The sequence below is a fragment of the Acartia tonsa genome, chromosome 9, assembly GCF_053477335.1.
Source record: "Acartia tonsa isolate MP-2025a chromosome 9, ASM5347733v1, whole genome shotgun sequence".
Lineage (NCBI taxonomy): Eukaryota > Metazoa > Arthropoda > Copepoda > Calanoida > Acartiidae > Acartia > Acartia tonsa.
The window spans coordinates 36,842,794-36,914,882 of NC_137268.1; the positions used below are offsets into that span (position 1 = coordinate 36,842,794).

The 72,089-nt window shown below is 33.9% G+C and overlaps 3 protein-coding genes across 4 annotated transcripts; all 3 read right to left on the minus strand.

The window, feature by feature from the left end:
- Nucleotides 1-3,233: 3,233 nt before the first annotated feature.
- LOC145328852 (microsomal glutathione S-transferase 1-like) lies at nt 3,234-9,880 on the minus strand. 2 transcript variants are annotated; one of them, XM_080172759.1, is made up of 7 exons: nt 9,773-9,880; nt 8,736-8,799; nt 8,017-8,077; nt 7,432-7,513; nt 7,265-7,299; nt 6,373-6,423; nt 3,234-3,336 (listed from the first exon to the last, which is right to left on the minus strand). In XM_080172759.1, the coding sequence occupies exons 1-7, from the start codon at nt 9,862-9,864 to the stop codon at nt 3,275-3,277; spliced, it is 447 nt and encodes a 148-aa protein (XP_080028885.1). In that variant the 5' UTR covers nt 9,865-9,880; the 3' UTR covers nt 3,234-3,274. The 2 variants fall into 2 exon arrangements, with proteins under 2 accessions (XP_080028885.1, XP_080028886.1); XM_080172760.1 differs by lacking the exon at nt 8,736-8,799 and adding an exon at nt 8,653-8,716 and having other exon boundaries at nt 9,773-9,876.
- A 5,630-nt stretch (nt 9,881-15,510) lies between these two features.
- Nucleotides 15,511-45,279, minus strand: LOC145327521 (uncharacterized). Its single transcript, XM_080171067.1, has 23 exons — nt 45,108-45,279; nt 43,767-43,936; nt 43,198-43,247; nt 39,760-39,839; nt 38,996-39,098; nt 38,234-38,288; nt 37,236-37,296; nt 36,661-36,794; nt 34,880-35,189; nt 34,505-34,588; nt 29,254-29,310; nt 28,799-28,894; nt 27,677-27,722; nt 27,065-27,170; nt 26,556-26,599; nt 25,739-25,801; nt 24,632-24,731; nt 21,940-22,039; nt 20,667-20,769; nt 19,846-19,943; nt 18,356-18,518; nt 17,116-17,186; nt 15,511-15,954 (listed from the first exon to the last, which is right to left on the minus strand). The coding sequence occupies exons 1-23, from the start codon at nt 45,277-45,279 to the stop codon at nt 15,878-15,880; spliced, it is 2,343 nt and encodes a 780-aa protein (XP_080027193.1). The 3' UTR covers nt 15,511-15,877.
- Nucleotides 45,280-63,379: 18,100 nt separating this feature from the next.
- On the minus strand, nt 63,380-65,017 carry LOC145328854 (uncharacterized). The gene is made up of 4 exons (XM_080172761.1): nt 64,869-65,017; nt 64,386-64,455; nt 63,885-63,992; nt 63,380-63,632 (listed from the first exon to the last, which is right to left on the minus strand). The coding sequence occupies exons 1-4, from the start codon at nt 64,978-64,980 to the stop codon at nt 63,524-63,526; spliced, it is 399 nt and encodes a 132-aa protein (XP_080028887.1). The 5' UTR covers nt 64,981-65,017; the 3' UTR covers nt 63,380-63,523.
- Between the last annotated feature and the right edge of the window lie 7,072 nt (nt 65,018-72,089).

Genomic DNA, 72,089 nt, shown 5'->3' on the forward strand with positions numbered 1-72,089 from the left:
CCCTGCCTCCAACCACTAGCCCTCCGGGGCTCCAAAAAACCCTAAAATGAACCTAACCTTAATTTTCTCAGAAACCATTTGATCAATAGAGATAATTGCTTAAACTTAATCTATAATGCTAATAAACTAACTTCTAGTTTATAAGTCACCCCACTGCCGCCAACCCCTAGCCCTCCGGGGCTCCAAAAAAAACCCTACAAATGAACCTAACCTTAAATTTCTCAGAAACCATTTGATCAATAGAGATGATTTTTCAAACTTAAGCTTTTATGGTTATAACCTAACTTTTGGTTTAGAAGTCACCCCCCCCCCCCTGCCGCAAACCCCTAGCCCTCCGGGGATCAACCTTTATTTTCTCAGAAACCATTTGACCAATAGAGATGATTTCTTAAACTAAAACTTTTATGCTTATAAACTAACTTACAGTTAAGAAGTCACCAGCCTGCCTCCAACCCCTAGCCCTATGGGGCTCAAAAAACCCTAAAATGAACCTAATCTTAATTTTCTCAGAAACCATTTGATCAATAGAGATAATTGCTTAAACTTAAGCTATAATGCTAATAAATTAACTTCTAGTTTAGTTGTCACCTCCCTGCCGCCAATTCCTAGCCCTCCAGGGCTCAAAAAAACCTAAAAATGAACCTAACCTTAATTTTCTCAGAAACCATTTGATCAATAGATATGATTTCTTAAACTTAAGCTTTTATGCTTATAAATTAAATTTCAGTTTAGAAGATATTTTGGACTTCATCTGTTATGGGAAAAGAGTTGGGACTCTATACTTTTTTAATTAAAAATTTTGCTAAAGCAAAGCTTTTCTTTTACAAGGTTTGGTCTGTGAGGGTTAGCTTTTTTTCGTTATTTTAGACATATTATAATTGTCCTATTGATTTTCAACTTTGCATGATAATTTCTATATCATTTAGGTACAATTTTAAAAACGTAGCTACTCTATATAATTATTAACAGAAAGTCCAAATGCCCATTTAAAACATGCTGATTTTTAAAATTAAGGTTAGTTTCATTTCTAAAGGTTTTTTGAGCCTCTGAGGGCTAGGGGTTTGCGGCAGGGAGGTGACTTCTAAACTAAAAGTAAGGTTATAAGCATAATAGATTAAGTATAAGAAATCATCTCTATTGATCAAATAGTTTCTGAGAAAATTAAGGTTAGGTTCATTTGTAGGGTTATTTGAGCCCCGGAGGGCTAGGGGTTTGCGGCAGGGGAGTGACTTCTAAACTATAAGTTAGTTTATAAGCATAAAAGCTTAAGTTTAAGAAATCATCTCTCTTGATTAAATAGTTTCTGAAAAAAATAAGGTTAGGTCAATTTTTAGGGTTTTTTGAGCCCTGGAGGGCTAGGGGTTGGCGGCAGGGGGGGGGGGGGTGACTTTTATACTAAAAGTTAGTTTATAAGCATAAAAGCTTAAGTTTAAGAAATCATCTTTATTGATTAAATGGTTTCTGAGCAAATTAACGTTAGGTTTATTTTTGGGGTTTTTTGAGCCCGGGAGGCCTAGTGGTTGGCGGCAGGGGGGTAACTACAAAACTAGAAGTTAGATTAAAAGCATAAAAGCTTAAGTTTAAGAAATCATCTTTATTGGTCAAATGGTTTCTGAGAAAATAAAGGTTAGGTTCATTTTTAGGGTTTTTTGGAGCCCCGGAGCGCTAGGAGTTGGCGGCAGGGGGGTGACTTATAAACCAAAATTTAGTTTATAACCATTAAAGCTTAGGTTTAAGACATCATCTCTATTGGTCGAATGGTTTCTGAGAAAATTAAGGTTAGCTTCACTTTTTAGGTTTTTTTTTTGAGCCCTGGAGGGCTAGGGATTGGCGGCAGGGGAGTAACTTCTAAACTAAAAGTTAGTTTATAACCATAAAAGCTTAAGTTTAAAAAATAATCTCTATTGGTCAAATGGTTTCTGAGATAATAAAGGTTAGGTTCATTTTTAGGGTTTTTTGGAGCCCCGGAGGGCTAGGGGTTGGCGGCAGGGGAGTAACTTCTAAAATAGAAGTTAGTTTAAAACCATAAAAGCTTAAGTTTAAGAAATCATCTATATTGTTCAAATGGTTTCTGAGAAAATAAAGGTTAGGTCAATTTTTAGGGTTTTTTGGAGCCCCGGAGGGATAGGGGTTGGCGGCAGGGGGGTGAATTCTAAACCAAAATTTAGTTTATTACTATAAAAGTTTGAGTTTAAGAAATCATCTCTATTAGTCGAATGGTTTCTGAGAAAATTAAGGTTAGGTTCATTTTTAGGGTTTTTAGGAGCCCCGGAGGGCTAGGAGTTGGGGGCAGGGGGGTGACTTCTAAACCAAAATTTAGGTAATAACCATTAAAGCTTAGGTTCAAGAAATCATCTATATTGGTCGAATGGTTTCTGAGCAAATTAAGGTTAGGTTCATTTTTAGGGTTTTTTGAGCCCTGGAGGGCTAGGGGTTGGCGGCATGAGAGTAACTTTTAAACTAGAAGTTTGGTTATAACCATAAAAGCTTAAGTTTAAGAAATCATCTCTATTAGTCGAATGGTTTCTGAGAAAATTAAGGTTAGGTTCATTTTTAGGGTTTTTAGGAGCCCCGGAGGGCTAGGAGTTGTGGGCAGGGGGGTGACTTCTAAACCAAAATTTAGGTAATAACCATTAAAGCTTAGGTTCAAGAAATCATCCCTATTGGTCAAATGGTTTCTGAGAAAATTAAGGTTAGGTTCATTTTTACTAGTTTTTGAGCCCCGTGGGGCTAGGAGGTGGGGGTAGGGGGTTGACTTTGAAACCATAAGATGTTCATACCCATAAAAGCTTAAGTCCAAAAAATTTACACGGTTCATCAAGTGGTTCCTGAGAAAACCCCCCCCCTGCATCAAAAAAGCTTCAGTTACGTCCCCCTTTAAAATGTTACTGTCATCTGACAATTATTGTATTTTTTAACAATCTACTGTCAATTTAACAATCTACTGTCAATTTAACAATCTACTGTTAATTTAACAATCTACTGTCATTTTAACAATCTAGTGTCAATTTAACAATCAATGTCAATTTAACAATCTACTGTAAATATAACAATCTGTTGTCAATATAATAATCTACTTTCCATTTGACAATTTACTGTCAATTTAACAATCTACTGTCAATGTAACAATTTACTGTCATTTTGACAATCTACTGTCACTTTGACAATCTACTGTAACTTTGACAATCTACTGTCAATTTAACAATCTACTGTCATAAACACAGTGATTGTACTTTGCTAGTTGTATATTTGGCAGCATCCTCTGTTGTTGAATTTAAATACTTCCAGCAAAATGGCAGAGAACCTTGTAGCCCATGTAAAAATTCACTCCAATGCCTAAAAGAATTCAAGATTAACAATTCAGGTCTTCCAAGGGATCTTAAGGGATAAGGCAATGGACATTAAAATGATGCTTCATAAGAACTTGTTCAGCTACAGGGCAAGTATATCTACAGAAGATGCTCTCCATAGGTTAGTACACAAGGTTGAAAAATCACTCGAAAAGAAAGAGATCACAGGTGCCCTCTTTTTAGACATTGTTGCAGCATTCTCTAAAGCCATCATAAGCAGCATTATCAACAACTTGGTAAGGAAAGGTATAGATCCAGCTATTATAAAATGGTCAGAACACCTGCTCACCAACAGAATAGCCGAAGCCACGCTAAACGGTGAGTGTGTCACAAAGATCCCCACCAGGGGGACACCACAAGGTGGCATTATGTCCATCATCTTCTGGAACTTAGAACCAGATGACCTCTTAGATAGGTTCCCAGATGTACACCCCAGCATGATAAATGCCTTTGCCGATGACTTAGTGGACTTAGTCACAGGTATAGATATATCAACCATAGAGGATCGCCTAAACCAGGATGCAAAGGTAATGGAAACCTGGGCCAAAGACTGTGGCCTCAAAAACCAAAATCATGGTTTTCACCCGCAAACGCAACATCAGAAACCCCATAGTCAAGGTAAATGGTGAGTTAGTCGAAGTTGTTAAAACCTTTAAGTACTTGGGGATCACTCTAGACTCCAAACTCACCTGGACCAAACATGTAGATAACATCACCAGGAGAGCCAACATTGTTATGAACCAATGTCGTAAAATGCTTGGGAAAAATTGGGGGCTAAGACCCAAAGTGTGTAGGTGGATGTACACTAGTCTAGTCAGACCCATCCTTACATATGGATGTCTAGTTTGGCTAAACAGTGCCTACAAAACCACACACATTAAAAAACTAGAAAAGGTCCAGCGCAGGGGGTGCCTTGCCTCTCTTAATGCAATGAAAACCACAGCCACACAGGCCATGGAAATTATTTTAGATCTACATCCTATAGAAATTCATATTAAGGCTCTATCACTGAAAAGTTACGAGGAATGGTAACTGGTCACACAAGGAAGAAGAGGTCACAAAACCTGAAAACCACACCAACAGAGTTCTAAAATTGGCAAAAGAACTCCCAGAACTATCACTGCCAACAGACAAGCTCATCAACAAGCAAAGGGGTGAGTGTAATTTTATTAGTATCATAAAAACAAAAGATGAGCTGAACAAATATCAGTTTAAGCTCACTCCATCAAATGACAGCACCATTCATGTCTACACAGACGGGTCAAAAACCAAATCAGGTAGTGGTTTTGGCTACACAACCAAAGGTATCAATATCAAACAACAGGGATACAGGCACCTAGGTAAGATTGCCACAGTGTTCCAAGCGGAAATCCTGGCAATGGAAGCTGCGGCACAACATCTACTAGAAATCAACCCCATAGGTAAAAATATTAAAGTACATATTGACAGCCAGGCAGCTATCAAAGCTGCAAGTAAGTATATAGTGGACAGCACCTGCGTGGCGAGAGCCAAACAGGCACTAAACAGATTAGGTAAGAAAAATATGGTGGAACTTATCTGGATTCCAGCACATGTAGGTCACAAAGGTAATGAAATTGTGGACCGCCTCGCCAAGCTTGGCTCCGCAATGAACAACAAACAGGTAATCTATCCAGAACCACATGCACCCATTCCTACATCATACATCAATGGTATAATCAAAGAATGGGCCGACAGGGCTCATCAACAGAAGTGGATGAGTCCTGCTGACCCAAGATTCTGCAGACAAATACGAATGTTTCTGAAAGAAGCCAGAAACAATGTCTGGAAACTCATCCAGAACAAAAACAGGACCTATGTCATGTATGCATGCCAGATCCTGACTGGCCATGCTAACACTAATAAACACTTATTTAGAATGAACCTGGCAGACAACCCAGGCTGTCAACAGTGTGGATTCCATGAGGAAACCAACGAACACCTCATCGGCTACTGCCCCAGATACAACAAGCTCAGGCTGGAGCTATTTGGTAACAACACCATCTGGACCAAAGACTTCCATACCTTGAGTCTTAAGCACATATTGAAATTTATTAAAAAAACAGGAAAATTTAGAGTTTAAAACCACAAGTTTAGAGAAACATATATTATAGGCGGACATGGGACACCATGTCACAACAAGAGAAGGCTAACATATACTATTTAGGTTTGCTAGCCAAGAACAGTGGTAACAAAGCAGATGGGTCTGTGGACAAGTGCGTAGCATAAGTTTGGTCCCTGCCTTGGACAAGATGGCGAAGCCGCCCAAGTTCCTGAGGCCTGCTATATTCTGATAACCGATAATAGGGTTGGACCGGATACTTTTGTGGCCGGATATCAGATATTCGGGGAATTTCTAATGCCGGGTATCCGGTTCCGGTCAGTTATCTGGCAAGCTGTTTTATGACTTTTGAATCATGACCCGACAGTCAGACGGAAAAAATAATGTATAGACTAGATGTGCATATTAAGATATGTGTATAAGTTGGAAAGAATTTTAATGTTAGGGGAAGATTTGAAATCTGCATTAAATTCTAAGAATTTTTTTTATAAAATTCGTTTTTTGTATAATTCTTTATCTAAAAGAGGAAATACAATTTAAGTTCATAAATTTTGACCAATAGGTTAGGTGGATTGGAAACTACCTGCGCTCTAATTGGTTGAATGATGTACGACACTTAAGCTTCTCCAATCAGAGCGCAGATAGTTTTCAATCCACCAATCACAGAATTCAAAATTAAGTAACTTAAATTGTATTTCCGCTTTTAGATAAAAAATTATACAAAAAATTAATTTAATAAAAAATCCTTAAAATTTGATGCAGATTTCAAATCTCCCTCTAACATTGAAATTACTTCCAACTTTTATATCCTTATGTGCATATATCGATCATAGAAATCTTCACTGCCGAGAAAATTACATTTCCCACATAGCGTTACAGATTGAAAGACGGACAAACAAAGTAAAGGATAAAGAGTTTTCGATACTAAAAAAATATTTTTACCGGCGAAAAATGCCAAAGCTCTTGAGGGTTGGGGTATCTCCCACAGATACACTGAAAATAAAATAATAAATAGTTATTTATCGCATCGTATTACACAACTATCTGCAAATATTAAAAAAAGAATTTTAATATTAGAACCTGTTTTGTTAGACCCAAGGGGCCAAAGGCCTGGGTAACAATTTGGTATTAATTGATCCATAGTATTTTTAGTGAATATACTAGTTTTATGTTTAATATTTAGTTTATCAACTAAAATGTTGAGTTTTACCATAGTTTTAAATGAAAAAAAACTTTGAAATGTAAATCTTTTTTGATGCAATATCATCAAATGCTTTGTTGAGTTCAAAGGACAAAATGAAATAACACGGCAGAAAAGCATTAAATGCTGTAAAATTCAAAAGTACTTTAATTAAACTGTTTACATTATTACAAATTACCAACCCTTTTTCTTGATATATGTACATTTTTAATCAAAATAATATACTTTTGTGTCAAAGCTTTTAAAAACAGTTTGAACTCATCAAAACATTTGATGATATTGCACCAAAAAATGCTTTACTTTTCAAAGTATTTTTATATAAAACCATGGTGAAACCTAACTTTTTAGTCGACAAACCAAATATTAAACATAAACCTAGTATATTCCCTAAAAAAACAATATGGATCAATGCTGGAAGTTGCTTAGAATCACTTGCTCTCGTTTGTGGATAGTTTCCTTTGATCGCTTATACTATGGAATTATATCATTTGTGACTAAATATAAACAAATATCTTGTTCTGTAAGAAATTCTATTTAAGTTTATTGTGTTTGATTTGCAATTTAAGATAACAAATCCATTATCCTATTTAGTTATAAAGAGTAGCTGCGCTACTTAATAGTAAAAGGACATACCGAAACTGTGCAGAAGTCTTGCTCCAGAGAAGATTCTAAAATAAAAAATATATAACTTTTCTTAAATATAATGGTTATTTATTGCATCGTATTACAGACAGCTTTACGCAGATATTAATAAAAAAATTAAAGGATTAAAACCAGGTCAAGGCTAACAAAACTGGTACCTGAAGCATAGCTGAGCACAAGAAACCTCTGGATTGGTAAACAAATACAAAAGTCCAAGAGTCAAAAACGGGAAGATATTTTCTATAAAAAAAACAATAATGTATTTATAAAAGCAAACCTTAAATGAACAATTATCAGACATGCAAACAAACATTTACAAAAAAAAAGAGTTACTACATTTCTAATAATAGAGAACGTTAATTTAATTTAATTTAACAAAAAATATTTCGCTGTCTATACTGACAATTTTTTCTATTTGGACAACAAAATTTTTGAGACAAGGCCCAAAATTTTGTTTGGCAATGAGACAATCCATTTCTCCTTTCTGACAATTTATTTGTTCCAAATGGACAACAAAAGATTATTGACTTCAAAGAAAATTTTATAACATTATCAGATAAAGCTTATAGTAAGAGACTTTTAACGTTTTTGTACCAATTCATTAAGAACCATTTATCATAATATATGGAAGCTGGGAAACAAAAACGGTTAAAACGTAGTTTTGATACTTATTCTAGGTTAGGTTAAGTAAAGGTTAAAAGAGCCCCGCAGGAATTTTACCCTATAGAGGATAGAATAATTACCAATATCATTCTGGTGGGCACGTCTCACTCTTTCTACGTCGTCATCAATGCCAACTCCAATCTAGGATAGATTATAAGATAGAATTTGATAGATAATTAGATAGATAGTGAGATTGTTATATAATTGTATAGATAGAAATTAATCCTTATAATAAAGTAACAGGATTTGTCTGTTTGTTAGTACCGAAGGATCTCGCAAACCGCTGAACCGATCAGGATCTCCTTAACAGGGTAGCTTATCATAGGTCCCGTGAAGGTTTTTAACTATTTTGGGGGAGGGTACCACCGACCTCCCAAGAGAAATCATAAAATTTTTGTAAAATTTTACGTACAGAGATTTGAACGCAACATAGCTAGGTATCGTATTACTTTTTAAAAAAAATATTTAAAGTGCCACTAGAGGCCTCTAGGGGCGTGGCCACTAATTGTATAGATAAAAATTTAAATAGAAGATAATTGGAAAGCTTAGATTTATATGTTGATAGTAAGATGGATAATTTGATAGATACCTATGCAAAGCTTCAGTGTAAAGAAAAGATCCATATCGGTTAAGTGGTTAGCGAGATCTTACGCTACAGACAAACACTTAGACATACTGTTACTTATGTATATATATACATATATACATATATTCACCTTGACTGCTGGTTTCCATCCTCCATCCTCGCGAGTGATAAAGTTTTTCTTGCGGAACCTTTGTCTAAATAATGAATAATTACCTTGAGTGATGGCTTGTGAGCTCCATCCTCGCGAGATATAAAGTTTCCCTTGCGGAATCTTTGTCTAAACATTAAAGTATTGTTGTTCCGGATATCCGGTTTAGCCGGATATCCAGCCATTTTGAATATCCGCCTAAATACCGGATATCCGGTAATTTGCTGGATATCAGGCGTTGGCCAAATATCCGTGCGTATACCGGATATCCGGCATTAGAAATCAGCCAGATATCTGGTATCCGGCCATAAAAGAATTCGGCACAAACCTACATTAAAGTTAAAGAATAGAAAGGACATGTGCTATGTATGTAACTTTGCCCACAGGGTGTCTTTAAAATCAGCTAATAGCGTTGGAAATATAAACACAGCTATAGTCCCTACAAAAGAACAGAAAGCAATTTGCTAGCAGACGAAAAGGGTCTCCACCACTAGGGCCAGGTAGTTGTTGTCGAGGAGAATAAAGTCCATATGTAGTAATGTAAAATCAAGCAGACTTTTCCCTTGAATCGACTCCCCTTCCCCCCTTTATTTTTATGTCAAAATGAGGGGTAGGGGATTGTATATAACTTTCAGTCAGGTTAGGTAAGGTTATATTGGAACTATAAGTAGCCCCACAGGGTTAGGACACCACTGATATATGCCTAACAGGGTATAGGGAACCAAAAATAAACGATCATAAACAAAGTTACCCTATCTTTAAATTGCAATTATTGGTTGATAATTTTGAACACTTATGTTTAGTACGATATTTAAAAATATAAGCACAAGAATAAAAGAAGTTTTAAAGTCCAATGTCATGATCTTACTAAATGAAAAATTATTATTATTTGGATCTTACACCAGATTATCATGTACTCTAAGAAAGTTAACTTGTAGCTGGCCAAAATAACGACCCCCCAATCCACCCGCTTCACCCCATACCCTCAATTTCTATTGGATGATAGAACTGACAAAGAAACGATGTCCACGTTAGCAACCAAAATTGACGAAAAATTTTTCCCCTGTTATAATATGCAAGTATATTCTATACCAATTATTACCTGGCAGTTAGAAAGGACTTGGTCAGCGTGTTGACCGCCATGAGACCTGCGTGAAACGCAAACGCGCCAAAAAGCTCAGTGTTAACATTCATTTTTACCACTTTTCTGAAAAGGCGATAAATATAATTTTTCCAGTATGGCTTCAAAGAACCTCGTAAAAGTGTCTGACTATGACGTCAGAAAAAATTAACAATTAAAAGGACTCTCCACAGAAAAATCAACTTTGGATTTTTGAAAATCTAACCTGAAATTATTATTCTCTGTTCAATTTTAAGCATTTTTTGTTTTTGTGGCATCGCGATCGAAGCCCTTTGAAATTTTTTACCTCCTTTAAGTGAATCCTCCCGCCATTCAATTTGTGCTGCTTTAGTGATTTTAAGCTTCTATGTTGCCGCATTCATCGCCCTTCTCCGCCGCTACTCCGCTATTTATTGCTGTACGTCGCGTTTCAATACATGCTCCCCTCTCCCTTGTTCAGAAATTAAATGGAGGCTGGGGGTGTTGTGTATAGCGACGTACGCAATGTATAGCGGAGTAGCGGCGGAGAAGGGCGATGAATGCGGCAACTGCAGCAAAAGATGGTTATATTTGGCAGAGGCGAACACAAAATGGAGGCGGCAGGATTGTCCAGTCAAGGAAGAGGATAAATCGTAGAGCGGCCGGTTGCAATGGAGCAAATGTTCTTTAGCGGCAAACATATATTGAGTGGAGGAAAGTGTAGTATATATTGTTATAGCTGCAGTACAAATAGGCGGCGGACAAAATTTTCAAAGGGTTTCGATCGCGATGCCACAAAAACAAAAAATGCCTAACATTGAATAGAGAATAATAGTTTCAGGTTAGATTTTCAAAAATCCGAAGTTGATTTTTCTGTGGAGAGTCCTTTTAACCAATGAGAGATCGCTATATATTTTACCATCGGTCAATTACAGTGAATACTGGCTTCTCATTGGTTAATTGTTAATTTTTTCTGACGTCATAGTCAGACACTTTTACGAGGTTCGGCTTCAAACTCAGTTAATATCCGCTGTACTTACATATACATATACTTTTACTTTTTAAACTTGTTTTACAATGTTTAAAGGAACTTTTTCTTGACGGAGAAAAAAAAATATTTAGTAACTAAATATTTTTCTTCAAATTATCATACATAAGATTAAAATAAAATATTAATTTTAAAAGTGATAAGAAAAGCAAACAAATTAATAAAGATAAAAATACTTATTACTTAACTTTTTTTACTTTAAAATGAAAATAAAACTATTAAGCTTTCATTGTACTTCTCAAATCCCAACGTAAACTAACCTAACCTCAAAGTTAAATAAGGAACAAAAACACATTCTAAACATTAAAAAATTAAAAGGAAAACACAAACTTTTATAAATTTTAAAAAAAATTATGATTTTAACGACAGATAGACGAACAGAACAATGTAAAAAGTAGATACGCACAGGCCATAAGAATCTTCACTGAAAATTAAAGCTATCTATCCAAAAATCCCATAGCTCTACACGGACTAAAATACAAATAGTATTCTACAGTGAATTCGCTACTAAAAATTTAAAATAAACAAATGAAAGTCTTTTGCAATAAATAGTGAGAAAACATATTTTAAGAAAACATTTTAAGTGCTTCTTAATGCAGAAAACATTATTATTTGTTTAAAATGCGAATGATCGTTTTAACAGGGGTTAGTATGACACAAAGTAGCGGCGTAGCAACAAACCAAAAGAAAAAGTTAACAATCCAACACTATTTGATTAACCCGATCGAATTAAGAAAGCATAATACATCAATAAATCCTTTTATATAAAGTAGTACATATCTTTAGTCCGTACCTTAAGATTTCGATAACTACTGAACCTATTGAGTTCTCCATTTCAGGGAAGCTTCACATTGGTCTCCTGTTGGTTATTAGATTTAAGTCTTAGGACGATTTTAGGTTATTTTTCAGTTATTCCCCATTCCTTCGAACACAGAGTCCCTAGTTGCTAGGGGCGTAACTGCTAGTTTGAAAATCAAGAGTGCACAAAAATTAAAAAAAAAAACTGCAATTAGACGAGGATGACAACATCTATTAGTAGCGAAGCACATTTTCATGAATTGAAAAACGGACAAAGTTTTTTAAAAAGCAAACGTTCTTTAGTCATAAATCAGGAAAGAATTTATTTATTTTAATCACAAAACCTTTCTTATGTGTTTTTCATGTTTCAATAATTATATTTTTGTAGCATGACTAATGCGGATTTAAAAGATTAATTTAAATTTTATTTTTCAATATCCCCCCCCCCCAAAAAAAAAGAAAAAAAAGCTTGGACGTCCTTGACTAGATGTTCATTGGTATAGGAAAATATTACGAAAAAATTCAGCCATCTATCTTGAATATCAGCTAAAAAAAAACTACTTTATTTTCACCATAGAATTACGGACTGAAAGGTCAGACAAAGTATTACTACTTTAACGTTTGGCAATAAATCACTGAATATTTTATAATTTTTAACTATAGATATGTTTTAATTTTCAAAATCACTAACAAATAATATTACCCCCCCCCCTCCCCTCAAAAATTGAAAACCCTTCCAAAAAATAAAAAGCTTGGACGTCCCTAATATAAAAAGAGTAGCGTCGCTACATATAACACAAATCTACAAAGTTGTAAGGCTTAGGAAACTATGTAATGAATCCTGTGTGAAGGACTACACTCAAATGATAACGTTTACTAGTTTAGAATATACACAATATCATACAAACTTGTTTTCAAACAATTTTGATCGTAGTAGTTCTTCTAGTTCATCCTAAAGGAAAAAATTACTGATATTAGACAAACCAGCAAAAATAAAAATATAGCCAGAGACGTCCAAGATTTTTTTTGATGGGGGGGGGATGTTTTTTTTATAGTATTAAATTCTTAAAGGGTATTTTCCCGAATACTCCTCTTCAAATAGAACAGCCTAAAACCATCCTGATAGCTATGATGTGCTTCCTGTAAATAGAAAAATCAGTCGGTTCAGGGGTTTTTGAGATAAAAATGGACAGACAAATAACCTTACTACTTTATATAAAAGGACAAGCGGGCAGCGGCTTCACCCCCTTGGGGCCTCTAGTGGCATTTGAAATATTTTTTTTATTTCAAACGATATTATACAATATACATGTTAAAGTCTCTAAATATCATTTTAAATCCTTATAATATAGTAACAGGATGTGTGTTTGTCTTGGTGTCTGTCTGTCTGTGCCAAAGGTTCTCGCTAACCGCCAAACCGATCGGGTTTTCCTTAGCAGGGTAACTTCTTATAGGTCCCGGGAAGGTTTATAACTATTTTGGGGGAAGGTAACACCACCCTCCTAAGAGAAATCACAAAAAAATCGATTTTTTATGTAGAGACTTTAACGCAACACAGATAGGTATCGTAGAAACTTTAACGCAACATAGATAGGTAATGTGTTATTCAAACAAATAACAAAAGTGCCACAAGAGAACTTTATGGGCGTATCTGCTAGTGATAAAAAAATAGCCTAAAAATATCCCGGAATCCTAAACGATGTTTCCCTTAGCGAGATCTCACCAGACAAACAAACAAAAACTTTACTACTTTGTACATTTAACTAGACACTTAACTTTTAGCCTAATTTATAGAAATTTAGCAGGGGATTTTAGAAAATCCACCCTAAAAAAAGCTTCTTTATACATATATAGGATAAAAGTTACAAAAAATCTTATGCTACTTTTAAAAACCTGATATTATGCGATATAGAAGCAACGTTTGTATAATCTGTAGTTGTTAGGCAGAATAAGGCAGATAGCAAGACAACCTTCGTCCATAGATGCGTTGATATATGAAACCATCTAATCAAAATAAATGTATTATAACAGAAATCATAATTTGATCGTTTTCTTAACAACTTTAGGGAGCTTAATGAATTTTGATTGGTTGGTTCATTGAGAATGAGTGTTCAAACGTTTCAACCACTAATTATAATCTTCAGAAGGGGTAATTTGGCGTATAATCGTTCGTCATTCATCAGTCATTAGAAGCAACTTTTAAAGTTTAAGTACATATAAATAAATATCATAAGATTAATTCCACTTTTGTTGGCGAAGGCCCTGGACGATGTAACTGGTATTAATTTTATAGTTTTTTTTTGTAAATCATGTAAATCGTATGTAATACGATACGATACATAGTTTTTAATATTGCTCAAAACCGGTTCTAATCAATCGGATATTAATAGGTTTTGAAATTTGAAGCCTTATTCTGGAAGTAGTATTATAGATATGCTACGCACCTAGCAAGGCCCTCAGGCAGTGTACATGCGTACATGAGTTTCTCTATACATCAAAGCCTGGGCTTGGAGACGCTTTAGTTAAACAGTAAAAAGTATTGTAATAGCTAATTTTCAAATTTTTATATGTAATTTTAGTAGTTTTACTAAAAAAAGTGAACGTAGCTGCCATGAGTTACATAGTTTTTATGATTATGATGGAAAGAAAACCAAGTTGCGGGTTTAGTCGTGCTTTCACAGTAGCTTTTTTTCTATTTCTAGTCCCTGCGGGGGGCTCTAGCCCTGAGAGCATATTTTCTGATCCTGCGGGACAATCATTAACATTTACTTAACCTAATCTAACCTAAAATAATCTTTCAAATGCTACTGTGAACATACGATGAAACGTACCCGCAACTTCGTTTTCTTTCCATGACCAAGTTTTTATTTTCATAATTATTATGTCGATTTTATAAGCCTGAATAAAAAGTGGCCATGGCTGACATTAAATCGTCTAATGCGTTATCTATACTTGATTTTGTAATATTATAGTATGGCCTCTTTATCTGTTAATTTCCGCGGATTAAAACCAGTTTTAATAATAATCAGCTTTTAATGAGGTCTTTTTGTTTGCTGTTTTTACGAGAACTCTGTATTCTGTACGAGGGTTAAAATGTACGTACGTATAGCGTCCAGTTCATTTTTATGTTATCTCTAAGTGAGAAGGGATAAGACAATGGCCGATAGATTTATCTACACTCCTAATAATGATGAACAAAATAACCCCTTTTGTAGATTACAATTTTTGGTTGTTTGTACTACTCAATCATGATTTAACACAATTCCCCAAAGTTTAAAAGCCAACGAATGGAAGATAGTGCCATTTAAAACTTATAATTATAAATAAAATTACCAGTTCAATATCCCGCTTTTTCTTTCTGCCCATTATAGAGTAGCCCCGCAACAAACAAGCAATCATTAAAGATAATGGCGCGCATAGGATTTTACTTGGGGACATAAATCTAGAAGGGGAGAAAAAAGCCTTAAAACTCACACTTTTACGGAATTTTAGCACAACCTACCTTATGGATGTTGTCAATCTTGTCTTTACAATCAGATTTTGTTCTGATCTTAGTAAGGTGTTTGTTCCATCTTAAGTTTGGTATTAATGGATATTTTGATAAAATTATTATAAGGATTAAATAAATGAAAACTTTCCTATCAAACAGACAGGTTTCCGTAGATATTAAGATAAAAAAATTAAATTTTAACAAAACTGGTATTAATATTAAGATTTTTATCTTAGCATTCGAGGAAAATTGTCTATAATATGATGCTACATATAATTTTTCAGTAAGGATAAGAATCGGTTCTAATCCAGCGGATATCAATCGGTTTCGAATCCGTACTGGAAAAAGAACTTTCTAAAATTCAAAACTAACTCCTACTTAGAAAATATGTATAAAATAACGCCATAAAAACAATAGGTAATTCATTTTTATTTTTCAACAAAAATAAAAATGTCAAAAAATATACATGATAATTAATTTACTTTAAATATGACACTGGTTATAGAAATATAAAAATTCATATTTACATTAAAAATTAATATTCATTTAAATGCAAGTAATTTTAGATGTCTCAATTTCTGAATTTGGCTCTAAAAATAAACCAATCACGTTTCTCCTTGACAAAATGCCAGCATGTCATTGGATGTATTTTTATAAGGAGACACGTCATTGGTTCATTTTAGCGGCAAATTATAAATTGTTTAATTCCATGTTTTATCTTTATAAGCTCTGGAAAAAATTTACAGCAGAAAATATATTATTTTTTGTTTTTTTAGCTAATTTTCATTAAGGGGGGCGGTGGACGTTTGGCCTTCTTTTTTGGGGGATCAGGGTTCACTATTGATATTTCTGAAACAAAAGTTATGTTTAATTATCCTATTTTATATAGTAACCGCTGAACCGATATGGTTCTCCTTTACAGTAAAGCTTCTTATAGGTCTCGGGATGGTTTTAGGCTAATTGATTTTTATGTCTAAGTTTGGTTTAAGGCTATTTTCCTTACTCCTCCGAATAGAGAGTTCCTAGATGCTAGGAGCGTAGCCGCTAGTTACATATAAGTAACTGGATGCCTGTCTGTCTGTGCCGAATAAAATTGCTTACCGCTGAACCAATATGGTTCTCCTTTACAATGTGGGTTGTCAGAGGTCCTAGAAAGGTTTATGACTATTTTGGGGGAGGATACCACCACCCTCCGAAGACAAATAGCCCCAGAGTAAAAATTAGACACTACTAGTTGAAAACAACATGTGAAAGTTTAGTAAGCCAAGAATGAGAATAGTTATTTCTCGTATCGTATTATAAACAGCTTTCCGCGGATATAGAATGTACATTTTTATATTTATAGAAAGCTGGATATAATACGATGCTAGACATAGTTTTTTCGTATGGATGAGAACCGGTTCCTATCCACCGGATTCGAATGAATACGAGAAAATGGGTTCCAGGACAAACGCAGGGGTCCAAAACGTCAGAGTGGTAAAATATTAATTCATTTGAGTATTTCTATACAGATTAGGTTAGGTTAAGATATAAATGAACAAATAAGCCCCCCGCAGGGGTAAGGCATTGAAAAAACCTATAGGATAGTCTAAAATAGGTTAGGTTAAGTGTCCACTCCGACGTTTATTCACTCCCACGTTTGGGACTCCTGCGTTTGTCCTAGGACCAGAAAATGTGCTCATAGAACTTTGGGGATAAGAATAATTTACAGTCCAATGTCCCTTCCCTCCCTTGTCTTTATAAATCTATCCATTGCATTGGTAGATTCTTTTTAAAAAATTAAGAGTCGCTGCTCGCTGGTTAGGCAAAATTATTTTTGTGAAAAATCCTCCAAAATCGCATAAAAATGTATAAAAATTAAATAAAATCATAAAAGGATTGTTAGCATGAGATTTTGTTTAATTTTTGTAGATTTTAATGTGATTTTGGAGGATTTTTTACAAAAAAAAATTTTGCCTTACCAGCGAGCAGCGACTTTAATTTTTTAAAGAATCCATCCCATATTTTTACCTGGTGAAGAGGTTCTATCAGAAGATGTTTCTTTCCGTTTCATAATTTCTCGAATTGTTGAAGGAGCCGTCCTAGAAAATAAAACATTCATAAAATTAAAGTACATTTCGTTCTTATTTATTACAAGGAAGAAATTATTATCTATAATATACATATATAAAGTAGAATGATGTAGGTCCGTCCGTCTGTCTGTCCCTTAAGATCTCAGAAATCACTGAACCGATTGGATTCTACTGTTTAGGGAATACACCTACCGGTCCTGTGGTGGTTTTAGGCTATTTTCTTGGAGGTGTGCCAAAAATCCCAATACATTTTATTTAATCAGTTTGAAATTAGTGGTTGCATCTCCATCTTTTTTTAAAATCACCTCTTGGGGCAAAGCTACTTTTTGTGTGAAGTTACGGATAAAAATCTCTGAATATACGACTACAAAATGGTTGTACTTTTCAGGAAAGCTGCGCAATTGTCTTAGGATGGTTTTATGCTATTTTCCTGACCTCCAAAGCCCTTCCAAAGTTATACATAAAGGAGCAAAATTGTTACTACGAAAGGTTAAAACTTTAGTTACCCCAATCAAAAATACCGTTTGCGTAGATAAAAAAAAACTATTGGTCAAAATTTTGTACCGAAAAAGCAATATTTAATAAAAAAAAGAGACACTAAAGTGATATACTTCGCAGTCCATTGTCTCCTCCCTCTCTGTCCAGTGTAGTGGGGCAATAAATATATGTAGCTGTAGTAATAAACAATAAATGTACAAATATAGATGTATAATCCAGACAACTGGTCAAAGTGGAGTCAATTTTCGTTTGCTAGCAAATTGCTTTCTGTTCTTTTCAAGGGACTTGTCCGTGTTTATATTTCCGACGCTATTAGCTAATTTCAAAAACACAATACAAAATTGGGACAAGTTTCCCACCGTTTGGGTAGGGTCGCATATAGCTTATACTTTACTAACGGCTATGCCCCTAGAGGCCTCTAGTGGCACTTTAAATGTTTTTGTTTGTTAAAGTCTCTACGATTTTTTTTGTCATTTCTCTTGGGAGGGTGGTGGTACCCTCCCCCAAAATAGCTATAAACCTTCCCGGGACTCATGAGAATCTACCCTGTTAAGGAGAACCCGATCGGTTCAGCGGTTGGCGAGACCCTTCGGTACAGACACTGACACACAAACATCCTGTTACTTTAGTATAAGGATAACCCCTCTATTATTTTACTTTAATTAATAAACTAAACAAACCTGCAAATGCCAGTGTGTAGAGACAGGGCGTTTGAAGAGTCAAACCGCATACTACAGTTGGGGCAGATGTACACTAGAGCGTTGCCGTTTGGCGGGTTAACCTCAAGGCTGTTGATAAAAGTTGGAGGAATGTGGCTTGCACTGTTCTCCAATGGATCTACCCCTGTTTTATATCATTTATAAGGATTTTTTCAAGACCATACTAAAAAATCATGTTTATAGCATTGTTTTACAGACAATTTTCCAAGAATACAAGTATACACGGAAAGCTGTCAATAATACGATGAGATTAATAACTATAATCTTTTTATTCCATTTAACACATGAGATTTAAAAATTAGTGGAGCTAAAAAAGCCTATTACTTAGGAAAAGTCCACAAAATTTAAAAAGGAATATTTTCAAATAATTTTACCAAGAAAGTGTCCTAACTTTTGTGGTTTTGTTTTAACCCATTCGTGACGAGCTCCCAAAAATCAAAGTTTTGATTCACCGGGCTTCAACAAAATAGATTTTTTTCAATAATTACTCAACAGAATTCAAAGAAGTAAGATGTCAAATTAATGACCTTACTATTTTTGTTCATAATGGCAATTTTCTTCTTTTTTTTGTTGCATTTTAGTAGCTTAAAACCAACTTAATTAAAAAAAAAAAACTTAAATTACTTTTAAAAAAAGAGGTCTACAAAAAAAACCGATTGCATATCTAAATTCTATGGAACATTTTAGATCTACTACTTACAAAAAGAACCGACACAGTGCATTCGAAGGTGCTTTGACTTTAGTGTCATTACCTAAATTGGGACATAGTGCATTTCATTACCCTAGGTTAGGTAACTTCATTTCACTTTTCAATAAAATCTAAAATGCAGCGGTTTTTGAGAAAATTAGATTTAAAAATTTCAAGTTCAATTTTCACCCACTAGGAGTTACCGCATAAACATGACAAGAAAAGCAAAGATTATTTATTTAAAATTTTTAACAACTTTGCTTTTATAAAGTCAGTCATAAAACCTCTCTATATATGATTTATTTAAGGCTGAATTTCCGTGACCTTAGCAAAGCAATTGATAAAAATGACCATTAATTAACTCACTTCAGGAGTGGTTTTTTGAAGAACTTTATAAAAGCAAAGTTGTTCAAAATTTTAAATAAACAATCTTTGCTTTTCTTGTTATGATTATGCGGTAACTCCTAGTGGGTGAAAATTGAACTTGATATTTTCAAATTTAATTTTCTGAAAAACCGCTGCATTTTAGATTTTATTGAAAAGTGAAATAAAGTTACCTAACCTAGGGTAATGAAATGCACTATGTCCCAATTTAGGTTCTGACACAAAAGTCAAAGCTCCTTCATTTGCACTGTGCCGACTATCTATTTTTTAAAATCACAAAAGTTAGGACACGTTCTTTAAAAATTGAGATGTATATTAATCTCTCATTTATTGCCTTTCTCTTCAGATCACTTAATTAATATAATAAATGATGTCCAGCCTTCATCTTCTTGAACTTCAGTGTCATCAATTGTCTCAATAACTCTAATCTCGTCATCGACCCTAGTAATTGTAGTTTTAGGGCTTTTATCCACAACTCTGAAATAAATCAACATCCAAAAGTGAATGATGATAGATAGAGGTTTTTTGGGGTTGGGGGCGGGGACGTAGTATCCCTCATAAATTTTTAAGGGGGGAAATGTTAGAATAAAATTTATTTATAAAAGGGGTAGTTGCACCAAATACATTTGAACTTAAATTTAGTGAACCACATATTTTTTTCCTGTTTAATGGTTTAAACTATGCTAATTGGGCATATATTTGAAAAAATTTAATTTTTTACCACATAGTTTTAAAAATGTCAAGACTGAAATAGTGACTTTTACCTACACAAGTTAGACATTGTTGGACAGTACTCAAAAACTACCTGGTAAAAGTTTATTTTTATTTTATATATAATATTCATAGCAAATCTTTATTTATATCATTTTCTACCAACACATTTAATAGTTTACTTCTGCAAAAAACCCCTACTCGTTAAATGCACTTCATGCAACTATCCCTTGAGGAATTTTAATGCCTTTACATAAATGTTTATTACTGTAAATTTTTATGAACTAGTAGGGGTGAAGGAAAGTTTTTATTTGTTACATTAGGTCAGGTAAGTTTAATTTATAATTGGTACGGTCAACGCAGGTATAAGGACCCGCAGGGTTAAGACCCTCCGCAGAGGTTAAACAAAAGAAAATAAGGGGCTGGGTTTCAGTGATTGACAGACACTTTAAAAGGAAAGCACTGTAAAACACGCTGTAAAACAACTACCTTTCATACAAGGCTTGTTGGAGTTGTTCCGCCCCCGTCATTTTACTGGATCTCCTCCACCCCTGGTTGTCCAATCTTTGCTGCTCAGTCAGCTGACGTTCAGCTGTAATAAAATAATATTATTATACTTTGTTGCCCTAGGAATCATTATTTCAAAAATCAAATGAATAGGATAATTGCACCATACAAAAAAAATTGTTCAAAAAAGTTTTTAAAATCAGCATGGTCGTAACCATTTCAGAGTTGCTACGCTTTTAAAGTCAAGCCAAACTATTACAGGAATCATAATGCAAAGTTTGAAATTGACTGTTACGGACAGACGGACTGCCCCTAATTATACAAATGCTTCTGACGACGATTAGCAAGGATTTAAAGGGATAAGACGTTTAAATATAAATGAATTCATGTATACCCAAATCATGATAAATAAAACTACCCTTTTATAGAAGCCTAGATACATTATGGAACTAAATTCCGGTTTTTAAAAGCGAAGCTTTTCTATAATTAGGGCCGGTCCGTCCGTAACGGATAGCTTTTTTTCGTTAATTTAGGCATGTTAGAATTGTCCTATCGATTTCAAATTTTGCATGGTGATTCCTTTAATAGTTAGGTACGATTTAGAAAGCGTAGCAACTCTATAATCATCACCAAAATGTCCGTACGTCCATTTTAAACATGTTGATTTTTTTACTTTTTTAACAACTAATTTTTATGTGATCTAATCATCCGATTGATATGATTTTTGGTATATTGATTCCTGGGACAACAAACTATAATGTAATAAGCGAAGCAACTCTATAATCAAGTTCTAACAATGTAAGTATGTCCATAAACATTATCCTTAATCAGGCAGTTTTTCAACAAATTTACTTACAATTTTGCTTTGACTCTTATACATTTATATTATGATTATTCAGTTCTGAAACTATACAAGTTTTAATGTCCGTTTGTCCTACCGTTTCAGTGCTTCGCTTTTATGGATGTTGTCATTCTTGTTTTTAATTCCATCCATATAAACAGCCATATCATCACAAAATCTTTGTCAGCTAAAAATTTTTTTTTAATGAAGTAGACGGTTAATTGTGTCTGATTGACTATATGGTTTATCGATATATTATTTAACAACTTGTACAAGATTTTTATGTATTAAATAAAGTGATACCAACAGCTGGCTAAAATAACGACACCCCCCATGCACCTCCTTTTACTCCATCCCCTCCCCTTCTACTAGATAAAAGAACAACTGACCAATAAATGAGATCTATACACTTACCATTGGCTTTAGCTTGCATCTCTGCAAAGGTAAGTCCTTGCTCCTTGCTTAATATGCAATTATTTTTCTCTTGAGACACGCACAGGGTCACCAACTTATCCTTAACAGAAAGATGAATTATCCTCCGTATTATAGACAGCTTTCCGCAGATATTAAATAAAAATAAAAATATCAAAACCAGTTTATTAGCTCCAAAGGGGCCAAAGTCCCGTGCTAGTAAGACTAGTATTAATATTTTTATTTTTGTATTTGTGGAAAATTGTCTGTAGTACGATGCTACATGTACATATGTACAGCATTCTGAATTTCAGTAATCATCCTGTATTTAAAGGAAGACTGCAAGAAATACCACGCTTTAACTGCTGAAAGACTGCCACAAGTAGACCCAATACCCCAAATATGAAGCCTTCAGCTTCTATAACAAAAAAGTTCTAGGCATTTTAAAATGACATTTTATGTACAATGAAAATTTTGAAAGAATTGCAATGCTCATGTTGAAAAGTTTGAAATTAAACTACGTAGCCTAGAAACAAAATTATAAGCTTTTTTTGTCATAATTTTAGGTTTCCAGTAACTGATCATATTTTTACAATAAAAATACCCATTTTTATAGTCAAAATCATTAAAAAAATTAAGTTCAAGTTGTGTTGTACCGAGTGTACTGTAGGCAATCAGAAGGCTGAATCAGCTTAACAACCAATCACAGCTGAGATTGTATTAGTTTCCCCCTTTGTTTCCGCTATGATTTTCGTTTAAAAATGCAATTTAAAACAATTTTTTTTCATAGATTTTGACTATGAAATGTGGTGTTTTTATTGTAAAAATGTAATCTAAGTTTCTGACAAAGATATAGTTATAATTTTGTGTCTAGGCGACGTAATTTAATATTGTTTTTTCTTTTATGAGCATTGGAAATCTTTCAAAAATTTGATTGTACATAAAATGCGATTTTGAAATGCCTAGAACTTTTTTGTTATTGAAGCTAAAGGCTTTAAATTTGGGGTATTAGGTCTACTTGTGGCAGTCTTTCAGCAGTTAAAGCGTGGTATTTCTTGCTGGCGTCCTTAAAGTAATTTTAGGATAGGGTTATTCGAATTTTTGTTCACCGTTATTCGAATTTTTGTTCACCGTTTTAAATGATGTTATATACTATTGATTTCCTGTGCCTTACTTTTAACAGGAAGGAAGGGGACATTAGGCTGTTTATCACACTAATCCCCAAAGATTCAGATAGCATAACAACTTTTGGGACTTTTATTTAATTTTTATTGGTTAGTTTATTACATTAAGTGGCCAAACGTTTTAGCGCCTAATATTGTAATCTACAGAAGGGGTATTTTTGGGGATGTACATCAATTCATCTGCCATTATATATATATAACCCCTAGTTTTGACAATTCAAATCCAAATCCGGAATCCGTCCAATTTTTGGACAATTTTAGAATCCAGAATCCGAATCCCTAATCCGTTATTTTAATAGCGGATTTGGATTGTTAATTGTTAGGCTAAAATCAGCGTCTTGAGTTTTTTGGTTCAAATATATTTTAATTTTTTGACAAAGTTAGGTTAGGTTGATTAAGAGTTAGAAAATGGCCTTTGTAGGGTCTAAAAATAGGAGAAAAGCTCATGTGAAAATATGAAAAAAACGCAGCTTTAGATTCTTCCCAGTACCTAATAAAATTTGATCTCTTAATTTATTCTAAAAAGGGCCTTTTAAAATATTGCTACATAGAATCCACCATTCTGAATCCGAAAATTCGGAATTCGAAAAATAAAGATAAGAATCCGGAATCCACGGATTAATCTGTTTCATTTTTGGGCGGATTTTTGTAAGAATCCGAATCCGGTCCAATTTTTGGACGGATTCTCAACCTTAAAGGACGCCTGCAAGAAATAACACGCTTTAACTGCTGAAAGACTGCCACAAGAAGACCCAATACCCCAAATTATAAGCCTTCAGCTTCAATAACAAAAAAGTTCTAAGCATTTCAAAATAGCATTTTATGTACAATGGAATTTTTGAAAGATTTCCAATGCTCATAAAAGAAAAAACAATATTAAATTACGTTGCCTAGACATAAAATTATAACCTTATCTTTGTCAGAAACTTAGATTGCCTGTAACTGATTACATTTTTACAATAAAAACACCACATTTCATAGACAAAATCTATAAAAAAAATTCGATTTAAATTGCATTTTTAAACGAAAATCATAGCGGAAACAAAGGGGTAAACTAATACAAGCTTAGCTGTGAATGGTTGTTAAGCTGATTCAGCCTTCTGATTGGCTACAGTACATTCGGTACAACGCAAGTAAAACCTAATTTTTTTTAATGATTTTGACTATAAAAATGGGTATTTTTATTGTAAAAATATAATTAGTTACTGGAAACCTAAATTTATGACAAAAATAAGCTTATAATTTTGTTTCTAGGCCACGTAGTTTAATTATAAAGTTTTCAACATGAGCATTGCAATTCTTTCAAAATTTCCATTGTACATAAAATGTCATTTTAAAATGCCTAGAACTTTTTTGTTATAGAAGCTGAAGGCTTCAAATTTGGGGTATTTGGTCTACTTGTGGCAGTCTTTCAGCAGTTAAAGCGTGGTATTTCTTGCATGCTTCCTTTAATAACCCCCCTTGATCCCTGGTTTTAATGGATGTTGTGATCCTTGTTACTAAAAGATTACCTTATCTGCGTCCTGTATAATATGTTTGTTCTTGTTCATTTGTTCATTGATGAACTCCATCACCCAAATCTTCAAAATATTGTGCTTCCCAGTGTAATGCCTAAATTAATGTGGTAATCGTATTAAAGACAGCTTTCCGAGGATATTAAAATAAAAAATAATAAGACTAAAACCAGTTTTGCTGGACCCGAGGGACAGGGCTAGAAATACTGGTATTCTTAAGATTTTTATTTCATTTAATTATATTTGTCTGTATTAAGATGCCATAACACAAAAAAATCGTGGAAGGGAATAGGGACAAGTAGATTAAAAGAGCATTTGTTTTATAGATTTATTGGAGAAACAATCACGAATAGGGCATCTTTACACACAAAAATCCGCTACTGGCAGGCGTTCAGACACAGTGAATTATAGAGTACCTTCGCTTAAATTTTCTTTAGGTGTAAGATTTTAACATTTATTTAACCCTTACTAAATAATGATGATGACTTTAGGGGGCTTGGTGTCACATCTGCTCTAACTATTAATGTCGCGCACGTGACATAGTAGCAGTAGGAACCATTTTTAACGTCTTTAGTTATGACATGGTGTCTGCCCGAGATTCGAAACTATCATCTCCCCGGCGACGAGCGGATGCGCTACGTGTTGAGCCACCGTCGCGGGTAACCCTTACTAAATAAAGCAATGATTACTAAGCTATATAAGTTGGAAAGAATTTTAATGTATATGATAGATTTGTCAAATCTGTATAAAATTTTAAGGATTTTTTTTTATAAAATTCGTTTTTTGTATAATTCTTTATCTAAAAGCGCAAATACAATTTAAGTTAATCAATTTTGACATCTGTGATTGATGGGTTGAAAACAATCTGCGCTCTGATTGGAGAAGCTTAAGTGACGTACATCATTCAACCAATTAGAGCTCAGGTAGTTTCACATCCACCTATCCTATTGGTCAAAATTAATTATCTTAAATTGTATTTGCGCTTTTAAAAAAAGAATTACATAAAAAACGAATTTTATAAAAAAAATCCTTAAAATTTTATGCAGATTTCAAATCTATTATATACTTTAAAATTCATTCCAACTTATATAGCTTAATGATTACCTTAATATGTCTTGTCGGTCTTTACCCTCATAATCACACCCGCCAAACGGACAGTAGTAATTCCTAAATAAAACAAGGATGACAACACCAATAAAAGCGAAGCTCTGAAAAGGTAGGAAAAACGGACATTAACACTTGTGTATATAGTGTCAGAACTGAATAATCAGAATATAAATGTATATGAGTCGAAGCAAAGTTGTAATTAAATATGTTGAAAAACTGCTTGATACATGATAATGTTTATGGACATACTTACATTTTTATAGCTTGATTATATAGTTACTTCGCTTATAATATTGTACCTTATTGTTATAGGAATTAGTACTCTAAATAATAAGAGCAATCTGGTGATTATATCACATAAAAAAAATGTTGTTAAAAAAGTTAAAAATCTTTAAACATCTTTAAAATGGACGTACGGACATTCTGCTAACGATTATAGAGTTGCCAAGCTTTCAAAATCGTACCCAACTACTACAAAACTACAGGAATCATCATGCAAAGTTTGAAATCGATAGGACAATTCTAAATTAACGAAAATGAGAACATATAAAAGACTAGTATTTATTTATCGCATCGTATTATAGACAGCTTTCCGCAGATATCAAAAGAAAAAATTATAAGATTAAAATCAAGCTCCGAGGTGTCCAAATCCTGGGCTATTAAAACGGGTATTAATTTTATGATTTTTATTTTATTATTAATTCGTGGAATATTGTCTGTAATACGATGCTTAAAGTGAATTTTCAGTATGTTAGGAACTGGTTCTAATCCAGCAGATATTAATCGGTTTCGAAGCCATAATGATAAAATGTACCTTTGAATAGGAATAATTTGATCCATCCTCTCTCTAAAATGTGTCTAAACATAATAAAAAAATCATTATAATTTAAAAATTAACTTGCTATTAAAGTTTTTAAAATCAAACCATTGATTGTACGACCTTATTGACTTTAGGGTGTTCTAACTGGAAATTAAAAGGAAATAAGTTGCCTTTTCGACTTGTGATCTTGCCTCTTTCTATATTTACTCTTGGTATAAGATTACTTTTTCATTTTCCATTGTCCTATCCCTTTATATCCCTTTCTGACACTTACCAGAGAGAAAGGGGGCATTGGGTTGCTTATTACACTAGTCCCCAAAGTTTTATAATGAAATTTTCTTATTCGTTAGCTAAACAACTTGGGGATCTTAATTGTATTATGATTGGTTGGTTCATTGAGTTGAATATCCAACTTTCTAAGCACTAATTGTAAACATCATTGGGGATGTACATCAATTAATCAGCCATTGCCTTTCCCTTTAGATGCCTGCAGTCACACTTACCCTAACCAGATGATCCTGCCTCTCTCTGTATTTATTCTTGGTATAAGGTTGAAATCCACAAATCTCGCAGTCATGACTGCTAGGCCTACCACCAGACTTCATAAACCTAAAACAGGGGAATGACAACATCCATAAAGTCAAGAAGTCAGATAAATGAACAACCTTATAATAAAGTAACAGGATGTGTGTTTGTCTATTTGTCTGTCTGTTTGTTTGTACCGAAGGATCTCGCTAACCGCTGTACCGATTGGGTTCTCCTGAACAGGGTAGCTTCTCATAGGTCCTGGTAAGATTTATAACTATTTTGGACGAGTTATACGTCAGTTACGTATTATCTAAAAAAAATATTAAAGTGCCACTAAAGGCCTCTAGGGGCGTAGCCGCTAGTTAACATATATAGGGTAACAACTAATTTGAAATTCAACATAATTAAAAAAATTTCACATAAATCTACCTATTTAGAATTAGAAGGTTAAGCCAGCGTATGCTAGAACGTATTTATAAAACCTTGGAGACCATTATATTTTACATTTCCTTGTCCCTTCCCTGTCTAATATCACTCAACTAAATTTTTTAATACAAAAAATAAATATATCAAAAATGCCTTGTTACCGTTTAAAATCTTCTTCGTTATTTCTTTCCCTGATTTTTCTATTCTCTAAAAATAAACAACAATAAATTATTGTTTCGTCGGGTTTTCACAGTAGCTTTTGATGGGTTATCTTAGATTAGGTTGGTTAGGAAAACTTTCCGCAGGGTAATGGGCTAGAAATAGAAGAAAAGCTACTGTAAAAATAAGTCGAAACCCGCTACTTCGTTTTCTTCACATGATCCAAAATTTTACTAATGAAATAGAATATTTACATTGTTAACTTTAACATAGCATAAGTTTTATCTAGCTTTAAAATTTTAACGAATAGATCGAAAAGTTTGGGCCAATTAGTTTTTTTAAATGGGGGAGACCTGATAAAAGCCGCTTAAGATTAAAGTCAAAGCTACTATCTTCTTAAGTACCTACTAGCACCTGCTAAAGTTTCTGAGGTGGGTATATCTCCCCTGCTGAGCCCCACAGGACCCTATCCTTAGTACTAGTACCTGCTAAAGTTTCTGAGGTGGGTATATCTCCCCTGCTGAGCCCCACAGGACCCCAGCCCTAGTACTAGTACCTGCTAAAGTTTCTGATGTGGGTATATCTCCCCTACTGAGCCCCACAGGACCTCATCCTTAGTACTAGTACCTGCTAAAGTTTCTGAGGTAGGTATACCTCCCCTGATGATCCCCACAGGACCCCAGCCTTAGTACTAGTACCTGCTAAAGTTTCTGAGGTAGGTATATCTCCCCTGCTGAGCCCCACAGGACCCCAGCCCTAGTACTAGTACCTGCTAAAGTTTCTGAGGTGGGTATATCTCCCCTGCTGAGCCCCACAGGACCCTAGCCCTAGTACTAGTACCTACTAAAGTTTCTGAGGTGGGTATATCTCCTCTGCTGAGCCCCACGGGACCCCAGCCCTAGTACTAGTACCTGCTAAAGTTTCTGAGGTAGGTATATCTCCCCTACTGAGCCCCACAGAACCCTAGTCCTAGTACTAGTACCTGCTAAAGTTTCAGAGGTGGGTATATCTCCCCTGCTGAGCCCCACAGGACCCCAGCCCTAGTACTAGTACCTACTAAAGTTTCTGAGGTAGGTATATCTCCCCTGCTAAGCCCCACAGGACCCCATCCTTGGAACTAGTACCTGCTAAAGTTTCAGAGGTGGGTATATCTCCCCTGCTGAGCCCCACAGGACCCCAGCCCTTCTTCCAATCTTGTCTACTCACTTCAGTTCTGTTATCTTGAGAAATAAAGGGTGTGTCAAAAAAATGCGTCCTTATGCCTCTAAGGTTAAACTTAGTAAAATATAAAGAAATGTTCATTTTTCCAACCCTTCTTGAAAGGACGGAGCAACCCTATTAATAAAGTTACTTGCAAAACTGCTAAAAATACGTCAATTACAATGGGTCCAAAGAGACATCCCTGTGACATCCCTGAGACACCCGAATCTGTGACATACAGACAAATTTTGGCGACTACTATTTTGGCGGTCCCAAGGAGTATACAAAAGTCGATAAACATTAAAAATATCATAAATTTGTGGTAGAATTAAAAACTATTTTTTGAAAAAAAGGAAGCATTTTATTGCACGCCCTTTACCTTCAAGTCTGTTAACATAGGATTGATTATGGCTAACAGACGTAATAACTGGTAAGCCTACAAGTTATAAAAACTATAAATAACAAGGATAACAACATCAATTAAAGCGAAACTCAAAATTGAAAGGACAAACGAACATTAACAATTGTAAAGTGTCAGAACTGAATAAGCTAAATATAAATGTATAAGTCGAAACAAAATTGTAAGTGAATTTGTTGCAAAACTGAATAACAGGATACTGCTTAAGGACATAATTACATTTTGAAGACTAGATTATAGAGATGCTTCGCTTATATCTGTGTACCTTGTTGTAATAGTAATCAGTAATCCAAAAATCAGATGAATAGGCACAGTTCACTCGAAGCGGCAGTAAGAGAAAAAAAATTTCCCAGGCATAAGACTAACTGCTTCTAAAACATCCCAATGAATGTATAAATTTAGTGGAAAAACGAAAATCTGGAAATCAGGGCTTTTCGAGAAAAAGACAAAAACACATTCTTGTGATATATGTAAAAAAAACAGTCAATCATTCACACTAAATTTATGCTATTAGTCATTTCATTTTTATTTAATGATACTAAAATTAAGTCAAAAATAAAAATTGTAAGTGCAATTTAAATTTCTAAAGGTAATGGTTTATGTTATTATACAGTATGACCCTCGAAAAAGTATTTTTAAGCATCTGCAGCCCTTATTTCTCAATGAATTATTAAAAAATGTATATGTCCTTGTTCTCTATAGATTTCCACACAAGTAGATATAAAAAAAAAAATTTTACCTCCATTAACACCGGAGATTTTTAGAGCTAAAGTTTTGAAAAAGTGACTGAGGAAAAAGTAACTTTTAACATGAAATGACTTTTTAAACAAAATTAAGGTAGAAGTCCTTTTATTTTTGTTACTAGCAGAAACTTTATACAAAAATGAAATAAAAAATTTAGGCTTTGAGTAAAAAGCATTTTTTTACACATATTTTTTGAGTCTTTTTAGTTTGATGATATTTTGAAAAACTTACTTATTAGGCAAATTTGTTTTAGATTAAAAAACCAAATAAATCTTTATGAATATAGCAGGAAAATTGTTTTTGTTTCATAATCCTAACTTTAATAACAAAAAAGTTATAAATAAAATAAAATTAGAACATAATGATTTTTTAGTCTAAAAAACTTAATTAACCCCATATTAAATGATTGAGATGTCAGAAAAGGGGGCGGAGCAACTGTCATAATTAACCCTTTTCATAAATAAGGGCAAATAAATAACCTAAAATTTGCAAATAATCAATTCATTCAGAAGTATTTTTTGCCATATAAAATTGATATTTTTGGGTGGTATAAAAAAGAAATAATTAGTTAACTTGTTTTTCTTTGTGTATTATTATTCAGTTGCCAGAAAAACATAATATAACCATCCAAAAATTATGAGAAACAAAAAAAAATTCTTTTTCTCAGTCACTTTTTCAAAACTTTAGCTCTAAAAATCTCCGGAGTTAATGGAGGTAAAATTAAAATTTTTATATCTACTTATGTGGAAATCTATAGAGAACAAGGACATATACATTTTTTAATAATTCTTTAAGAAATAAGGGCTGCAGATGCTTAAAAATACTTTTTCGAGGGTCATACTGTACATTAGCCTAGAATTGTATGTTATGACCAGAGAACAATAGGACAATGGGGTATTATTACTTTCTTATTTCTTGCTTTTTGATTGGTTGTTTCAATAAGTTGAGTGTTCAAATGTTTAAACACTAATTTTAATCTACAGAACGGGTAATTTTGTGTATCATCATTGGGGATGTACATCAATTTATCGGTCATTGTCTTATGTTATGACACACATAATTAGTTTGTTTTCATATTGATCATGATCTAGTGATCTTTTATAGCATCCCGTCATTGTCTACTTCATCTAAGTTTAAGCAAACCTTTAAAAAGTCCCTTTCCTTATTGATACCAACTTCTGATCTCAATGTATAATCAGAAGAATAAGTCCTTGTTTCTTCTATATGTTCTATTATACCATTTACACCATGGCAATAAGTAATACTTCTTTTAACAATTGTTTTCTTATGACTCTCAAGTTCTACAACTTGAGATTTTAAAAGGCTGCAATGATCTGTCCATTTTAACTAATGCATTTACAGTTTTAGGTTCAATAGATTTTATTCCTTGCAAAGTTCTTATAATAAAGCTTTGCTTTTTTACTTGATTTGAGTAGATGTTATTAAACTGTATCATCCTCTTAAGTTCCCTAGCTGGTATTAGTTTATCACTACACAAAGCTATTACTCTTCCTGTTGTTTTTTTACTGATAAAGTTATTGATTTACAGTGTTGCTAGCCTGATGTTTTCTACTTTGCAGTTTTAAGATTATCTTTAACTACATTAGAAGTCATAATTACTAACACCCTTTGATCTTCTTCCAAAATTACACCAATATTTTTTTCTTCTGCTTTTAAACAACAAGGTTGTAGATGGTTTCAACCATAACAAATCATTGACAACACTTGACGGGCTTAAGAACAGGTAGACTTGGTATATATGTTTCAGGTTTACCTGCCTTGTAATGACTCTTCTTTTTATAAGTTGTTCCTAATGGAGTTTATGCTATCAAACAAATACATCAGTTACAATAAACTAGTTGTTTGTAATTTCAGGGGTCAAAAGCATCTAAAACAAACTCTCTAACCCTATCGATATTGATTTCAGTAAATTTTCTTATATCAGAACCTTTCAGACATACCAGACAAATACATGCATAATTATGTGCTGTGTTTTAGCTGCCTTAGACATTTTCTGGAAGCCTGTAAGATTTCAATAATTAAACTGAAATGTTTTTTAATAATGACATTAAAGATGCTGAAATGACTGATGTAGATTGGATTTAATACCTGATTTAAAGTTTAATAGTAAGCAATTTAAAAACAATTGGGCAATTTTTACATTATAAAATTGTTTTTATAATTTAGAATTTTTTTTCAATGAAATTCATATCAGAATTGCTAGATTATTAGATGTTGAAAAAACCTGCATAAAAGAAGTTCCAAATCGTTGTCTGTAACTCAATCGAACTAAATCAAACCTAGATTGAAACATCTAGTGGCAGAATTTTGAACTACAACTATATATTTCATTCTGACCTAATTATAAACTGTTGCAGTTTCAGAAATATGAAACTATGGCGACTAATAGCATACTTTTAGTATGAATGAGTGACTGTTTTTTTTCACATATATCACAAGAATGTGTTTTTGGCTTTTTCTCGAAAAGTCCTCATTTCTAGATTTTCGTTTTTCCACTAAATTGATACATTCATTGGGATGTTTTAGAAGCAGTTAGTCTTATGCCTGGGAAATTTTTTTTCTCGTACTGTCGCTTCGAGTGAACTGTGTAGGAAAATCATGTCATATAAAAAATGTTGTCAAAAATGTTAAAAATCAACATGTTTTAAATGGACGTATCCCAGCCAGAAAGTAGCGTCACTATCGCGCTACTATAGCGCACGATATCGTGTAGCAAACGAGCACGAGTTCTTACGATATCGCTAAATAGTCGTCCAATGCACATCGACGATATGTTACGATAAATGGTCGAAAAGGTACTTAGAGCTGCGCGATACACCCACGAAATCGTTAGCGATATCGTAAGGCTCGTAAGCGATATCGTGCCATAATCGTGAATAAAAAGTACATTAAAAAAAAATTTAACATCATGTAGTTTATTTTGTAAATATTGTATGTAAGTAAGAGATTGCATAAAGAATCCATTTCATAATGAGCATGCAGAGAGGGAAAGAGAGAGTGAGAGACAGAGAGAGACATGGTGTAAAGAGAAACCATTCTCTGTGCCCTTCTACTTATGTGTACTCACAAAAGTTTTCAATACTTTGGTATTTTTATGTTAATCATCCTGACTGGCAATGATTTAAGGAATATTAAGACACACATTTAAAAATGTTGCCATTTAGAAAAAAAACTTTTTAAAAATACTTTTATTTGTAATATTAAACATAAACACATTATAACAATTTTAGTTATCAGTTTTATATTTATTTTGTTTGACAACAGAAAAAATGCAATATTTTTTTTAAAAATAATGTGAACTTCTAGCAGCCAATTTCTAAACTATATTTCTCACAGAATGATGTTGATTATATGTTGGTTGTGTGTCTGTTTGTAAGTGTGTGTTGACACACATAAAATGCTATTGTTTACGATTTCTTAGGGAAATCGTAGTTGCCGCGATTTTTACTACAAAATCGAATTAATCCCTAGCGATTTTTTTCGATTTTTGCTATAAAATCTTAAATAAGATTTTGGCGATAATACACCACAAATCGGATGCGAGTTTCCTTACGACGTTTCTAGCTGGGTATACTTATAGAGTTGCTACGCTCTCTAAATAGTACCTAATTGTTATAGAAATCTACATGCAAAGTTTTAAAAAGGATGATATATTAGGTAATTTCATAAAAATATAAACGTAAGAAAAACAACCAGGCAATTGGAAGGCAAAAGTAAGAATGACTGATGCTTAAAACATGTAATATTTTTCTTATATAAAAAAAAATTTATGGAGGGGGCAGGAAAATAGCCTAAAACCATCCTAGGATATGTGAGCCTTTATTAAATTGACTGAGCCTGTTAGTGGTTAGCGTGTCCTAAACGGACTCAGAAAAAAAACCTTACTACTTTTTGTAAAACGATGTCTTTGTTTTGTTTAATAAGGTTAGGTTAAATTGCCCCATAGGATAGGGAACATCAAGATTTTACATTAGTAGTAGCGAAGCTGCTCTATAATTCGAGAAGTTCGTTTGTTCTTCAGTCCGCTACGTTTAGTAGGAAACTTAGTTTTCACTACTACTATTCAAGTCGGACAACTGATTTTTTTTTGTTACGTTTCTCTATACTCATCAGAAATCAGTATATAATAAAGTAACAGGATGTGTGTTTGTCTATTAGTCTGTCTGTTTGTACCGAAGGATCTCGCTAACCACTGAACCGATCGGATTCTCCTTAACAGGGTAGCTTCTCATAGGTTCCGGGAAAGTTTATAACCCTCGCAAGAAAAATCACAAAAAATATCCTTAAAAAATTTACGCAGAGACTTGAATGCAACACAGAGAGGTTACGTGTTATTTTTTTTTTAAATTAAAGTGCCCCTAGAAGCCTCTAGGGTCGTAGCCGCTAGTCAGTATAAATTCACATGATACGTTGGTTTATCGTGCTTGTTATTGTATAGTTTATATGCCTGCTTCTGTAGAGTTGGTTATTGAAGAGCTTGCTAAATATTTAGGACGGATTATTCGCAAGGTTGTCGGATTAACAATGTTTCCTTTTTGCAAAGAAAATATTTTCAAAAAGCATTCAACATAATGAAAAATGCACCCCATTAAAGTAAAACAATAGAGGGGGAAGAGGTTAAAAACTGTACGTGTCCCCGCCACGTGGACCCTGTACAGAATTTCAATTGGATCTTTAAATTTCAGCCAATAGCGTCGGGAATATTAAGAAAGCCAAGAGCAGAAAGCAATTTGCTAGCAGACGAAAATGGTCCCCAACACAGAGTAAAGTAAGTTGTCTGGGTAATACATTCATATTTTTTTAATAATATTTTCTTAGTTGCCTGGTAGAGTTAATGGTGAAGTGGCCGAAGGTGCCATTACAACTGAAACGGGTACTCCTGCTGAAGATACTGCTGATGACAATGAAATACCAGAAACTAATTTCGGGGCAATCAATCTGAGGGGTTGAGATAATTTTTCCATGGTTATATTTTGTGGGGGCGCTTGCTTGGCACCCTCCGAGGTTTGGAGGATTTGTGGGGAGCCCACCATAGCCAGGGGCACCATACTGATATCCCCCACAGGTTGGGATGGCGGTTTTGGCGGCGAGGGGCAGAGTTCAGGATCACTTGTTGAAACGCTTGGTTTTACCTAAATTAAGCATAACGCTTATAAGCCATAACGAAAATTCGTGTAATATACCTAGGGTAAAGCGGGGCGATCTCGGTTTTGAGGTGAAGTCGGTATTTTTTTGACCACCTTCATTAAATGACATTTTTCTCCATGTTCTAATCGACTGACAGAAAAAAACATAAAATCAAATTTGTTTCTTATTAAATTGCCTACAAAAAAGTATAAAATAAAATTTTTGTGAGATGAATTTTTAGGGTACTTATTGGGTCTTAAAGTCGGACGACAAAAATTTTTTTTTTCGATTTTTTTGCTTCGGTCGGAAAAACGGTCATTTGGACAAAAACTGGTAAGAGCTAGAGCTTAGACGTCTTCAGGGGACTTAATAAGAATCTAATGGGCTATCCATTTCCGTTTAAAACTTTAAAAAAGCTTGTATAGTTTTTTCTTAAATCGACTAAAAGTGAAGCGGGGCGAATTCGGTTTTTTCACTTTTTATACTAACTTTTTAAATTTTATATAAAAAAGTGAAATTTTCGAGAAAAAAAGTCAAATTTCTCGTACTTTGAAAAAATTTATTTTTTTTTGTAGAAAAAATTGTCCGATCTTCATAATTTTTTTTGTGAATGCTCTTTATTACATTTAGCAACTTTAACCTTTAGGGCATGCTGTAATTAAATCAATATCATATGTCATAGGTTTTTTGAAGCTGGAAAATCGACCACAGATTTTGCCAAACTTTTCTTTTTTTTCAACTTGATTTTTTTTTAGGAAATTTTGCTAATAGAACTAATTTTTTTTGGCCAAATCTATTCAAAATTGTCTAAATTTTAAGGATCAGGCCTTTAAAGTCATAAAAAGTTATTTTTTCTAGTAGTATTTTTATGTTTATCAAAAAAATTTTCGAAAAAAAAAGTCAAATTTCGCGTACTTCGGAAAAATTATTTTTTTGGTAGAAAAAATTGACCTATATTAATAAAAATTTTGGTGCATACTCTTTATTACATTTAGCAAGTTTTACCTTTTGGGCATGCTGTAATAAAATCAATACGTCATCGATTTTTCGAAGCTTGAAAATGCCCTACCGACTTCGCCTCAAGGCGGGGCGAAGTCGGTGCCGTTTTAGAGATCAATTTTGACAAACTTCCCAAAGTCCTAGGTTTACGTCCTTTTAGGACCTGATCGACTTTTCCGAGATCTTTCTACTGGTCTTGGTCCCATTTAAAAAAAATAATTTTTACGATTTGCAGGTTCAAAAAACCGAAAAAAACACAGAGTTCGCCCCGCTTTACCCTATCGTATTATAGAAAATTTTCCATGAAAAAATTGAATAAAAATCACAGCACTAATTCCCTGTTTTGTTGGACCCAATAAAAAAAAACTTATTTAAACCAAAGAATGAATTAAAGCGTTTCTAAAAAAACTTTAGAGGACCAGAAAAAAATGTCCAATGTCCCCTCCCACCCGAAAATCAACCCCAATTAAACTTTACCTCAGTTGCTAAAAATTTAGAAGGCGTGCTGAAAACTGATTCAAAACTTTCGAGGGTCTGTTTGTCCCCATAGCATGATACTGTCACCTCAGACAACACGCTGGCAAAACCACTGTGCAGAGTATGGCAATGTACTAAAAGAAAATATAATGTAGTTATTTATAGCAACGTATTATAAACAGCTTTTCGCGGATATAAAAATGTAAGATTAATTTTTCATAAATTTTCGGTATAGCTGAGAACCGGTTCTAATCCAACGAATACAGGAAAAATTGTAATTTTCAAAGTATTGAAGCTACTCTATAATACCTAAGAAATGCCAATATTGATGTTTGTACATCTGTCTGTCGGTCTTAAAATTAACTTACCCTAAAAAAAGTCCCTATATGCTAAGGGTTATACAATTCACTTGGGCCGCCGGTTAATCGGTACTGCTATTTATAAATTAAAATTTTTCTTTTAATCAGCTGTTAAGTATCCAAGATAGACCACATTGCATCGGTCTAGCATTTGACGAGATTTTAAGCTACAGACAACAATTATAATATTAGTAAAAATCCTATCTTTTTATTTACCTATTAGTTGTTTGGTCTCAAGTCCACAAAAGCCACAACTCTCCACCCCACTATGAGCTTCCTAAATAATATTAATTGTTTAGTCTCAAGTCCACAAAAGCCACAACTCTTTACCCCACTATGTAATTCCTAAATAATATTAATTGTTTAGTCTCAAGTCCACAAAAGACACAACTCTATACCCCACTATGTGCTTCCTAAATAATATTAATTGTTTAGTCTCAAGTCCACAAAAGACACAACTCTATACCCCACTATGTGCTTCCTAAATAATATTAATTGTTTAGTCTCAAGTCCACAAAAGACACAACTCTATACCCCACTATGTGCTTCCTAAATAATATTAATTGTTTAGTCTCAAGTCCACAAAAGCCTCAACTCTTTACCCCACTATGTGCTTCCTAAATAATATTAATTGTTTAGTATCAAGTCCACAAAAGCCACAACTCTCTACCCCACTATGTGCTTCCTAAATAATATTAATTGTTTAGTATCAAGTCCACAAAAGCCTCAACTCTTTACCCCACTATGAGCTTCCTAAATAATATTAATTGTTTAGTCTCAAGTCCACAAAAGACACAACTCTATACCCCACTATGAGCTTCCTAAATAATATTAATTGTTTAGTCTCAAGTCCACAAAAGACACAACTCTATACCCCACTATGTGCTTCCTAAATAATATTAATTGTTTAGTATCAAGTCCACAAAAGCCTCAACTTTATCTAGAACCTTTACTTTACTTCTTCAAAAATCAAAATAAATCACATGTTTTTGAGTTATAATTTCTACATTTTTACAGCATGACTGGCAGACTGACGGACCTAGTAAATCATAAAAAAGACGACCATTGGAATATGAAATCTTTTTTTTCAAAAATCAATTGTCTGTCATGAATAGCAGATAAGAAAATCACATTTTATCCATACCTTTACAGACAGACTTACGGACAGACAGACAAATTAAATTGTAGAGTAGCTTCGCTACTAAGAATGTTACCTTAACATGTGTTTCAAGGTCACTGTACTGCCCTTGGCACTGCGGACAAACCAACCTGAAATTAAACAGGTTCTGTCTTTTTTTGGATTTAAAACTTAAGGGACTTTCATCAAATCTTGATTCAGTCTTAAACTTATCAATTTCCGATTCCTAATCTACAGAAAGGTAATTTTGTTTATTATTATTATGGGGATGTACTTTAATTCATTATCCGTTGGCTTATCCCTTAAAATCCCTGGGTAATCTCTAACCCTCCCTAAGAAACAAGATTTTCCTTTCTCCAAGAATAGTTGGTCCCCAATGATATATAGTTAGGTACAACAAAATACTAACACCCCCCTCCCCCCTCTCTCTCTACTTATGACCTGTCTAAATGATAAATTTTACGATTAAAACCAGTTTTTTTAGCCCCGCTTGCCCTGTACCGGACAGTTCTAACAATCTTGGTGGTGTTATGTACAACAAAATATCAACCCCGGTCCCCCCCCCCCCCCACCCTCCTATTTCACCTTTTTCAACTATAATCGCATAGTATTATAGACAGCTTTCTGTGGAGATTAAGTAAAATCAAAACCTGTTTTGTTAGCCCCGAGAGGCTATCCCCACCTGCCCTGTAAAACTTGTTTTGTTGGCCCAAAGAGGCTATCCCCGCCTGCCCTGTAGTACCTGACTGTTCTGACAATATTGGTGATGTTCTGTACAATAAAATAACACCCTGTTTTGTTAGCCCCCGAGAGGCAATCCCCGCCTGCCCTGTAGTACCTGACTGTTCTGACAATCCTGGTGATATGTTCATTCCTAGCCTCAGGTGAGGGGAAGGAGAGGCTGCAGAGTGGACATGGGTAATCTCCAACATTGCTGCGCTCTGCGGACGGTCAACATTTTTAGATCATTTAAGCCAGTGAAGAAAGGGGACTGTAAGCTATACTGGTACCCAAAGTTTTATGAACGCAATCTCTCATTTGTTGGCATAAAAATATTTGAGGACTTTTAAGGTATCTTGATTATGGTGTCTTAACTTTTCCACCAATAGTTTCATAAAGGGAAATGGTAATTTAAGGAGAAATAAAAATTATCATTCATTGTCTTATCTCTTAAAATCTGAAATGATTAATTTTAAGTGATTTTTACTAGGGTTGGGCCGGATACCGGATATCCGGCATTAGAAATCAGCTGAGCCGGATAGTTGCAATAGTATCCGGTATCCGGCTAAATAATGTAAATGGCCGGATATCCGGCCAAATCGGATATACGGCCCAACCCTAAAATCTACTAAAGGCTAGGGGAAAATTCAATTAAAATGTTGAAATAAAATGGTTTCCTGATTCAGGTGTTGGTACCAAGGACATTGTATAACCTAAAAATGCACAAATTTTAATCAGGGTGGGGGGTAGGGAAGTTCTGACACTTTTGCGTAAACAGGGAGCACAGGTATTGTCTTAGGAGTGAGAGGATAGGTTATTTAACAAAAAATATTCATTTTGGGATGGAGTTTGCCTATACTTTTTTTAAAATTTGCTTTTAACCTCCAAGCTTAAGGTGTTGCACGCTTCCAGGTGGTCCCTGGACAGGTAAAAAAGGGGGAGGTAGGTTGTGCTGAAATTCCCTAAAGGTGTGAGTTTTAAGGCTTAAAAACAGTAGTAGAACTATAATGTTCACTAAGTATGTGTATTTCTTATTGAAAAGAACTATGGACACAAAAAAAATTTAAAATTAACATAAATTTTATCGTTCTACTACTGTTTTTAAGCTTTAAAACTCACACCTTTACGGAATTTTAGCACAACCTACCAACCCCTATGTTTGAAGAATTAAGAGGTAAACATAAACAAAATATGCATCTTTTTTATATATGTAATATATATGTTAATATATAAGTAACATTCAAAAAGATGCAAGTTTTGTTTTATAAGTTGACCTCTTCAAAACTCTTCAAACTAAATTGTTTTTACCTGTCCAGAGACCACCCTCCAACTAATAGACTTAATATTATAGAGTACTAACCATGTAATAGAGCATGTTTAGTTTGACAATGCATCTTCCAACTAATAGACTTAATATTATAGAGTACTAACCATGTAAAAAAGCATGTTTAGTTTGACAATGCACCCTCCAACTAATAGACTCAATATTATAGAGTACTAACCATATAAAAAAGTATGTTTAATTTGACAGTGCACTCTCCAACTAATAGACTTAATAATATAGAGAACTAACCATGTAATAAAGCATATTTAGTTTGACAGTGCACCCTCCAACTAATATACTTAATATTATAGAGTACTAACCATGTAATAGAGCATGTTTAGTTTGACAATGCACTCTCCAACTAATAGACTTATTATTATAGAGTACTAACCATGTATTAGAGTGTATGTATTTTGACAATGCACCCTACAACTAATAAACTTATTATCCTTATACTAAAGTAACAGGATGTTTGTCTGTGTATCTGTCTGTGTGTCTGTACCGAAGGATCTCGCTAACCGCTGAACCGATCGGGTTCTCCTTAACAGGGTAGCTTCTCATAAGTCACGGGAAGGTTTATAACTATTTTCTTGGGGGGTGGGACACCCCCAACCCCCCCCACAAAAAATGAAAAATACCCCCCAAAAAAAAAATTTCAACTCCCCAAATATTTTTTAAAATTTTTCTTTTAAAATCTAAAATAAAAAATTTAGTTATCAAATTCGACTCCCCCCCCTCCTCAAGTGCCCCCTAGAGGCCTCTAGGGGCGTAGCCGCTAGTTTATTATAGAGTACTAACCATGTAATAAAGCATGTTTAGTTTGACAATGCACTCTCCAACTTGTGAAACTTTTCACAACTTCGTCACATGCACTGAAATAATAAAATGCTATAAAACAAGGATGACAACATCCATAAAAGCGAAGCACTGAAACGGTAGGACAAACGGACATGAACACTTATGTAGTGTCAGAACTGAATAATCAAAATATAAATGTATAAGAGTCGAAGCAAAACTGTAAGTAAATTTGTTGAAAACTGCTTTATACAGGATAATGTTCATGGACATACTTACATATTTAGGACTTAATTATAGAGTTGCTTCGCTTACAACATTATACTTTGTTGTCCCAGGAATTAATATACCAAAAATCAGATCAATCGGATGATTAGATTACATAAAAATTTGTTGTTAAAAAAGTAAAAAAAATCCACATGTTTAAAATAGACGTACGGACATTTTGGTAATGATTATAGAGTTGCTACGCTTTCTAAATCGTACCTAACTACTACAGGAATCACCATGCAAAATTTGAAATCGATAGGACAATTCTAACATGCCTAAATTAACGAAAAAAGCTATCCGTTACGGACCGACCCTAATTATAGAAAAGCTTCGCTTTTAAAAAAGATTTTTTATTGATAAATCTTGAAGTAACAAAGTGTCTGTCTATATATATGTACAAGCTACTTTGTATTATAGATGTACTTTAAGATTTCATAAACAGTTTTTTTTTGTCAGTTCAACAATTTTCAAGAAGTTTTGCTTTGGTTCAGGGAAGGTTCTAGGGTATTTGTAGGGGGGAATACGACATACCTCCTTGGATATTCAAAATCGAGAAAAATCTGCCCCCCCCCCCCCATCCCCCCCAAAAATGTAGAGTTGTAGTACATTTTTTAATAACAAAATATAATTATGTATAATGTATTATGTATATGTAAATAAGGACGTACTGACGGACGGACGTACGGACCGACCCTTATTGTAGAAAAGCTTCGCTTTTTAAAAGTAGTTTTTTAATCAGTCCATAATGATCTGACTAACGAATGTTTTACCTACAAGTAATTTCTGATATCAAAGAATCAAGTTGATGACTGAACAAGGCACTTCTTACTGTTGAACTAAAAAATATTTGAAATAGTGGAAAAATTGTCATCAATATCCCCTAATATTTATTAGTCACTTTGTTCATCCAGTAGAAGGGCAGGGGATGGGGTAAAGGGTGAGGAGGGAGGAGGTCGTTATTGTGGCGCGCTGTGTGTTTCACTTTATTAAATAACATGAAAATCTGGTGTAAGATCCAAGTAATAATAAATCCATATATGTATTGAATAATTTCCATTGATAAGACAATGGCCGATAAATTAATATACATTACAATAAACAAAGTTATCCCTTTGGTAGATTTAATCATTATGGCAGGTTATATACTTAAATTAGCTAAATAAAAACCTTGTGTATAAACTATACCGACTTATTAATCTAATGGTAGTTTTAGGTGTGATTTTTAGAGAAAAAAAAACTTAATAGGTATACAGTGTTTTTTATGAGATTTTTTTAAATGCAATTTTACCCCATTTATAGTTATCAGAATTTAATGATTAATAACTTATTTTCTTCGTTTTTATAACCATTTATAGAACATCAAAAAAAATAAGTTTTTATTTAAAAAGTACCTACAGTAAAATCAAAAATTCAAATTTTAGGTGTCAACATCTAAAAAGGGTTTTAGCTAATTTTTCTTATGCTCAAATCTTCTACATTTTGCAAGAATGGCTGCAAAACGCTTCAAAGTTGAGATACAGAGTTAAAAACTGTTACAGATACGATTGGAGACATGTAATAGAGCATTTTAAAGTTTGAAGGCTATGTCTTAACCAGGGAGGGAGTACTGGCCCCCCAAATTCGACTACTGAAAATCCAATTTTTTAGAGGGGGGGGGGGGAAGGTTGATACATTGGGTTGAGTTAACCCTACCACTATTAATATTTTTACCTGGGCCCACTAAAAAAGCTTAAATATCTATTACGACTAAGAATGACACCTCCGCATTTACTTGTTTGAGGACAAAAACACCTTTGGAAGTGGTTATGAACGTCTAGAACTGATTCTATGGATGGCACAGTGACATTAAATTCTAATAACTATAAGTGGGGTAAAATTGCTTTCAAAAAGTTCTCATAAAAAAAACACTGTATTTTTTTTAAAAGTTTTACCTTAGTGATAAAGTTCCTTGAATAAAGGTTCCGCCCTCTCCCAGATTATCCTGCAAAATTAAAAATAATTAAAATTAACTTTTTAAACAAACTAGGTAATGGCTACGCCCCCAGATAATTCTAGGGGCACTTGAGGGGGGAGGAGTCAAAACTCAATTTTATTTTCAAGGGTTTTATCTTTATCTTTATTTAGTAATTAAAGATCTTTGGTCCTTTGAGAAGCTACACAGTAAAGGCATGCCATATTGGTTCAGCGGTCTGCAAGATTTTTCAGTACAAACACACACACACACACACACACACACACATAGACATCCTGTTACTTATAGAAATAACAAATTTACAAATGTAAGAATGTAATTACCAAGTTCTATTTAACCAAAAATTCAGCTATTTTTCTTGAATATCAGCAAAGAAAATCATATTACCATCTAGAGTTAGTCGTTTTGAAGTTATAAAGTAGCTTTGCTACTAAAAATCTTCCAGAATTTAGAAAAATACAATAATTTTAAAAGGGGGGTTCTTTGATCGCTAATTACTTTGGGGGAAAGCACCAAAAGTTGCATTACCTCTTGAGTGACAGGTTGAGTCACTGGTTGTTGATTGAGAACTATGATGTGGTTGTTGTCTGTTTCTTCTACAATATCAACATCATTAATATGGTTGTTGGTATCAACATCATTGATATGGCTGTTGTCAGCTTCTTCTACAATATCAACATCATTGTAATGAGTTCCATCTAGTTTAGTGATAACAATTCAAATATAAAGGGTGGATAGGAGATTACAAAAAAGGTGTTTTTTACATTGAGAAACATGCGAAAAAGCTAAAAAAAAAATACATAAGGGGTAGTTGAATTTTCTTGTATCATTTTTAAAAGCGAAGCTTTTCTATAATTAGGGTCGGTCCGTCCGTCCGTCACGGATAGCTTTTTTCGTTAATTTAGACATGTTAGAATTGTCCTAGAATTGTTGTTAGGTACGATTTAGAAAGCGTAGCAATACCTACCAAAATGTCCGTAAGTCCTTTTTAAACATGTTGATTTTTTTACTTTTTAAAATTGCTTTTTTCGTTAATTTAGGCATGTTAGAATTGTCCTATCGATTTCAAATTTTGCATGGTGATTCCTGTAATAGTTAGGTACGATTTAAAAAGCGTAGCAACTCTATAATCATTACCAGAATGTCCGTACGTCCATTTTAAACATGTTGATTTTTTTTTACATTTTTAACAACAAATTTGTATGTGACCTAATTATCCGATTGGTCTGATTTTTAGTATACTGATTCCTGAGACAACAAAGTACAATATTATAAGCGAAGCAACTCTATGATCAAGTCCTAAAAATGTAAGTATGTCCATAATCATTATCCTGTATCAAGCAGTTTTTCAACAAATTTACTTACAATTTTGCTTTGACTCTTATACATTCGCATTCTGATTATTCAGTTCTGACATTATACAAGTGTTAATGTCCGTTTGTCCTACCGTTTCAGAGCTTCGCTTTTATGGATGTTGTCATCCTTGTTTTACATAAAAATCGTCCATGTTTTTTTCTGTTTCTATAACTTCAAATCGATTAATAACCGCTGGATTAGACCCGGTTCTCAATCTTAATAAAAGATCATTTATAGCATAGCACTACAGACAATTTTCCACAAATATTAAAGTAAAAATCATAAAATCATGTAGCCCGAGCATTCGGCCTCTCGGGGCTAACAAAACTTGATTTAATTTTATTTTTTTATCCTTATACCCACGGAAAGCTTTCTATGATACGATGCGATAACTATTATTGTATCATTCCAAACATGCATTTTAATGGAAGAATTTTATTATTTAAATGTTGTTTTTTTTCAAAGTTTCAATCATTAGAACGTCAAATAGCTTTAATAATTTGAATTGCATGCCTATTTCAGTGATACTATCAAACTGATCATCATCAAGAGAACTTCTATTATGATCAGCAAGAGAGTTGGTAGACTTGCGTACAATCATCATAGAGCAGTTGTCAGAATCATTCTCAGCAAGAGGATCCACTACTTCTAGGTCATCATCTTCCTGTTTCATATCAGTCACCATGTCTGTAAAGGTTTTGTGCATATTTTTACGTGTTATTTACAGGGTTTTTAAACCCGCGAGCGTCGGGAAGGTGTCAGGTTCGAATCTCGGTTCGACACCACGTCATAACTAAAGACGTTAAAAATAATTCCTACTTCTACTATGTCAGGTGCGCGACATAAATAGTTAGAGTAGGGGGAATGCCTTGGCCCAAAACAGGCGCAACTCACTACCATGCACAGTTAGGACTTCTCAGACAAAGGTCGTGCACTCAAAGGGTTGGTTGTCTGATGGGGAAATGGACGCTTTACATCGCAATCATAGGGCTTAGGGCTGACAACCCTGTGGAGTGAAAATGGCTTGTTACTGTTTTTTAACAGTGATTTTAAGGGATAAGACAATAGGCAACAAATTGATGCTCGATCCCCCAATAATTATAAAAAAATAACCTACATCTTCTAAAGATTAATTTTAATGGTTGAAGAGTTTATACACTGCTATTTTGTACCAGCCAATCCCTAAAGTATTGATCCAAGGAATGAGAAAACATGTTTATATAAATTTTGGTTAATACAGGGAGGGAGGGGATAATGGAGTGTAAATTATACTAGTCAACATTTCTATTAAGCCAAATCTCTCATTTTCGTCGGCATAAAATTTGTTATTAAAACTCAATAATGTTGTACAAACTTCAGTCTGAAAACTTATTTACCAATAATTTAAATCTACAGAAGGGATAATTTTGTTTATCATTATTTGGATCGGTTGTAAATCAATTTATTGTCTTATCCCTTAAGATCCCTGCCAGAATTACTTGGAACTACAGGTGATTGGTCTATTAGGAGAAGTAATTTACGGATCTAAAGGGATAAGGCAATGGCCGATAAATTGATGTTCATCCCCATTGGTGATAATCAAATTCACCCCTGCTGTAGATTACAATTAGTAAGTTGAAAAGTTTGGACACTCAACTTAATGAACCAATAAATGAAATTTCGATAGGTAAAATTACCCAAGCTAACGAATAAAAAAAATATTGTTGTAAGACTTTGGGGACTAGTGTTATAAACAACCCAATGTCCGCTTCCTCCCAGAATGTATTTAAACAAGGATGACAATATCCATAATTATAGCATGCACAAAATTACAGGACAAGCGAACAAAGGGAGTTGTAGAGCAGATGTTTAGTGTTTTTTTTCTGTGCTTGAATGTTCATATTTTGAAGGACTAAGTAAAATTGGACTAAGGTACTGGACGTTCATTGATAAAGAGAATATTTTTAATTAAATCAATAAGACAAAGTAGAACGATGTCTGTCTGTCCGTCTGAAGCTTAAGATCTCAGTAACCACTGAACCTAGAGGCTAAGGGCGAAGCCGCTAGTATCCTATTTTGCAGTCGAGAAATCCACATCCCCTAATAGCGTTACGGACTGACAGGCGGACGGTAAGACAGACAGAAAGAGAAATAAAAATACACTTTTTTCCTGTATGTTCCATGTTGGCGCCTTAAACATTAAACCATAACAATTTTATACTTTTTGAATTAGCGCAGCTACTCTGTTGATATATACTTATTCAATTACAACTTCATTTTTTCAAATGTCACTTTGTTATTTATTTTTCACAGAAACGATAACTTTTTATTTCATATTAACAACTATAAATTTCAAATTATTTTTTTTTTACATGTACCATGTACATTAGGTAATTTCTTCTAATTTTTCTTTAATTCTGTTAAAAATTCACTATCTCAGTTGTCGTGTTTTGGTGTGTGTAGTGTAAATAAGTTAAAGCCTGCCTGGTGCACACCACACACACACACAAGCCAAGCAGTCCGCCTCTTCCTTTACCTTATAATTGTGTATGTACATGGAACTTGCTGTGTCTCTACCTCTGTCCTAGCCTACACAGCCCGCTAGGATCCTCAACACCCTTCCAGTTTTTACCATTTCCCCCCATTAAATTTGCCCCTTTCTCTCTCCCCATATCTTCCCTACTCTCCGTCCAAGCTCTCTCCTCCACCGAATTCTGCTACCTCTCACTCAAGCCTTTCCCCTTTCTATTCAGTAACTCAATAAACCCCCCAACTTGAAGAGTGTGGACGGTTGGATTGGAAGAAAAATGCGCCTTGCTTCTCTTTGAAAAATCCGCGAACAAAAGTCAGCTGTTCATACACAACACACACACACGCACGACACAGTCCCACTCCTATATAAAAAACACACACTAACACTCAAAACTGTTCTCCCTTCCCCCACCAACTCAAACTCTTCCACCCAACCCTTTTTATGACCCATACTCCAAACCAACTTAACCGCTTTGTTAGACTTAGTAGCGAAGCGAAGCTACTCTATCACTTGAAATGCCCGTCTGTTCTATGTCCGTCAGAAACGTTTTGGGGGAAACGTGATTTTCTCGGCTCCTTTTCAAGATAGACGCCTGAATTTTTTAGGGATTGAATAAATTTTCATATTTTCACCAAGTTTCATTAAGATTTGTCAATTTTTTGGGGTGCTAGATCGATTCCTACATTTTTAAGTTTTCATGATTTTATCAACTTCTATTCAAGATAGACGGCTGAAATTTTCAGGGTTTTAATGATTTTAAATTCTGCATACTTTTATCAAGTTTCATCGAGATTTGCTCATTGGTTGGGGTGCAAGTTCGAATCCTAGATTTTTAAGTTTTTATGGTATAAATTTACTCCTATTCAAGGTACACTGTTGAAATTTTTAGGGATTAATTAAATATACATTTTACATATTCCAACAAAGTTTCATCAGGATTTGCTAATTGGTTAGGGTTCTATATCGATTTCAAATTTTGCATGGTGATTCCTTTAATAGTTAGGTACGATTTAGAAAGCGTAGCAACTATTTAATCATTACCAAAATGTCCGTACGTCCGTTTTAAACATGTTGATTTTTTTACTTTTTTAACAACAAATTTTTATGTGATCAAATCATCCGATTGATCTGATTTTTGGTATATTGATTCCTGAGAGAACAAAGTATAATGTTATAAGCGAAGCAACTCTATAATCAAGTCCTAAAAATGTAGGTATGACCATAAACATTATCCTGTATATAACAGTTTTTCAACAAATTTACTTAGAATTTTACTTCGACTCTTATATATTTATATTCTGATTATTTAGTTCTGACACTATGTAAGTGTTAATGTCCGTTTGTCCTACCGTTTCAGTGCTTCGCTTTTATGGATGTTGTCATCCTTGTTTAACAACAAATTTTTATATGATCTAATCATCCGATTGATCTGATTTTTGGTATATTGATTCCTGGGACAACACAGTATAATATTACAAGCGACGCAACTCTATAATCAAGTCCTGAAAATGTAAGTATGTCCATAAACATTATCCTGTTTTAAAACAAATTTACTTACAAGTTTGCTTCGACTCTTATACATTTATATTCTGATTATTCAGTTCTGACACTATATAAGTGTTAATGTCCGTTTGTCCTACCGTTTCAGTGCTTCGCTTTTATGGATGTTGTCATCCTTGTTTTCTCTAATCTGCCAATACACTTTAAAAAATAAATCCATAATAATTTATTTGTATCAAAGGGAACACAGTCTATTAACGATCCATTATGTAATAAACAAGGACGACAACATCCATAAAAACAAAGCTCTGAAACAGATGTATGACAGACGAACATTAACTTTTGTAGAGAGTCAGAACTGAATTTACAAAATAAGAATATATAAGTTTAGACAAAATTATACGTAAATTTGTTGCAAAATTTCTTAAATACAGGATTCAGGAGACATACTGACATTTTTAGGACTTGATGAAAGATATGCTTCGCTCATAATATTGTACCTTATTGTAATTATCAGTAACCAAAAATAAGTTCAATCGGATGATTTTATCACACAAAAAATTAATGTTAAAAAGTTTAAAAAACAACATGCTTAAAATGGACGTACGGACATTCTGGTAACGATTATAGAGTTGCTACGCTTTCTAAATCGTACCTAACTACTACAGGAATCATCATGCAAGGTTTGAAATCGATACGACAATTCTTACATGCCTAAATTATCGAAAAAAATTACGGACGAACTGTCCGACCCTAATTATAGAAAATCTTCGCTTTTAAAAAGTGTCAATATTTTATTGCAAGAGCACTATTTTCACTTCATTCATATAATTACTTAGTCAACTCTAAATATTTGAATTTTATTTCATAAGGTTTGATTTAATGGACAAATTTGTTTTTTGTATTATATAATTTAGAATCATTTCTGACAAAAAAAAGAAGTAAAGATCAATATCCGCTAAAAATTCCTTTTTAAGTTGAACTATTATTTATGATTATCCCTATAATATATAGAAACGGCCGATGTTTGTTTGTCTGTGTGTCTGTGATCTTGCTAACCGTTGAACCGATATGGTTTTCCTTTACAGAGTGACTTCTATTAGGTTATGGGAAGGTTTATAGCTATTTTGGGGGAGGGTACCACCACCCTACCAAGAGAAATCACAAAAAAAATTTGGTACCAGCGGAGAATATTTTTTTTTGTTGGTAAATAGCTGATTTAAACATAGATTGACAATTTTACGTGTCCTAGAGGCCTCATGGGGCGTAGCCGCTAGTTATATATATATGGCCATCTAGTTAAGTAAATCTATTCATTGAGCTCTGATTTCAAAGTATGTAATGTATAAATAATAGCACGAAAGTATTGATTTCTCTTTAAATTGTGATGTTAAATTATAGGTGCTGTAAAAACTGTGAGAATATGTAATTTCATGTATATTCTAGATGTATCTGGATGTGTGTTTAAAAGACCAATGATAGCTACCTAAGGAAGAATCTCCAGTATGAAGAGGCCGACGTGTTATTGAAGGAGGACTCCTCTTTGTATTTTGATTGGAAATAAAAAGACCAAAAATAAATCATTACCAGTGGGGTGCGAAGCACTTTGTCTAGGGGGGGGCATTTTGAAGATTTTGTAAAATTTTGCCCCCCCCCCCCTAAATCAAAGTGCCCCGGGGGGGGCACTTTGCTTTAGGGGGGGGCATTTTGATTTTATATACTAATTTTAAATAAGGGCGTTTTAAGGGGTGGGATTATTTGATTATGGGCCTTCTAGTCCTTATCCCTTCTTCCCCATCCCTTCCCCCATCCCTATTTCCCATTTATATCCCCCATCTCTTCTCCCCCATTCCTTCTCCTCCATCCCTTCTCCCCACCCTGCAATGACCGAAGGGAAGGGAGCTAGAAAGCATCTCCGAAAAAAAGTACAGAAGATAATTTAACCTGTTGAAATAAATATATATTTTAGATAGAAAAAGTCACAAATCCTTTTTCCTGTATGTTGTGTGATGACAGTCAAAGAAAATTACATACTGGATGCCCGAAACAGCAAGAAATTTTTTTTTTTAAATCTTATAATCCACAAAAAAATTTATTGTACCATAAAAACCAAAGATATAAAGAACTATGAAAAAAATTTAAAAAATTACTTGTCCTTTTATCTACAGATATAAAAATCTATTAGAAATATGGAAAACTTTGGGGTATAGTCTCTTTTGTAGCAACGCCTCTTAAGGGGCATTTTGTCGTATTTTCATAGTAGCTTTTAATAAGTTATTCTAGGTTAAGTTAGGTCAGGTGATTTCCCGCAGGGTTAGGCAATTGGCCCCGCAGGAGCTATAAATAGGTAAAAAGCTACTTTGAAAATACGACGAAATACACCTTAAGAGGCAATGTCACAAAAGGGACTATACTTGAAATTTAAAAGATACAAAAATAGCCAAAAACGTCCTGAAAAGCAGTCTGCCCTCCATGAATTTTTAATAGTTAATTATACTCCATAATGATGGGAATGTTAACATTAAGTTTTAGCCTTCTATCTTCAATTGCAGTTGAAAAAATCACATTTCCCCCTTAGCATTACGTACTGACAGCCATAGTGAATTATAGAGAAGCTAAAAAGTTATATCAACATATCCTACCCTCTTTAAATGGCACTTTAAAACTCTGTTAATTTTTGATTAAGTGGTGTTTCCAATGATTTATAAGGGCGGTGCGTGAAGCGCACCTAAAATATTTACTCCCCCTTTGAACTAAAATCAATTAAAGACAACAAGAGTGGTGTATTTTATCAAGTTAGGAATATAGAGTGTAGTTAGTTTTAAGGGTTTTTAATGAAAATTGCCAAAAATAACATGTCTTTTTGTAAGGGTATGTACACAAAAAAATGATAAACTTATCCTGAAAATAATATGACATCATATATAGTTATTCATTTAGACAGACATACAGTGTTGAGAAAAAGGCTTAGATAAATATCAACGCTGTTTCTTTTTTATATAAAATAACTTTTTGATAAAATATTTGTTGTTTACACATGTTTTTATAGAAATAAAACCAAATATACAATTGTGATAAAAGCAGAAACCATTTGGAAGGGCGCGAAGCACAAATTTTTCTTCAAATATGCAGGGAGGGAGGTTTTTTTGGGCTATTTATTTCACTAGTCCCCAATATTTCATATAAAATTTTCTTATTCGTTGGCTCAACAACTTTGGGGACTTTAATGGAATTTTGATTGGTTGGTTAATTAAGACGAGTTTCCATACATTTCATCCACTAATTGTAATCTATATAAGAGGTAATTTTGTGTATCATCATTTTTTTTTTTTTTGAGTATTTCTTGATCTTTTTTTTTGGAAACTGGGATAGTTTTGCTTTTTGTAGGGTAGGGGGCAAAAAGGGGCATTTTTGTTGACCAGGGGGGGGCAAAATGGGGCATTTTTCAACATTTAGGGGGGGGGGCAGGGGGGGGCGTTTTGGTCGCTAGGGGGGGGGCGATTGCCCCAAATGCCCCCTTCGGTTCGCACGCCACTGATCATTACATTTTATGCTTTGTTTAATACGTTTTATTTTATCATTTGATTCTTTATATAATTTATCATCCTGCATTTAAGCAATTCCAGAATAAGGAGATTTCTGGGGTTTTGAGTTTTATGTGTGTATTAAAAGATCTAAATTATACATGTGCTTTTAGAGTGTAAAATAGCATTGATCCTGTCTATCTGATGATTGGTTACACTGTTGCTTTGGTGAGCAATGCTACTTTTGTCAACCTTTCAAAAACCTCTCACTCACTATACCTAAACTAATGTAAATGGTTTTCCAAAATAGTTATAGACCTTCTCAGGACCTAAGAAGTTACACTGTAATGTACAATCATATCAGTTCAACGGTGAACAACATCCTTCGGTACAGATAGACAGACAGACACAGATCCTGTTTTTTGCTATAAGGGTAATCCCTTGTTGTGTATGCTGCCATCCTTGTTGGATACAAAAAGCAACCCACGTCAATATTACTAAAGCATTGTTTTCTTTCAAATCTAGTGACGACAGCTTACATATTTTATATTTAGTTTAGACACTTGTTAATATTCTCATCGTCTTAATACAATATTGTAAAAAAAAAACAAAAGGATGACAAAATCCATAAAAGCGAAGCTCTGAAACGGTATGACAGACGAGCATTATTTCTTGTAGAGTGTCAGAACTGAATATACAAAATATAGATATATAAGGTTTTGACAAATTTATACGTATATTAGTTGTAAAACTTCTTGAATACAGAATACTGTTTAAGGACATACTGACATTTTTATAGAAGCAGAAATATAATCTATGATTACTGTTTTGACCCTTTAAAAAACGTAATCTACCATTCCACTTTCCCCTCTCTTGGTGATGATATCATCAACGCCACTTTTGTATCAGAACCTAGATTGGGACATAGTGCATTTTATTACCCTAAATTAGGTAACTTCATTTCCCTTTTCAATAAAATCTAAAATGCAGCCGTTTTTGAGAAAATTATATTTAAAAATTTCAAGTTCAATTTTCATCCCCTAGGAGTTACCGCATAATCATGACAAGAAAAGCAAAGATTATTTATTTAGAACTTTGAACAAGTTTGCTTTTATGAAGTCTTTCATTAAACCTCTCTATATATAATTTATTTAAGGCTGAATTTTAATGACCTTAGCAAAGCAACTGATTAAAATTAAATTTATATACAAATATTCTTGAAATTTAGAAAATTTTATTTGTAATTTAGATTATTCTCAATTTTTATATGTACCTGGATGGTCCAGGTAGGTGTGCAGGCTTCTTTTAGCCAAAATAACAGCTATTCAACAATGTTAGCAAAAATTAAATCAATTATTCATAAACAAAACAGAAATGACAACATCCATACGTAGCGAAGCTCCAAAATTTTGAATGCATATCAGGAAATATAGCAGTGTCATACAATAATCATTTGGTAGTACGAATGGGGCGCTTGTCCAATATTATGGTATGGAGATCGCTCTTCTATGAGTACTACTAAAAATCCTACTTTTACTGCAATACACATAGACATTCTCATAGTCGGTTCGTCAGTTTAGAATGCTTTTCCCTTTACTCCCACAAGTATAATACGAATTTGGTTGAGCCCGTGGTAGCTCAACAAAGACCCACGAGAGGTATTATATTGCTTTAAACTAAGAATAAATGGCTGGTTATGGTGTTCAATCTATATCATATAAGTATATCAAGCACTTAAGAAGGAAGATGGTTTTATAAAGTGTATTTACATTACAAGTGAATAAGTTAAGTATGAAAGTATTTACAGGATAAGTGATAATAAACATAAGTAGAGTAGGACAGAAAATGCCCTAAGTCCAAAGCATTGAATTGTGCTAAGTGTTAGATCTCTAACATAAGACCCAAGCTCAATTCATGCTAAGTACTGAGGGACCTAAATTTAAACTACAATGCATGCCAAACAACTAAGTCATTACCTTTAAGCCAGAAGAACTTGATGGTTTGAGAGTCAATGAATAACTGAGATATTTTAAGAAGTGCAAGTTATAACAACAACTATTAATAAGGATCTAAGCCCTTGTCTGTTTAATAAAGTGTTTGTATGTTAAACTTGTGACGTAAATCAAACTATGGTTGTAGGCATACATAATAGTACAAAATGGTTACATGGTTACTTTTAACAATAAACATAATGTTTTAATAAGCATATAACAATATTCAATCACATACAGTTTACCATGATTAGGCTAGTGTTACCCATATAAGGTATTATATTGGTAAGGATAGGCTAATCACCATCATTGCCTTTTAGTTCTCGGCAGAACGTAGGCCATACACAATGGTTCTCCAATCTTCCTTTTTTTGGGCACGTTTTGAGGCATTGCTAAAAGATGGAATTTTCTTTTCTTTCAGTTCACTTAAGAGTTCCCTCCCCAGGTTGTTTTTGGTCTACCTGGTTTCCTCTTTCCTACGTGGGGGTTCCAAGTCAAGGCTTGATTGGTTATATCATCATGCCCTTTCCTTAGAGTGTGCCCCAGCCATCTCCATTTTCTCTGTTTTATTGTCAGTTTAATGTCTGACATATCACTGCGCTCTAAAAGCTCAGCATTTGTGATCTTATTTGGCCAAAAGATCTTGTGGATTCTCCTTAGACATTTATTGACATATGTCTGTAGCTTGGAGACCACTGCTGTGTTTAGGAACCAAGTTTCAGCCCCATACAGCAAAACAGAGAGAACATTTGACTTGAACAGTCTTAACTTGGTCTTTATGGAGATGTTGTTGGAATTCCAAATTTTGTTCAGGCTGGCAAAGGCTGTCCTAGATTTGTTAATTCTAGCTTTAACATCTGTTAAAGTGCCTCCAGCTTCATCAATTTTACTTCCAAGATACTCAAAACAATCTACATCCTCAAGAATTTGGTCTCCAATAGTAATTGGTTCTTGGGAATTTGCATTTAATCTGAGTATTTTGGTTTTAGGAACATTTATTTCTAGTCCAATTTTCTTGGAGGTTTCAGCTATCCTGTTAGTCCTTCTTTGCATTTGACTTCTATTGCTTGTTAACAAAGCGATATCATCAGCAAAGTCCAGATCTCCTAAATATTTGGGATTGCCAAATAGCTCCCAGCGAATGCCATCATTACTTTCACAGTTCTTCATGATCCAGTCAATGGCAAGGAGGAAAAGGAAGGGAGAAAGAAGGCATCCTTGTCTGACGCCTGTTACAATCTCAAAAAAGGTAGATAGTTTACCTTTATACATTACGTTTCCACCTCCTTTATGATAGATAGCTTTAATGATATTGATTATCTTTTCTGGAATGCCATAGTGTCGGCAGATTTTCCAGAGAGATCTTCTGTCTAAAGAATCAAATGCTTTTTTGTAGTCAATGAAGTTTACAAAAAGCTCAGAATTCCATTCCTTGGATTGCTCTATGATGATTCTTAGAGAGGTTATCTGATCAATAGTGGAACGGTTTGGTCTAAATCCAGCCTGATTAGGTCTTAGCTTTTCATTAACCTTCTTTTTTATTCTATTAAGAAGAATTTTACTAAGGATACGGCCAGGTACTGAAAGGAGCATTATCCCTCTGTAGTTTCCACATTGGGTCAAGTCTCCTTTTTTGGCTAGTATTGAGATATGTCCATTCTTCCAGTCCTCTGGGCATAACTCATCATTCCATATCTTTGTGATCAAAGGTAAGAATGCCTCAGCAGATGTATCTAGGTCTGCTTTTATGACCTCAGCTGGGATGTTATCAGGTCCAGCGGCCTTGTTATTTTTCAAACTTTTAATGGCCTCCTTGATTTCCAATAGATTTGGCGCTCAACAGTCAATGTCAAGTGCATCTGAGGGTGAAATCTCAGTTTCTTCCTCTGGAACTGGAAGATTCAGCAGTTCAGTGAAGTGCTCTGCCCATCTATTTAGAATATCTTCATCAGTTTTAAGGAGTGAACCATCCTTGTCCCTGATGTGTGATCCTGATTTGTGTACTTTACCTGCAATGCTCTTAGTAATCTCATAGACATCTTTCATTCTATTTTGATTAGCAGCATTTTCTGCTTGCATAGCAAGGTTTTCCAAGTGTTCTTTTTTGTCAATTCTGACACTTCTTTGGATTTCCCTGCTGAGCATCTTATACAGGTCTTTATCTTCTGGAGAGTTTCTGGAGAGTGTCTTTTGTCTTACCTCTCTTCTTTGATCCATGAGATCAATGGATCTGTGAGTGATCCATGGCTTTTGGTTAGCCTTTTTGGAACCTAATTTTTCTTGGCTAGTATCATTATAAACTTTTTTGATACCTTGCCAAATATCTTCAACTCCATCATCCTCTTGAAGAGTCAACAACTCAAATCTGTTCGTTAGAGTGAGCTTAAACTCTTGTAGCTTTTCAGAGTTTTGAAGGGTTGTTAAATTATACTTTTTCCTGGGGTTAGGCTTTGTGTCCTGCTTTTTAAATCTAAGCCGAACTTTAGAAGATAGAAGATAATGGTCTGAATTAACATCAGGTCCTCTTTCAACCCTGACATCAAGGAGAGAACCTTTAAAACGTCTAGATATACAGATGTGATCTATCTGATTAAAGGTTCTTTGATCTGGTGATCTCCAGGTGGCAGTATGAATCTTCTTGTGTTTAAAGATGGTTCCACCAATGACAAGTTTGTTTTCAGTACAAAAACTTACAAGTCTATCACCATTGTCATTTTCCTTGCCATTACTTAAGCCTAGGCCATATCTGCCCATGACTTCTTCTAAATTCTCATTATTACTCCCCACTTGAGCATTAAAATCTCCTAGGAGCATGGTCAGGTCCTTTTCTTTATGACCATTCTTAAATACAGAGTCAAGCTGGTCATAAAATTCGTTTTTGACCTCTGTATCTGCTTGTTCTGTAGGAGCATATGCTACTATTATTCTCAGATTAATGTTTTTATCTGAGGATTTGAAGTAAGCCTCCATGATTCTTGAACCATGGGGTTGCCAACTGATCATGGCCTGCTCTGCTTGCTTGGTCAGCATAAGAGCCACCCCTTGGTTATGTCCTAGATCCTCATTCATATGGCCTGAGTAAAGTATTTTCAAGCCAGAATGATGTTTAAACTCTCCATTATTTGTCCACCTTGATTCGGTGATAGCCAGGATATCAACCTTGGCTTTAAGCATTTCTCGGCAAATGTTTTCTGTCTGGCCTGACTGAAACATTGTCTGAACATTCCAGGTGCAAATTTTTGCTGGTCTGCGGGAATTCAGAATCATCCGCCTGACTGGTCCTTTAGCGGTTTCCCAGCCAAACATCATATTGTTGTTTCCAACCTCTACTTCGTTCCCGAGCCCAAAGTTAAATTGGTCTTTACTTTGTGCAGATTGAACGTGAGCAGGTTTTTTCTAGGGAAGGATTGTTAGCCCCACCCAAACCCCCTGAACTGGGGGAAGTGACCAGAATTCAGTCTGGCATCTACCCTAGGACCTTTCCAGCACAGTAGGACTCTTCTGGTGTAGCTCCTAGGATCATTGATGCACGGTGCAGGATGGACGGCGTGCACGTAACTGGTCTCCCATCCCAAGGATAGGCTAATAAATACGTAAAAACATATAAAAAGTGCCTTAGGGCTAGCTAGAGTAATTGTATCTCGTGCCTGAGTTACGCGCGATAATTACCATGGCATGTCAATCAAATATTTAAGTCCAAGTTTTATATGGTGTAAAATTTATAGTAAACATAGGTAAGTGGACTAGATGCGAAGCATTTCTGTGAAAGTCTTGTTCGTACGTTCAAAGAATTTTTAAATTTGGGGATCGCATCTCCACATTAAACCTGATGCAATAGGGAAATTACAAAGCCTTTAAAATCATGCAACCTTTGAATCACGGAAACTTAAAATCTAGGAATCGATCTAGCACTGCAATTAATAGACAAATCTTAAACAACTTGATGAAAGTTTCAGCTTTTTATCTTGACTAGGAATTAATAAAATCGCAAAAGCTTGAAAATCTAGGAATTGATCTAGGACAACTGTATATAAAAGGATATCTGGACTTGCTACTTGTTTATATTGTCATCTTTTTCATTGGATTTTATTTCCATACAAAAGTTAAGGGGAAAAAAATAATAAAGAAAATAAGTAAAAGTAGTTATACAGATGCAGATAAAGTACTATTGTCAGAGAAGGAAAGAACATTGGACTGTAAATTATTCTCATTCCAAAATTTTTATTAACATGCATTCTCTTTTGATGGCTTACCATCTTTGAGTACTATAATTACATTTTGACTTGGTTATACTAAAAAAATTTTTTTTGTTTATCATCATTGAGGATGTGCAATACATCATGTTAAATCATTAGTTGTCTTATTCCTTGAGATCCCTGCCACAGATGCATTTAGATATAAAGAACTATTGTTATCCTTCTGCATCTAGCCTCTAGGGGCTTTGCCCCAAGAGGTGACAAAAAAAAATTGGCGAAATTCGTAAAAGGACCCCCTCAAGAAAAAAGCCTAAAACCACCACAGGACCAGTAGGTATATTCTTTGAAGAGTAGAATCCGATAGGTTCAGTGGTTACCGAGATCTTAAGGGACAGACAGACGGACGGACAGACATCATTCTACTTTGTATTATCATCTTATGTCTATACTAGCGGCTTCGCCCCTAGCCTCTAGGGGCTTTGCCCCAAGAGGTGATCAAAAGAAAAATTTGGCGAAATTCGTAAAAGGACCCCCAAGAAAATAGCCTGAAAACTACCACAGGACCAGTAGGTATATACCCTGAAGAGTAGAATCCGATAGGTTCAGTGGTTACCGAGATCTTAAGGGACAGACAGACGGACGGACAGACATCATTCTACTTTGTACTATAGATATCCATGAGTCATAGCAATTTAGTCACTTTTCACTGATGTCAAATTTCTACCTTAATGTGTTCTTTTTCTCTCTTATTAGCCACATAGATTCACCTAGCTATAATACAAAGTAGCTTAATGTCTGTCCGTCCGTCTGTCTGTCCCTTAAGATCTTGGTAACCATTAAACCGATTGGATTCTACGCTTCAGGGAATATACCTACTGGTCCTGTGGTGGTTTTAGGCTATTTTTTTGGGGGGTGGGACACCAACAACTCCCCCAAAAATAAAAAATCCCCCCCCCCCAATTTTTTATATATTTTTTTTGTTGAAAATTTTGAAATTGATGCTGGGGCAGCTCTAATTTTTTTTTTAATTACCTCTTGGGGCGAAGCCGCTAGTCTATAATACAAAGTAGCTTAATGTCTGTCCGTCTGTCTGTCTCTCCCTTAAGATCTTGGTAACCATTGAACCGATTGGATTCTATTCTTCAGGGAATATACCTACTGGTCCTGTGGTGGTTTTAGGCTATTTTCTTGGGGGGTGGGACACCAACAACCACCACCCCAACAAAAACAAAAAATTCACCCCCAATTTTTTTACTAGGAGCGAAAATTAGTATGAACATAAAGTGCATGATATATTTACCCATACTTGTTTAGTATGCCTCATTATAAAAAATATATGATAGATATGCTTCCAGTTGCTGAGAGTGGATGAGCTAAATTACTTTAAGGGCAAATTATTTTATAAAATGTGTCATAAAATCTTAAAATAGAAAAATAAAACAAATTTTCTCCTTTAACTTTAAAAAAAGACATACAATGAAAATCTATTTGTCTATCAAACCTGATCCTCCTCCAGGTCTTCAGAAAATTTTGAGTATGTTGCACTATGTTCCTGACAGTGACAAAAAATCGATTTTTACATTTTGGAAAATACACTTTTAAACAATTGTTTAGTAATATACACAAGTTTTTGGAAATAAAGCCGAAAGAATTAGCTCTTTACTATGAAAAATAAGAATTTTATGTGTAATTACACCAGAGGTTTGGAATTAAGTTCATTTTCATCATAGTAAACAACTATTTTTTCGGTCAACTAAACTACATTTCAAATCAGTGTGGACCCTTTATTTTTAAAGCTATTTTTGAGTATTATATATTTTTGGAATCAGTATATAATAATTTATACGTTTAGCCTTTAAAAGAAGTCAAATCTCCATTTTTGGTTGTAATTGTAGGTACTTTTCTAGACATACCCAATACTTGTAAGATAAACAATTTTCTTGAAATGAAAATTTTACGTTTGGGTCCAGAACTAAAAATGGCAAAGGATGGCAATAAAATCCTCTCGTATGAGTAAATTAGAACTATGTATAATATCATAGAACCTTAGCCTAATCTCCCGAAATCTCGCGAAGTTTGCTTTTTTAAGCTCTTAAGTAACTAGGGTCTACCAAAAAAATAACAATTTTTTAAGACATAAAAGTTATTTATATTTCTTATTATTTAAAACCCCTATTCAATTAAACTTAAAGTAAAGAAAAGGTTTAAAATCGAATAAAAGATTATCCATTAATATCTTAGCTCTTATTTGAACTATCATAACTTTTTAATTGGGGGGGGGGGTTACTCGATTTATATCAATCTTGGATCCAATTAAAGCTAGAAGTCTAAAAATTAGTATGTGTCTTCCTTGATCAACAAAAAATATTCTGATTTTATATGTTTAACATTATCTGCTCTCTTTACCCTTTTATTGAGTAACCTTTCACAAAAGGTTCTTTCATACTTATTAATAAAGAAGAGTAGAATATATGTCGATTAAGATAGAATCTGTTTCCATTTAAAGTAAAATGAAAATAAAAATTAAAGTCTTACATATCTATGATCTAAAGGGATAATACAATGGCTGATAAATTAATGTACATCCCCAATGATAATACACAAAATTGCCCCTTCTATAGATTACAATTAGTTGTTTGGACACTCAACTAATAATTCAACCAATCAAATTCAATAAAAGTCCCAAAAGTTGATTAAGAAAACACTATTATAAAACTTTGTGGACTAGCATAATAATCAGCCCATTGTTCCCTTCTTTCCTGCTTAAATATATGTACACACAGAAAATGAGTAAGAAATTGTTCATCTGTATGTAAACTTTGTATTAGAAATCTCAAAATATAAATTTCAGCGGCGGCGGTTGGCGGGAAAACGGCGGCAGATTTTCATGAAATTTTAGTTGGTCCTGTATTATTGTTAGAATAGCTTAAGTTTAAAATTTGAAGTCTCTAGGTCAAAAATTGAGCTGATTAAAGATTTCTGGAGACCTGCAGGATCAGGACCTCCAGGATCATACCTGGAACCGAAAATTGACTTGAACACCTGTACTTCATATTGGATTGTAGTAATATAGGATATTTTATTATTTTGGTAAGATGAAATGCTAATGAACACAGTAATAGTGTCTGACTGATTATGACGTAACAAAAAAAAATAGCCAATGAGAGGCCGTTATTGACCAATGGTAAAATTTATAGTGGCCTCTCATTGGCTAATTGTTTTTGTTACGTCATAATCAGTCATACACTATTACTGTGTTCAATGCTAATTTTAAGCCATAAAAAATATTTTTGCTCTTTACCTGTATGATCCTGCCAGGTATCCTGGCATCCTGTGCCCGTCAGGATGGAGATATTCAACTCTCAGTTATGTGTCGTACTCATTTGAAACAAGTCACTCAGTTATAGCTCTTTATCTTTCACACACAAAAAATGAGATAGAAAATAACAGAAGGGGGGGGGGTGCCCTCCCCCCAGACTGTTAAGGGTTAACAAACATTGTTAATTGGGTTGTGCAATATCTTTTGATATGATTCCCGCCAATGTAGCTCAAAAACAATGGAATTTACAGCTTCTTAAATGTGCTTATTAGACTTTATTTACACGCCCCCTTGACGCCCCTTGTGTAAAACCCCTATTATAAGTATTTTTCACCATTATTTTAAAAGATATATGTATACTTATTGTTATTTAAATAAAATTTCATCAAAATTTTCAAATATACACTCTCTATGATTTTTTGTCATTTTTCGGGATTTTTGGAACACAGTGTGTTGTTTGTAACCTATTTTTACTTAGAGACTTCAAATTTTAAATTTATCACCCAAAGGTCGCTTAATAGAAATGAGTTATAAATAATACATGACTACTGTAGAAAAAGAGATAAAAGTTAATTATTTTTATTGAATTATAAACATATTTCTCAAATAATTGAAAAAAAAAGCCAATTATGTAACTAGATATTGTAACAAATGTATTTTTATATAAAGATCTATTGTTACCATTCAGATATTTAGTATTTACGTAAATGTCACCATCTTTTGTAATCTTTTCAAGCCAAATGACAGCTCTTACATATAATATTTAACCACTTGTGATTGCTTGGATTTTTCCAATTTATAGAAAAATTTGTGCAAATAATAAGATTTTAATAATTCTGCACTAATTAATATCAACAACAAAAATAGATGGAAATTTTTTTTATAAATAGAGTTAGCTGGAAACCTGGAGGATCATACATGAAATTGACTTTGAAATTTCTGTTTTATATTTTGTACTACTAAATTTTACTTTGTAACATTTAAAATACTTGGTTTAAAGGAAATCTACAAGAAATGCACCGCTCTAACTGCTGAAACACAGCAACAAGAAGACCTAAAACCTTAATTTGAAACATTGAGCTTCAATAATAGAAAAGTTAAATGATTTCAAACTTTACATGATGATTCCTATAACATTAAGGTACAGTTTAAGAGCGTAGCAACTCTATAATCATTACCAGAAACTCTGTATGTCAATTTAAAACATGCTAACATTTTGTAATATTTATTGTATGATAAGATTATCCTATTCACTTGGTTTTTTTTAGAATAAAAATTCTTAGGACAACAAGGTAAATCAAATCCTACAATGAAAGTATGTCCTTTTACTGTATCCTATATTTACGCATATTGACAAAAAATTATTTAAAATTTCATAAAGACTTAGAAATTAATGTTCTGCCAATTAAGCACTGACACTCTACAAGAGTTATTGGTCATTTGACCTTCCTTCGGATTTTAAAGATTTGCTTTTATGGATGTTGTCACCCTTGTTATTAGATTGTATACTTTTACAGTTTTAAGATTTTTAATCCATTCCCCAATTAATTAAAGAATATGTGATATTTTTTCAAGGAGTAATTGCAGGGTTGGTGTAACCTTCAAAATAGTTTAATTCTCCCAGGGGCTATGAGAAGCTTCTTTGTAGGAGCCTTATTGGTTAGCAAGATTTTTAGAACCGACATAAAACCATCCTGTTACTATAATAAATGGATTGTAGTTTTTATAGTTATTAATTTGAGATTAAATTCAAAAATATTTATTTCAAAATTTTAAACAAATTGTAATAATTTTTTTTCAAAATAAAAAAAATAGACTCACAATAAAAGTAATTATGTGTCATTAAAAAAGATTCTGAAAAAAATCACATGATTCCAGTTAAAAATCCTATTGCTTCTTATTATTGCATGCTTCATAACATCTTGCAGACACCGTTTCATAGCAACTATCTCTTGCATCTTTTGGAAGGTTGGCGCATAGAATTCTTAATTCTAAACTATAAAAAAAGAAATTATTATTACATTAATATCCTTATATACAAAAATTAATTCAATTAGTGCAAAAAACTTGATAAAATATTTTGATTAATTAGTATTTGAGAAATATCTGGTAATAAAAAAAAACTTTAAAGCAAGATTTTCAAAGTAAAAACAAAAGAATTCTTACAAAATTATTTTCCATTTCAGATTTTTGTCATTATTGCTGTAAAATTATTTCCAAACAAGTATTTATTTGTATAAAAGCTTACATGCAAGGTTTTTCTCCATCCTGGGCATCCAAACAGTAAAGATTTCCTTTGTCTTCACAATTGTTAACAAGCTTGCTTAGATCATCACAAACTGGAGTTACTGCTTTCCTGAAAGTAAAACAGATGCTGAAAACTCATTTCTTCTGTAAAGGAAAGATATATCTTTTTGTGAAATTTCTAGAGAAACCTTATTTTAATCTTTCTTTTTAAAATTTAAATGATTTGACTTAATTTGGTTTTCCAGTATGTCAGAAAAAAAATGATTGATATCCGCTGGATTAGAACAGGTTCTCAGCCATACTGAAGAAATCAAGTATGTCATCGTATTACATACAATTTTTCACAAACATAATAAAAATCATAAAATTAATCAGTTGTGTTACCATGGGCCTTTGGCCAATGGGGCTAATAAATTGGTTTCAATAATATAATTTTTCATTTTATTTTCTGGTGAAATCTGTCTATAATACAATATGATAAATAACAATTCTTGTTACTTACGCACAACAGTTGTTTGCCACAGGTTTTCCAGAACAAGCTTTGCCATATGAATACATCTTGTCTTCCTTTTCTAAAATAATATGAATTAAAACTTTAGTACATGCAAGATTATGAACAGGACAATTTTGTTCTGCAAAGAATGTATCTTATTAGATAAGAGTTAAGTTAAGACTCTAGGGGGGTTGGTGTAGCTTCGGGTACTAGACCTCTCTCCACGCACTTTGAAACATACTCCGCTTATGACTGCGGTGTAACGCATCCATTCACCTATCAGACAACCAACTCTCTGGATGAGTTGCGACAGTTTTGGACCAAGGCATTCCCCCCACTCTAACTGACAGAGTAGCAGTGGGAACCATTTTTAACGTCTTTAGTTATGACGCGGTGTCGAACCAAGATTAGAACCTATCACCTTCCTGACGATGAGCGAATGTGCAATGTGTTGAGCCACGGTCGATCGCGGGTACAAATCATTTCAAATACCTTCAATATAGGAAATCTTGCACCAGCCAGGATTCTTTTTATACTCCCAAATCAAACAGTTCGTCATTCCAGCACATTTGTTTTCACATTCATCCTCTGACAGTCCTTGCATAACCTCATTTTTAACTGTAGGCTTCTGGTTTTCTTCTAAATGTTAAATTTATTTAGAGAACAGTTTGTTGGTGTAGATACAGCACTCATCAAATTTATCTAATTTATTAATAGTTTAGAACCAGTTTTCCTTTTCTATTGCCATGTCCTTGAAAAAAATTTATTTTAATGAAACAGTCAAATTATTTTTTTTCTACCAAAACACCTTGCTTAATCTTTCAATTGAAAACAATAAAAAAGTAAAGTTATCTGACAAACCAAAAAAAAAACATTACCTTGCATTACATTGCCAACACCAAGAAAATTGCAACAAGAACAAATATTTTCATTCTACAACAAAAATAAATTATAGAAACATTTAGGTTTATAGATAGCTTCTAAAATGTTTATTTTACCTTAGAAGTTGTATATTGAATATCAACTAATTGATAATGTAAAAATCATCAATATTTAAATAAAGATACAAGTGTTAAAAAATCTTACATAACAATTAGAAAAAAACAATAATTTTTAGTTTAAAGGTACATTAAGATTATCTAATGCTTTTTAAATTAGTGGGCCCTTAATGAGGTTTTAATAGATTTAACCCATGGAAAATTAAGCCCCGCTGCTGAATTGACGGCTGAGGCTTGTACTAAATTTAGAAGCTGCGGTTGGGGCTTACAAGATCTCAGCCGCACAGCTGCGTCAAAGCTAGCTGCGGCTGAGGCTTTCTTGAAGCCGAGCGGCTGAGTGCGGCTGCGGCTTCAAATCATTAAAAGCCGCGCGGCTAAGTGTGGCTGAGACTTCCCCAACTATAAGCCGCGCGGCTGATTGCGGCTGAGGCTTAGAGTAACGTTGGCTGAATGAGGCTTAGTGTGGCTGAGGCTTAATGTGGCTGAATTGAAGTTTTGTGGCTGAGGCTTACAGTGGCTGAATGCGGCTGAGGCTTACAGTGGCTTAAGTTTTCTATAAGCCGTGCGGCTGCGACGAAGGCTGAGGCTTATTGGTGGCTGAGAAAGCCGCGCGGCTGTTTTTGAGGCTTCTCTGAGCCACATGGCTGATTTCGGCTGAGGCTGCGGCTTCCGAACCCTGGAAAAAAGACAGACATTGTAAAATCAGCTAAAAGAAATCAGCTATATATCTTAAATATCAACCAAGAAAATCATATTTCAGACATGCAGAAGGAGAGTCCGACAGACATTCCCTCAAACAGATGGACATACAGACAGATGGATAGACAGACAGATGGATAGACAGACAGATGGATAGACAGACAGATGGATAGACAGACAGATGGATAGACAGACAGATGGATAGACAGACAGATGGATAGACAGACAGATATATAAAATGTAGTTTTTTTATTTCAAAATTGTTTATCCTCATGATTTTGCAATCTTTAGAAAGATTAAAAAACAATAAGAGCATTTATTTACCAAAAATATCTTTAAAATTAAATTTGAACAGCAACATTATTTAGTTTCTTTAGAAGACGATATTTTCATTTCATTTGTAAGTTATGCTGCAATCAAGAAATTTCTTTTAAAAGTTCATTCTCCTATTCTTAAAAGCAGCCAAATTTACAAAGTTACAGAAAAAGAAGTGAAACTGTATATTTCTGTCAATGCTCAAAGTTTATGTAATACTTTGAGATTACCTTTACTTTATTCAGATATTAGCGGCTTTGCTCCTAGAGGCACCTAGAAGAACGTAAAATGTTTTTTTAAATTTACGATTTCTTTTGAAAGGGTGGTGGTCCCCTCACCCAAAATAATTACAAAACTTCCCAGGGCTTACGAGAAGCTACCCTGTATTGAAAGAACCATACCGGTTCAGCGGTTATCAAGATCTTTAGGTACAGACAGTCAGACATCCTGTTACTTAACTTAAGGATATTATCTAATATTAATTAGTGCTAAAATATATTCTTTTTGCAATAATTTTAGAAAAATATCAACATTCACAAGTGGTTAAATAATATACGTAAGAAATGTCATTTGGCTCGATAAAATAACAAAAGAAAGAAACATTTACGTATAAACTAATCTATAGATACACAATTTGCTTCTTTTTGAACTTTTTGAGTTTGAAATTGTATCACAATAACCTAAATTAGCCTTAGGGACACTTGAGGAGGGGGGAGTTGAATATGACAACCATTTTTTTATTTTAAATTCAAAAGATAAAGAAAAAGCAATCCCCTTCCCATTTCAGTTTTTTTTAATTATGAGAAACTACCCTGTAAGGGAGAACCATATCGGTTCAGCGGCTATCGAGATCCTTCTGTACAAACAAACGGACAGACAAACATCCTGTTACTTTATTATAAGGAATGCTTTTAATGTGATGTAAAGCATTAAGAGTTGATTTTATGTTATGGACTTCTCAGGGATCTAAAGGGATAGACAATGGCCAATAAATTGATGTACATCTTAAATGATAATACACAAAATTACCTTTTCTGTAGATCACAATTATAGGTTAAAATGTTTTTAAAAATTTTGTATTCTCTTTCTAAGTAAAAAAATAATGATTATTAAAATTTGCTGCCAAGGAGCACCGCCGCCGCCGATATTGATGTTTTAATTTTGTATATAATTTTATATACAATTTATGAAGAAAAGTTTCCACCTAAATAAATGGAACTGAAACAAAGGTTGTTAAATAAAGCAAAATATGACATTTGTTTTATATTTTCAAAGTTCACCATTAAAGCAATTACACTGCCTAAACATAGCGTTCTAATCCAAAGCCTTAAAACCTATGTTACTATACTTTTTTCGATATTTTTTATTATATCTTAAAGAAGGTGTCCTAACTTATGTGATTTTTAAAAAATACTAGTCGGTGGTTTAGTAAGTAGTATATGTAAAATGATCCATAGAATTTAGATATGCCATCGTTTTTTTGAAGACCTCTTATTTTTGAGATCTTTAATTTGACACCTTTTTAAATTCTGTTGAGTAATTATTAAAAAAATATATTTTGTTAAAGGCCTGTAAATCAAAACTTTGAACTTTGGAAGCTCGCACGAATGGGTTAACAAAAATCACAAAAGTTAGGACATGTTCTTTAAATTGTTTATGAAAATATCAATAATCACAAGAGTTAAGAAAAATGAACAATGAAAGCTGTCATATGGTCTTAAAAGAATGCAATGCAATGTTAAGAATATATGTTTACGTAATTTGCAAAATAATATTTAGGGATAAGACAATGGATAATGAATTAACATACAATCCAATTTATTAAAAACAAAACTACACCTTATATAGATTAAAATAATTTGTTTAAAAGTTTAATTACTGCTAGTTTGAAACAAACCAATGAAATACAGAACCAACAAATAAGATGTGGGTATAAAACATTAGGTACCAGCATAATTTACAGTCCAATGTCCCCTGCCTTCCTGACAATAATAATTTTTTTCTAAATGAATCTGTATAAGCAAAGCTACTCTATAATTCACTTTGTCTGTCTGTCAGTCCGTCCGTCCATCTATCAGTCCGTTTGTCTGTCCGTCAGGAAATTTTTTCTAGGGGCGATTTCTCTTGGGAGGATGGTGGTACCCTCCCCCAAAATAGTTATAAACCTTCCCGGGACCTATGGGAAGCTACCCTGTTAAGGAGAACCCGATCGGTTCAGTGGTTAGCGAGATCCTTTGCTAAAAACAGACAGACAAACAAACAAACATCCTGTTACTTAAGTATAAGGATTAATTAGCTGAACGTCTTCTCTATAAATAATTTTGTCTGTTTGTCCTTCCTTGAATTTTTTATGTTTTGCTACTTATGGATGTTTTCATTCTTGTGCCTTTTTATTTACTAGCGGCTTCGCCCCTAGCCTCTAGGGGCTGTGCCCCAAGAGGTGATCAAAATTTTTTTTTGGCGAAACTCGTAAAAGGACCAAGGAAATCTTCAGTAAAAAAAAGGGGAGGGGGATTTTTTTTGTTTTGGGGGGGGTTGGGGGTGTCCCACCCCCCCCAAGAAAATAGCCTAAAACCACCACAGGACCAGTAGGTATATTCCCTGAAGAGTAGAATCCGATCGGTTCAATGGTTACCGAAATCTTAAGGGTTTGGACAGACGGACAGACAGACGGACGGACAGACATCATTCTACTTTGTATTATAGATATGAGATTTATTACCCTAGATGGTCATTAAGACACAAAAATCCTTCCAATTCAAAAAAAAATTATATGACTAATCCAATAATATCCTATCCTACAGATAATACAAAGTAGCTTGATGTCTGTCCGTCCGTCCGTCCGTCCATCCATTAAGATCTCGGTAACCACTGAACCGATCGGATTCTACTCTTCAGGGAATATACCTACTGGTCCTGTAGTGGTTTAAGGCTATTTTCTTGGGGCGTGGAACACGCCCATCCCCCCGATTTTTTTTAAAATCTAAAATGTTGTGGTCGCAGCACAAGAAGTACTTAATTTTATTTTTGAATTACCTCTTGGGGCAAAGCCCCTTATGGTTATAGGCGAAGCTGCTAGTTATGTAGCAGTAAGGCTTTTTTGTCTGTAGCTTAAGATTCTTTAAATTCTGAACCGATTGAGTTCTCCATTTTATGGAGGATTCTTACAGGCTGTTTAGATTTTAGACTCAAGTCTTGAGTTGGGTTTCGGCAATTTTCTACTGACCCCTCCCCATTGAATGTAGAGCCCTTACAGGCTAAGGGCACAGCCAATAGTATTAATAAAATTATGTTTATGATTCGAAAGTATTGAATAACAAATGGTTGAAACGTTTTAACACTCAACTAAATGAACCAACAAATCAAATTCAATATTGTACACAAAGTTGTAGATCCACCGAATAAGAAAAGGTTGTTATAAAACTTTGGGGACTATTGTAAAAATAAACAGCCAATATCCCTTTCCTCCCTGGGGGGAGAAATAGTTTTCTGTGGTTCACCAATTATAATGAGTTATAAAAAATTTTTATGCGTCTGTTATCTTTTAAAGCGAAGCACCTCTATAATTAGGGTCGGTCCGTCCTAACGTCCGTAACGGATAGCTTTTTTCGTTTATTTAGGCATGTTAGAATTGTCCTATCGATTTCAAACTTTGTATGGTGATTCCTGTAGTAGTTAGGTACGATTTAGAAAGCGTAGCAACTCTATAATCGTTACCAGAATGGCCGTGCGTTCATTTTAAACATATTATCTTTTAACTTTTTTAACAAAAAGTTTTTATGTGATATAATCGTCCGATTTGTCTGATTTTTGGAGTACTGATTCCTATATCAAAAAGTTACAATATTATAAGCGAAGCATCTCTTTAATCAAGTCCTAAAAATGTCAGTATTTCTTTAAACAGTATTCTGTATTTAAGAAATTTTGCAACAAATTTTCGTATAATTTTGTCAAAACTTATACATTTACATATATTTTGTATATTCAGTTCTTACACTCTACAAAAGTTAATGTTCGTCTGTCATACCATTACAAGGCTTCGCTTTTTTGGATGTTGTCATCCTTATTAATTAAACTATAAATTTGCAATTTAGAAGTTCTTAACATACAGTACAAATTCAGGGATCTTAAGGGATAAGACAATGAAAGATAAATTTATGTTTACATCCAAAACTATCCGAGGTTTAGAAATTATGAAAATGTTTGACACCAGCAATGAAGGAGAGATGAAATTATAGAAAGTGTTTTGGTTGACGTCTTTGGAATGTGTTAATAAAAATTTTAGTACCACCACCTCTTAATTTTACATTAGCGACTACGCCCCTAGAGGCCTCTAGGGACACGTAAAATTGTTTCTTTTCAATCTATTTTAAATCAGCTATTTTACAAAAAAATATTTTTTTCGCCAATTATGTTTTTAGCTAATTGCAAAAATATCCACAGGGTGACGTTTTTTTATTCACTTTATTTTTGTCGATTTCTCTGGGGAGGGTGGCGGTACCCTCCCTCAAAATAGTTATAAACCTTCCCGAGAAGCAACCCTGTTAAGGAGAACCACATCGATTCAGCGGTTAGCTGGATCCTTCGGTACAAACAGACAAACAAACATCCTGTTACTTTATTATAAGGATTGCAATGTTCTTTCCCTCCTTGAGAAATATAATTTGGAAGCCTAACAGAAGATAAATGACAAGGATGACAACATCCATAAGTAGCAAAGCAAACTTAAAAGAAGAATGTGAACTTATTTAATCCCTGAAAAATTTCAGCCGTCTATCTTTAATAGGAGCCGAGAAAATCACGTTTGGCCCAAAATGTTTCAGAAATACAGACACTTCAAATTTAATAATAGCATTGCTTCTAAAAATAAATGAAGTTCTTTCGTTTTCTATTATTTTTCCCTTCTGCAACAATAAATCACTTTTTATTATTTTTTAGATTCTTGTAAAAACCATTTAAATAATATACGTACAAATAATTGGTTGTAACTGTCCGTCTGTAGGGGAAGTTTGTTTTCTCTCTCACTCTTTAGCTTTGATTAATTCTTTAATAATTTTCAAAGCTATATCTTTGGTTAGCTATCCTATTTTATAAAGTAGTATAGTTTTTTGGTCTGTCGCAAAGGATATCGCTAACCGTTGAACCAATATGGTTCTCTTTTACAGTGAAGCTTCTTTGTATATTAAAATATTGGAAATCCTTTGTAAAATGCAAATTAAACTTGTTCTAATAAACCCATTCAGAAAAGTAAAACCTTAATTGAAATTAAATAATAAAAAAACACAAATACTTTGGGGACCAGTATAATTTACAGCATTCTCTCTCTCCCTAATTATTTCTCATCAATATATAGTAATAGTTATTTCTCGCATCGTATTATTAACAGCTTTCCATGGATATAAAATGTACAGTTACTAGCGGCTTCGCCCCTAGCCTCTAGGGGCTTTGCCCCAAGAGGTGATAAAAAAAATTATGGCGAAAATCGTAAAGGACCATGGAAATCTCCTTCAAACAAAAAGAAAAAAAAATGGGGGGGGGATTTTTTGTTTTTTTGGGGGGGTTGGGGGTGTCCCACCCCCCAAGAAAATAGCTTAAAACCACCACAGGACCAATAGGTAGATACCCTGAAGAGTAGAATCCGATCGGTTCAGTGGTTACCGAGATCTTAAGGGACAGACAGACAGACGGACAGACAGACATC

Excerpts from the sequence above, each read along its gene's own strand:
- LOC145328852 (XM_080172759.1), bottom strand. The coding sequence starts at position 9,864 with ATGAATGTTAACACTGAGCTTTTTGGCGCGTTTGCGTTTCACGCAGGT. Across the intron at positions 8,800-9,772 it reads AAGTCCTTTCTAACTGCCAG|ACAAAGATTCCGCAAGGGAA; the intron begins GTAATAATTGGT and ends TTTAATGTTTAG. Across the intron at positions 7,514-8,016 it reads TGCCCACCAGAATGATATTG|AAAATATCTTCCCGTTTTTG; the intron begins GTAATTATTCTA and ends TTTTTTTTATAG.
- LOC145327521 (XM_080171067.1), bottom strand. The coding sequence starts at position 45,279 with ATGGTGACTGATATGAAACAGGAAGATGATGACCTAGAAGTAGTGGAT. Across the intron at positions 39,840-43,197 it reads CAAGGAACTTTATCACTAAG|GGAATTTCAGCACAACCTAC; the intron begins GTAAAACTTTTA and ends TCACACCTTTAG. Across the intron at positions 38,289-38,995 it reads AGGATTGTCAGAACAGTCAG|GTTGGTTTGTCCGCAGTGCC; the intron begins GTACTACAGGGC and ends GTTTAATTTCAG.
- LOC145328854 (XM_080172761.1), bottom strand. The coding sequence starts at position 64,980 with ATGCAAGGACTGTCAGAGGATGAATGTGAAAACAAATGTGCTGGAATG. Across the intron at positions 64,456-64,868 it reads CAAGATTTCCTATATTGAAG|AAAAGGAAGACAAGATGTAT; the intron begins GTATTTGAAATG and ends ATATTATTTTAG. Across the intron at positions 63,993-64,385 it reads GTGGCAAACAACTGTTGTGC|GAAAGCAGTAACTCCAGTTT; the intron begins GTAAGTAACAAG and ends TTTTACTTTCAG.